This window comes from Papaver somniferum, chromosome 2 (assembly GCF_003573695.1).
Source record: "Papaver somniferum cultivar HN1 chromosome 2, ASM357369v1, whole genome shotgun sequence".
In the NCBI taxonomy this organism is placed as follows: Eukaryota; Viridiplantae; Streptophyta; class Magnoliopsida; order Ranunculales; family Papaveraceae; genus Papaver; species Papaver somniferum.
The window spans coordinates 101189643-101261731 of record NC_039359.1 but is presented as its reverse complement, the minus strand read 5'-3'; the positions used below and the strand labels follow the sequence as shown (position 1 = coordinate 101261731).

The 72089-nt window shown below is 39.9% G+C and overlaps 2 protein-coding genes across 4 annotated transcripts; both read right to left on the bottom strand.

Annotated features, from left to right (window-relative positions):
* Positions 1 to 54078: 54078 nt before the first annotated feature.
* On the bottom strand, positions 54079 to 58344 carry LOC113348586 (uncharacterized GPI-anchored protein At1g61900-like). 2 transcript variants are annotated; one of them, XM_026592421.1, is made up of 7 exons: positions 58115 to 58344; positions 57007 to 57186; positions 56311 to 56910; positions 54990 to 55235; positions 54825 to 54836; positions 54563 to 54706; positions 54079 to 54392 (listed from the first exon to the last, which is right to left on the bottom strand). In XM_026592421.1, the coding sequence occupies exons 1-7, from the start codon at positions 58176 to 58178 to the stop codon at positions 54259 to 54261; spliced, it is 1380 nt and encodes a 459-aa protein (XP_026448206.1). In that variant the 5' UTR covers positions 58179 to 58344; the 3' UTR covers positions 54079 to 54258. The 2 variants fall into 2 exon arrangements, with proteins under 2 accessions (XP_026448206.1, XP_026448205.1); XM_026592420.1 differs by having other exon boundaries at positions 54080 to 54395.
* Positions 58345 to 58924: 580 nt separating this feature from the next.
* On the bottom strand, positions 58925 to 64043 carry LOC113348585 (myosin-11-like). 2 transcript variants are annotated; one of them, XM_026592418.1, is made up of 4 exons: positions 63423 to 64043; positions 62924 to 63052; positions 60010 to 61518; positions 58925 to 59288 (listed from the first exon to the last, which is right to left on the bottom strand). In XM_026592418.1, the coding sequence occupies exons 1-4, from the start codon at positions 63873 to 63875 to the stop codon at positions 59247 to 59249; spliced, it is 2133 nt and encodes a 710-aa protein (XP_026448203.1). In that variant the 5' UTR covers positions 63876 to 64043; the 3' UTR covers positions 58925 to 59246. The 2 variants fall into 2 exon arrangements, with proteins under 2 accessions (XP_026448203.1, XP_026448204.1); XM_026592419.1 differs by having other exon boundaries at positions 59051 to 59282.
* Positions 64044 to 72089: the final 8046 nt, after the last annotated feature.

The window sequence follows — 72089 nt, the reverse complement described above, 5'->3', positions numbered from 1 at the left end:
AAGCATAGACCGTAGTTCATCCACGAAGGGACAAAAGCTTAACCAACTCCTTTGCAAGACCGTAGCCTAGCAAAAATGGTAATAGCCTGTCCCATAGGCCATTCTATCAAGATGCACAATGATCATGCATCATCGGGTCCGTGACATGGCATAGTGATGCCTAAGCATCAAATGCCCTCTTAGTAAGGCTACGCAGCTATAAATGAGCCTTAGGCATCATTTATACTCTTCCGGCTAAGCTATGAAGCTTACTTGGTACATAGTCTGCATATGCACCTTCAACCAAGTACCCCTCCATATATGTCTTAATGAAATTTCTACAAGTATGTTTAGGGGAGCAAATTGACATGCTTGCTTCACTGTTCTTCGCAATGATTGTGTTCATTCACAATGATTGCGCAACACTCGTTCTGCCACCCCTCTCTAGCCTGATGCACAATGATTGTGCGATATTGGCTCTAGGACAATAAATTTCGTAATGCACAATGATTACGCTGCAAGCTCGAGGCCATCTACCCAACTGGCCTAATGCATCATGATGATGCAACATTGACCCTTGGCCAAACGCCAGACATAATGCGCCATTTTGGCGCGACATTGGCCTTAAGCCAATCTACCACGTACTACACAACAGAAGCTTTAGATGAAGCTTCATCTCAGGCCATGGCGCATATTTTAGCATGCACCATGCTAAAAACACAGGGTGTTACACTCTTCACCCCTTTAAAGAATTTTGTCCCCGAAATTCAAAACCAAAAACTATTGTGGACAATCTATTCGGTTTGGATTTCCTGAGAAAAACTCCCATACCATATACTTAGAAATCACGGGTTTCTTCAAGTTATCGTGAACAACAATGTAGACCTTCTGAGCAACCGTCCCATACCGCCTGCCCATGAATCCAAAAGTGCCCACAACAATACCAAGAACCGCATCGCAATTGGCCAGAGCCAAGAGGATATCTCGACTAGGTATCCTAGATGGCATCCCATACTACCACCCAGGAATCCCTAAGGTTCACAAGTTTAAAGATGTCATCGAAATGACAATATTTTAGCACAGTACTGTGTGGAACAGTTTCCAGTTGCCCACTGTCCCCGACGGTCATCCAGGTTGCCACTCGTAAGTGGGAACTAGCCGGGCCTGACAACGCACACCCTCAGCCAGTTGCCAACGTGTGGGGATGATCAGTCCCATTGTCTACCCACTGTTCCAGGCGGTCTTCCGGATATCCACTCGTAAGTGGTCGTAACTCCCCCGGTGCGCCATGATGAAGCTACGGTCTGGGCCTCAAAGCTAGGCAAATGCACGTCCATCTGCCCTTGCAAGCATGCTTGTGGAGCATGATGCAACTAACTTAGCTTCCACACCATTCCAAACTTACCCTTGTTCGCAAAAGGGTGTAAGGCCATAAGGCCATTGCATGCATCACTGTCTTGCCTATACGTAGGGAATTCATCACTGAATTTCCTATCTAGCTGAGCAACCGTCATACCGCCGAGTCTTGTCCAGGCGTGAGCCTTGGACGTTGGCATAGGCCGCACCAAGCCCTTGCCATTCCCTACTTTATCTCGTTTACCAACTCTACATATCTTGATAGAAAGTATGAGCATCCACTTGATGGCATGCAACTAAGCCTCATCAATTATGACCGCAATCATCTCTTGACTCGAGCTACCGAGCCAGATGATATGAGAGGCCAGAGTGTCGCAAACATCTCACAATTATATGATATGAGCGACAAAATGCTGGACCGGCAATACTGCAACTCATTGCATCTGCCTACGTACCCTTCCCTACTCTGAAGGAATCAAGCACAGACTTTAGTTCATCCACGAAGGGACAAAATCTTAACCAACTCGTTTGCAAGGCCGTAGCCTGGCAAAAATGGTAATAACTTGGTCCGTAGGCCATTCCGTCAAGATGCACGATGATTATGCATCATCGGGTCCGCGACATGGCATAGTGATGCCTAAGCATCAAACGCCCTATTCGCAAGGCTACGCAGCTATAAATGAGCCTTAGGTATCATTTATACTCTTCCGGATAAGATATGAAGCTTACTTGGTACATAGTCCGCATATGCACCTTCAACCAAGTACCCCTCCCTATATATGTCTTCATGGAATTTCTACAAGTATGTTTAGGGGAGCAAATTGACATGCTTGCTTCACTGTTCATCGCAATGATTGCGTTCATTCGCAATGATTCTGTTCATTCACAATGATTGTGTACAATGATTGCGCAACACTCGTTCGGCCAGCCCTTTCTGGCCTGATGCACAATGATTGTGCGATATTGGCTCTAGGCCAATAACTTTCATAATGCGCAATGATTACGCTGCAAGCTCAAGACCACCTACCCAACTGTCCTAATGCATCATGATGATGCAACATTGACCCTTGGCCAAATGCCAAACATAATGCGCCATTTTGGCGCAACATTGGCCTTAAGCCAATCTACCGCGTACCACGCAACAGAAGCTTTAGATGAAGCTTCATCTCAGGCCATGACGCATTTTTTATCATGCACCATGCTAATAACACAAGGTGTTACAGATTATCTCATACAATAATTCTGAAGCATCTGAAAATATTCGACAGGGTAAGTACGTGTACCTGTTATGTGTATTGTATACTCATGAATATTTTTTTCATGGTATGTGTACCGGGTATGTAAACCCTTAAGAGAAAATGGGTCCAGGAGCTCATAGATCTATTATGGTTTGCATATTGGGTATGCGTACCTTTTCAGTTTGGTAACCAACAGATCTTTTCCGGTTTGCGTAATGGGTATGTGTACCTTCTGGTTCACGAGTCAACATAATTTTTATGGTATTTATACCAGGTATGCGTACCAAAAATTCGATACTGAACTATAGCTACGCTGATACATGTATTTCGGCTCTGGAATTATAACAGTGCTCCCAGTATGTGAACTGGTATGCATATTGTCTTGTTCCAGGCTATTTTCAAATGATTAAATCTTGAATCATAATTAGGTCATACACAATAAATTGATATTAACCAAATTCATCAAGTATGAACAAATTTTCTTAAGCTTAGCATACTTCGTGAACGATTAATCAAGATAAACTTGACTCGAAATTTCTGTTATGCATGTAATGTCAAATTTAGTCATGCGACAATGTCTCATAGATAGAAAGGTGAAAACTTGAGAAATAGGTGGTTCAGTATTCACTTACCTTTTGTTGAAGAAGTTATCCAAAAGCTTTGGTTGATCTTCGCCTTCAAATGGTAGAACGCGGTGATGTCTGATACTCAACTACACATTTCTATCATAATCCGAGACTTGACTAAACGCAGACTAGAAATCTATATATAGTTTTGGTCTACTAAATTTGACAACAATCTTGAGATAGCAACACTTGTGAGTTCGACCGAGCAATGCTCTAACACCATGTATATTCTGCAGAACTACCATACAAAGTACAATCACAATTCATGTTAGAGATTACTCTACTTAAACCAATCCTAGTGAGACGATAATTACTCAAGCATTTCCAAATCAAATGAAAAATCCTAAGTGGTAGTTCGGTTTATCAAAGATATTTCCTATTAATGGGATTATGAAATGGAGACTAGGTATTAAGAGATTCATTTAAATTCACCATTCATTTTCCTACTTGTTTCTGGTGTCCATCTTAGAGTATCTCTACCATTATGTGGTGTTAGAACCTTCTTGATTTCAGTTACAGTATCCTTGTCAAGCAAAGCATTAAGAATATTAGAGTCCCAATTTTTAGTGTCAGTGTCCATAAGTTTCTTTACCTTCACTATATCATGAGATTTAAAAGTACTATCTAAAGTAGCATCAATAGTTGATACCCATTTCTCATTGCATATAGAAATATCATTCCCATCTCCTACCTCCCAACAACTATACCTTCTGACATATTCCAAGGTATAGTTGTTGGAAGGTAGGAATAGTAAGGTAGGGAGTTGTGCAACAATTAATATGGTTATCCTTTAAGCACAATTACGCGGTTCAAAAATGTTGATGGTGGTTTTTAGCTTAGGGTTAAAATTGTAAAACCTTGCATCTGATGTGACGTCACTCTGTAAGGAAACAGAGGCATGAGTGTTAACCTCTCCACTAGCATACTTATTGAGCCATTCAATATATTTACATGAAATTTATCCAGACTGGCGCATGTAGCAACCATCCCAGATGTTCTGTAAATTTCAGCGCCTTGCCTCTATTCACTTAATATAAGTTTCTTTGAATGCTTTCTATGCTATGTTTCTCAGATGAACCCTTAATATTGATATGGCATGACAATTTGTGTTCACTCGCAGCAGAGTAGCACGAATTTCCAAATACCAAGGATAAGGTCTTTGCATAAGGTATTCAATGAGAAAGCATGATGCTTTCTGGCAATGAACTTAAAGAACTCTGTGTCAACACATATAATTCAATCAATTACTTTTGCGCCTTGTGCAGTGTACCATACCTTGCTTGTCGAAAGTAAGCCTAGGCAAACTAGGTAATTAATCCTCCATGGATTAGTAGGTGCAATATATTTCCCAGAATCAGAAAACATGGAGCCACGACAACAAATGTAGGTGTAGCCATGCCTTAGGCCAACTGGCGCCACTTTCCATTGGCCACGCACCAACCTAAACCGGCCTTATTTCCCTCGACCAATCAGGTCGCCTCAAACTAGCCACGCGCACATAAGTTGTGGCGGGGCCCTTACTTGCCGGCCCCACTTCCCATTGACAATTCAGGTTGCTCAAAAGCCGCCACACTCACACCAGAAGTGTGGCCACGCCCATGCTTGGCCGGCCCCTCTCCTACCTACCGACCAATCAGGTCACTTTAAAAATGCGCCACGAGCACTATAGGTGTAGCCGCGCCTTACCCCTTTTCTTGACCAATCAAGTGGTTATAAACTTTCCAGTATACATTAAAGGCCAGACGCACCCTGCTGCGCCACCATACTAACTGGCAACCCAAACACACTCTGGCACAACAACATTGGCATGCCAACATACCACCCTTCCACAGTAACATGCCACTCTGCCGCAGTAACATGCCAATGTGCCACAAATGACGCCACTACGTGCTAATCCACTTTCTTTTCGTGGCCAATGCCATAACGGACTCCAATTATGATTTCATGATCAAAACAAGACTTTTTCTTCAGTAGCATCAACCGAAACCCTAATTTAGGTTATAGTACACAACATGCCACAAGCCAATTTAGCCTTGGCCACGCCGCTAAGCCCTAACTTTGGCCATGGGCCCAAATCCTAGCCTTTGCCACGCCGCCAAGCCCTAACTTTGGCCACGGCGCCAAATCCTAGCCTTGGTCACGCCGCCAAGCCCTAACTTTGGCCACGACGCCAAATCCTAGCGCTAAATCCTAGCCTTGGCCACACCGCCAAGCCCTAACTTTGGCCACAACGCCAAATCCTAGCCTTGGCCACGCTGCCAAACCCTAACTTTGGCCACAACGCCAAATCCTAGCCTTGTCCATGTCGCCAAGCTCTAACTTTGGCCACGACGCCAAATCCTAGCCTTGGCCACCCGCCAAGCCCTAACTTTGGCCACGGCGCCAAATCCTAGCTTCCACGCCACCAAGCCCTAACTTTGGCCACGACGCCAAATCCTATCCTTGGCCATGCCGCCAAGCCCTAACTTTGGCCACGACGCCAAATCCTAGTCTTGGCCACGCCGCCAAGCCCTAACTTTGGCCACGACGCCAAATCCTAGCTGTGGCCATGCCGCCAAGCCCTAACTTTTGCCACGGCGCCAAATCCTAGCCGTGGCCACGCCACCAAGCCCTAACTTTGGCCACGACGCCAAATCCTAGCCTTGGACACGCTGCCAAGACCATATTTAGCCACGACACCATGCTGCAGTCATGCCGCACGTACTAAATAGAGTTGCGATGCGCCAAACCCTAATTTAGATAAAAATTGCCATGCCAACTAAGTCCAGTGACTCTCCTAAGGCCTCAAGATTAACTTAGCAACATGTCCAATGTTGCCAGAGCCATATTCGGGTCTAACACCAATATGCCAAAACAGCTGCCACGGCTACGCCGCTGGCATGCCGCTATGCCATGGCTCCGCCAGGAGCCACTTCGCTATGCAAACAAGATGCAGCCATAATCAATGGCCATCCTTCCTCATGTGATGCAATCTCGGCCATCCAAGTTCGCCACCGAACTGACAGACTTGTGGAAAGTTTCAGACGACCAGCTGCCTAAATATAGTGGCCATGGCTACGTCAGGCGCCACTTGCACCACCGTGCCACTGTCATGCATGAGCCATGCCATCCATGCCACATTTCCACCGGCGTACACCAAAATTCCGCTGCGCCATTATCAGGCACCAACACAAGGTAGCCATAATCAACGACTACCCTCCTTCTTCAGATGCGATCTCAGCCATTGAAGTTCGCCACCGAACTCACAAACCTGTGGCAAGTTTTAGGTAACCAGCCAAAACTATCCTAATAGCATTACATGCTATTTTCCTGCGGTAAGTCCCTTGACTTTGACTTTCCACACGTAGCAAAGTGCTACATTTTTTCCACGAAAACACTCGAGACATCAAACATATCACAAACTGGGGGATGCTCACCAGGGTATTGGTCTGGCGGTTTACAGCGTGCGGCGTGCAATGCGCCTGTTACAATAAAATGTCATGAAGCAGGACAACTAGTGGTAGTGAAAATTAACGGTGTAAACGAATTCACTTCCTTCATCATGGAAGCATAATGTCTGATGGTTACATGAATTCACTTCCTTCATCATAGAAGCATAATGTCTGACGGTTACACGTTACTCTATTTTTCCACCACTCAATTGTTTCCACTTTCTACGAAACCAGGGTACGTTTCAATATGACTTGTATAAGTAGGCTTCACCTATTTCCACCAAAGGACAAGTTTTTGGTCGGCAAAAACACAGTATCTAGAAATCACCTGGTAGCTTTCCATTCTACTAGCCAGTTCTACTTTCAGATACAAGTCATAAACAACCACACCTTCGGGATCAACTATTCTGGTCTCAACACTCTCTTCGTTTCCCTCCCTAAGACCAACCCTTCTCCTTCACTTTGTGACCGAAGCAAGCCTGAAACGGCCATTTCTTGGTTTAGGCCAGGATTGTACAGATTTATCTTTCGAATCAAAAGTACTCCTGTGTAGTGCATTGTTTAGGGTTTATATTCGTTTCTCATCCACACACCCAAAATTACCAAAATCAGCAGAAACGGTTTTCACTCATAAACAATTGGCGACCACAGTGAGAGATTAATCTCTCGGTTGCAATATAAATTTCCAATTCCCAATTTTATTTTTCAACCTCGATCTCAAGATGGTAGAACTCAGGTCCGGATCAGCAACAAACCCTGAGAACGCTAGCACTGAAATCATCCTAGGTACTAACGCTCCTTCCATTAGCATTAATACGCCACCAGCCAACACCAGCGGCGCGGAAAATGTTCCTTCAGGTGTTACACCGCCGATCACCAGAGCCGCTGGCGCCACTCCCAACGTTTCTTCAAGTATGACGCCTCCAACCGTCATCAGATCCGTTGCTACTCCACCATCAGGACGAGAGACTGGAGGAGTCAGAAGAAGCCGATCTCCTCTTACCACTGTTGATTTGATGGAAATACAAAAGGCTCTCGTAAGGCTCAGACAGACATGGCTACAAATCAGAAAGAGATACCTATTTCCCTCAAGACACTAACGGAGCGGCTACCACAAGAGTCACGTCAACCCCGGATGGAGCTGACAAGGAATACTTTTAACATCCGGCGCAGGAACTTCAGCAGGACGCGCGTTTATAGATGAAGAGGCTCGTGTTGCTCTTGAACGCCCGGTAGAAAGGAATCAACAATCCAATTTCATCACACGTGAAGATCAGGAACGACTTCTCCAAAATTGAGGCAAAGAAAATCAGCAACCCTCCTGAGTTCACAGAGACCCTCTTCCCGTCAGGAGCTACATGATTTCTAGGGACTTCTCCCACAAAATCGTGCAGTCTATGATGAAACATTAAAGTGAGATTCTGTATTTCTCCAAGGCGCAGCGTCAAGAGATATTGCATCCCTCAACCGCACTGCATCAGGAAAGCAACTGTTTCCATCCAGGGAAGTCGTTCCCAAACCCCAACCTCTCCCGGAGAGCACGATTGATATATGGAACTGGGGACTCCTAACCACTGTTCACTTGAAGGATGTCGAGTTTGACAGCACGCTGATTTCCGCAGAGTTTTCCATATGCCATATCGTATCAAGTCGTATTTCGAAGTCAAGGGTTAATAGCGCCCTCATTGGAGTTTTCTCCAGGAGCCGTTTCGACGTTTCTCTTAAGGAGCCGCTTCAACGTTCTCTCCATAAGTCTCTCCGCTTCAACGTTCTCCAGCAGCGGCTCCGCTTCAACGTTCGCTCCAGAAGCCGCTCCGCTTCAGCGTTCTCTCCATAAGCTTCTCCAGGATCTGAAGCCGAAGCTTTAGTGTTTTGCTCCATAAGCTTCAACGTCCTCTCCAAGAGCCGAAGTTGCTTCAACGCCTCCTTCCTTCCAAGGATCGTGGTGTGGCCGCCACTTCTTCCTGCCAAAGATCGTGTTGTAGCTGGCACACTCCTTATTTCCAAGGTTCGTGCCCGTAGCCACCACACTCTTCCTTGTCAAGGATCGTGATCGCAGCCAGCCAAGGTTCATAGTTGTGGCCACCTTTTGTTTCATCCCATCAAAGACCTTGGGACTTTTTTTCGTCTACCAACCCCTCATCATCCTGATGTCATCACTAATGCCTGATGATGCTCAGTCATGGGGGAGCCTAAAATACCCAAAGATCAATCATGCTTAAAGGACATGCCTAGAGGAGACAAAGCTAAGTAAATATCCTTAAACTAAATATTTTATATCTATTAGGCATATTCAATAAATTTTAAATATCTTAGTGTTGAGACGTGAAATTTCGTCAACACTCACTGTTGTGTTGCCAGGCAAACTGCCTCAACATATTTTTCCTCTTAGTGTTGAGACGTGAAATTTCCTCAACACTCACTGTTGTGTTGCCAGGAAAACTTCCTCAACACATTTTTCCTCTTAGTGTAGAGACGTGAAATTTCCTCAACACTCACCACTGTGTTTCCAGGAAAACTGCCTCGACACATTTTTCCTCTTGGTGTTGAGGCGTTCAAATTCCTCAACACAAACTATTGTGTTGCCAAGCATGCTGCCTCAACACACCCTCCTCTTGGTGTTGAGACGTGTAAATTCCTCAACACCACTATTGTGTTGCCAGGAATGCTGCCTCAACATCCTTTCTCTTAGTGTTGAGACGTGTAAATTCCTCAACACTCACTACCGTGTTGCTAGGCATGCTTCCTCAACACATCCTTTCTCTTAGTGTTGAGACGTGTAAATTCCTCAACACTCACTACTGTGTTGCTAGGCATTCTTCCTCAATACATCCTTTCTCTTAGTGTTGAGACTTGCAAATTCCTCAACACTCACTATTGTGTTTCCAGGCATGCTTCCTCAACACACCCTCCTCTTGGTGTTGAGACGTGCAAATTCCTCAACACCACTATTGCATTGCCAGGCATGCTGCCTCAACACATCCTTTCACTTAGTGTTGAGACGTGTAAATTCCTCAACACTCACTACTGTGTTGCTAGGAATGCTTCCTCAACACATCCTTTCTCTTAGTGTTGAGACGTGTAAATTCCTCAAAACTCACTACTATGTTGCTAGGCGTGCTTCCTCAACACATCCTTTCTCTTAGTGTTGAGACGTGCAAATTCCTCAACACTGACTACTGTGTTGCCAGGCATGCTGCCTCAATACACCCTCCTATTGGTGTTGAGACGTGAAAATTCCTCAACACCACTATTATGTTGCCAGGCATGCTTCCTCAACACATCCTTTCTCTTAGTGTTGAGACGTGTAAATTCCTCAACACTCATTACTGTGTTGTTAGGCATGCTTCCTAAACACATCCTTTCCTCTTAGTGTTGAGACGAGTAAATTCCTCAACACTCACTACTGTGTTGCTAGGCATGCTTCCTCAACACATCCTTTCCTCTTAGTGTTGAGACGTGTAAATTCCTCAACACTCACTACTGTGTTGCTAGGAATGCTTCCTCAACACATCCTTTACTCTTAGTGTTGAGACGTGTAAATTCCTAAACACTCACTACTTTGTTGCTAGGAATGCTTCCTCAACACATCCTTTCCTCTTAGTGTTGAGACGTGTAAATTCCTCAACACTCATTACTGTGTTGCCAGGCATGCTGCCTCAATACACCTTTTTCTCTAAGTGTTGAGACGTGTAAATTCCTCAACACTCACCACTGTGTTGCCAGGTAAACTTCCTCGACACATATTTTTCCTTAGTGTTGAGACGTGTAATTTTCCTCAACACTCACCACTGTGTTGCTAGGAAAACTACCTCAACTTATCTTTCCTTTTAGTGTTGAGACGTGAAATTTCCTTAACACTCACTGCTGTGTTGCCCGACAAACTGCCTTAACACATTTTTCCTCTTAGTGTTGAGACGTGAAATTTTCTCAACACTCACTGTTGTGTTTCCAGGCAAACTGCTCAACAAATATTTTTCCTTAGTGTTGAGACGTGGAAATTTCCTCAACACTCACCACTGCGTTGCCAAGCAAACTGCCTCAAACACATCTTTCCTCTTAGTGTTGAGACGTGAAATTTCCTCAACACTCACTACCGTGTTTCCATGAAATCTGCCTCAACACATTTTTCCTCTTAGTGTTGAGACGTGAAATTTCCTCAACACTCACTGTTGTGTTTCCAGGAAAACTGCCTCAACACATTTTTTCCTCTAAGTGTTGAGACGTGAAATTTCCTCAACATTCACCACTGTGTTGCCGTAAAAACTGCCTCAACACATTTTTCATCTTGGTGTTGAGGCGTTCAAATTCCTCAACACTCACTACTATATTGTCATGCATACTGTCTCAATACATTATAGTGTTGACGGATCCACCACCTCAATACTCGTCTTTGTATTCAAGGCTCGCTGCACCAACATTATATGGCACATGTACTACGTGGCAAAGACAAAAGCACGCCAGCACACAGATTGCAGACTGCTCATGCCTCTTGCAAAAGGTCAATCGAATTTTCCTGGTAATCTTCTCATGTCTTGCCTTTTCGATTTTTATCCTCGTCTTTCACTATCTCATGCTTACCCCGCAACAATGCCATTGTTACGTGCTAAGCAGGGGACTTAATGTTGATGGTGGTTTTTAGCTTAGCGTTAAAATTGTAGAACCTTGCATCTGATGTGACATCACTCTGTAAGGAAACAGAGGCATGATTGTTAACCTCTCCACTGGCATACTTATTGAGACATTCAATATATTTACATGAAATTTATCCAGACTGCGCATGTATCAACCATCCTAGATGTTCTGTAAATTTTGGCGCCTTGCCTATATTTACTTAATATAAGTTTCTTTGAATGCTTTCTATGCTATATTCCTCAGCTGAACCTTTAATGTTGATAAGGCATGAGAATTTGTGTTCACTCGCAGCAGAGTAGCACGAATTTCCAAAAATCAAGGATAAGGTCTTTGCATAAGGTATTCAATCAGAAAGCATGATGCTCTCTGGCAATGAACTTAAAGAACTCTGTCTCAACACATAGAATTCAATCAATTACTTTTGCGCCTTGCGCAGTATACCAGACCTTGCTTGTCGAATGTAAGCCTAGGCAAACTAGGTAATTAATCCTCCATGGATTAGTAGGTGCAAAATATTTCCCAGAGTCAGAAAACAGGGATCCACGACAGAAAAGGGAGGCGTGGCCATGCCTTAGGACAACTGGCGCCACTTGTAATTGGCCACGCACCATCCTAAACAAGCCCTATTTCCCTCGACCAATCAGGTCGCCTCAAACTATCCACGCGTACATAAGTTGTGGCTGGGCCCTTACTTCCCGGCCCCACTTCCCATCGACCAATCAGGTTGCTCTAAATCCGCCACACTCACACCAGAAGTGTGTCCACGCCCATGCTTGGTCATCCCCTCTCCTTCCTACCGACCAATCAGGTCACTCTAAAAATGCGCCACGAGCACTAGAGGTGTAGCTGGGCCTTATATTTAACCGACCACTTTTCTTGACCAATCAAGTCGCTCTAAACTCACCACTATAAATTAAAGGCCAAACCCTGCCGCGCCACCAAACAAACTGGCAACCCAAACGCGCTCTGCCACAACAACATTGGCATGCCAACATACCACCCTTCCGCATTAACATTCCAACATGCCACTCTGCCGGAGTAACATGCCAATGTGCCACAAATGACAGCACTACGTGCTAATCCACTTTCTGTTTGTGGCCAATGCCATAACGGACTCCAATTAGGATTTCATGATCAAAACAAGACTTTTGCTTTAGTAGCATTAGGTGAAACCCTAATTTTGGTCACAGTACACAACATGCCACGAGCCAATTTACCCTTGGCCACGCCGCTAAGCCCTAACTTTGGCCACGTTGCCAAATCCCAGCCTTGGAAACTCCGCCAAGCCATAACTTTGGCCACGACGCAAAATCCTAACCTTGTCCACGGCGCCAAGCCCTAACTTTGGCTATGGCGCCCAATCCTAGCCTTGGCCACGCCGCCAAGCCCTAACTTTGGCCACGACGCCCAATGCTAGCCTTGGCCACGCCGCCAAATCCTAGCCTTGGATACGTCGCCAAGCCCTAACTTTGGCCACGACACCAAATCCTAGCCTTGGCCACGCCTCCAAGCCCTAAAGTTGGCCACGACGCCAAATCCTAGCTTTGGCCACGACGCCAAATCCTAGCCTTGTCCATGCCGCCAAGCCCTAAATTTGGCCACGACGCCAAATCCTAGCCTTGGCCTTGCCGCTAAGCCCTAACTTTGTCCACGGCGCTAAATTCTAGCCTTGGCCACACCGCCAACCCCTAACTTTGGCCACGACGCCGAATCCTAGCCTTGGCCACGCCACCAAGCCCTAACTTTGGCCACGCCGCCAAATCCTAGCCTTGGCCACGCCGCCAAGCCCTAACTTTGGCCACGACACCAAATCCTAGCCTTGGCCACGCCGCCAAGCCCTAAATTTGGCCACCACGCCAAATCCTAGCCTTGGCCTTGCCGTCAAGCCCTAACTTTGGCCACGACGCCGAATCCTAGACTTGGCCACGTCACCAAGTCCTAACTTTGTCCACGGCGCCAAATCTTAGCTTTGGCCACGCCGCCAAATCCTAGCCTTGGCCACGCTGTCAAGACCTAACTATGGCCACGAAACCATGCCGCAGTCATGCCACACGTACAAAATAGAGTTGCGATGCGCCAAACCTTAATTTAGCTAAAATTTGCCATGCCAACTGAGTTAAACGACTCTCCTAAGGCCTCAATATTAAATTAGCAACAGGGCCAATGTTTGCAGAGCCATATTCGGGTCTAACACCAATATGCCAAAACTGCTGCCACGGCTACGCCGCTATGCCATGGCTCCGCCAGGTGCTACTTCGCTATGCAAACAAGATGCGGCCATATTCAATAGCCATCCTTCCTCATGAGATGCAATCTCGGCCATCCAAGTTCGCCACCGAACTGACAGACTTGTAGAAGGTTTCAGACGACCAGTTGCCTAAATCTATTGGCCATGGCTACGTCAGGCGCCACTTGCACCATCGTGCCACTGGCATGCACAATCCATGCCAGCCATGCCACATTGTCACTGGCGTACACCAAAACGCCGCTGCGCCATTATCAGGCACCAACAAAAGGTAGCCATAATCAACGACTACCCTCCTTCATGAGATGCGATCTCAGCCATCGAAGTTCGCCACTGAACTGACAAACCTGTGGCAAGTTTTAAGCGACTATCCAAAACGAGCCTAATTACCATTACATGCTATTTTCCTGCGGTAAGTCCCTTGAATTTGACTTTCCACACGTAGCAAAGTGCTACATGTTTTCCACAAAAACATTCGAGACATCAAACATGTCACAAACTGGGGGATACTCATCAGGGTATTGGTATGGAGGTTTACAACGTGCGGCATGCAATGCACCCGTTACAAGAAAGTGTCATAAAGCAAGACAATTAGTGGTGGTGAAAAGTAAAAGCGTAGACAAATTCACTTCCTTCATCATGGAAGCATAATTTCTGAAGGTTACACGAATTCACTTCCTTCATCATATAAGCATAATATCTGACAGTTACACGTTACTCTATTTTTCTACCACTCAATCGTTTCCACTTCCTACGAGACCAGGGTACGTTTAAATATGACTTGTATAAATAGGCTTCACCTATTTCCACCAAAGAACAAGTTTTTGGTCGACAACAACAAAGTATCTAGAAATCATCTGTTAGCTTTCCATTCTGCTAGCCAGTTCTACTTTCAGATACAAGTCATAAACAACCACACCTTCGGGATCAACTATTCTGGTCTCAACACTCTCTTCGCTTCCCTCCCTAAGACCAACCCTTCTCCTTCACTTTGTGACCGAGGCAAGCCTGAAACGTACATTTCTTGGTTTAGGCCAGGATTGTACAAATTTATCTCTCGAATCAAAAGTACTCCCGTGTAGTGCATTGTTTAGGGTTTAGATTTGTTTCTCATCCACACACCCAAAATTACCAAAATCAGCAGAAACGGTTTTCACCCACAAACAAAAAGAAACTAGGGTCAGATGCAGAAATAACATATTTTTTTATTGTGTATTTGGAGTGCATTAAATTTTCTCAATGCTTCCATCAAGTTCTTATATTGGATTGTACTTACAAGGCAAACATGTATGAGATGTTCTTGTTGAACATTGATTGGCAAGTTGACTGAACCATCATTTAGCGTAGCTGTTTGAGGGTGAAAACAGTTTCTGCTGATTTTGGTAATTTCGAGTGTGTGGGTGAGAAACGAGTCTAAACCCTAAACAATGTACTGCAAGGGAGTACTTTGATTCGAGAGATCAATCTGTACATATCCGGCATAAACCAAGAAATGGTCGTTCCAAACTTTCTTCGGTCACAAAGTGAATGAGAAGGGTTAGTCTAGGGAGGGAAGCGAAGAGAGTGTCGAGACCAGAATAGTTGACTCGGGAAGAGTAGTTGTTTGACGACTTGTATCAGAAAGTGGAAAGCTAACAGATGGGAAAGCTAACAAGTGATTTCTGAGTGTTGTATTCTCCTGACCAAAAACTTGTCCTTTGGTGGAAATAGGTGAGACCTATTTATACAAGTCGCACGAAACATACCTTGGTCTCGTAAGAAGTGGAAACAGTTGAGTAAATGGAAGAAGCGGCAACGGGCAACGCCTGGAAATGATGTTTCCATATTGAAGGAAATGTTTCACCATTACTTCTTGTATTTACTAACCGCCGCACTCGTATGACACTTTCTTATATCGGGTGTAGTGTACGTCGGACGCTGTAAACCGCCAGACCAATACCCTAATGAGCATCCCCCAGTTTGTGACATGTTTTGATGTCTCGAGTGTTTTGTGTAGCATGTTGCTATTTTTTTAAAAGTTGAGCTTGGTAGGCTTGTCGGCTCGGTGCTGACCTTCGACGGTCGAGATTTTGCATCTTGAGAGGAAGGTTAGCTGTTGATTGTGGTTACCTTCCGTTGGTAGCCAGTGGCGTTGCCACGGTGCTGGAATGGCTTGCGCATACTCTTGGCGTGGCTAATTAGGGTTTGGTGCCGTGACCATAGAATTGGCATAGCTAAGTGTGTGTCGTGTCCAAAGAGTTGGCAGAGTATCCAAAGGTTGCCACAAGTCGTTTGGTTTAGCGGCGAGCTTGTACGGCTGAGATTTGCATCTCAGAAGGAAGGATAGTCGTTGATTGTTGCAACCTTCCGCTTGGAAGCCAGCGGCATGAAGGCATGGCCGGCATGGCTTTGGCGTTGCCAAATTAGGGCTTTGGCACCGTGGCCAAATTAGGGTTTTGGCACCGTGGCCAAGAGATTTCCACAGGTTGGTTGGTGGAAAGTTTGTACGTTGTGATTTGCATCTCAGAGGGAAGGGTAGCCATTGATTATTGCAACCCTATGTTTGGCAGCCAGCGGCATGGAGGCATGGCCGACATGGCTTTGGCGTTGCCAAATTAGCGCTTTGGCACCGTGGCCAAATTATGGTTTTGGCACCGTATCCAAGAGATTGCCACAAGTCGTTTGGTGGCAAGTTTGTACGGCTGAGATCTGCATCTCAGGAGGAAGGATAGCCGTTGATTGTTGCAACCTTCCATTTGGAAGCCAGCGGCATGGAGGCGTGGTCGGCATGGCTTTAGCGTGAAGTGGAGTCGGCGGCAGTGTGCGGCTTGGAAGGGAGTCGCTTGCGGCTTGGAAGAGAGACGCTAGCAGCGTGCAGCTTGGAAGGGAGTCGCTTGCGGATTGGAAGGGAAGCGCTTGCGGCTTGGAAGGGAATCGCTTGCGGCTTGGAAGGGAGCCGCTATCAGCGTGCGGCTTTGTCTAAATTAGGGTTTGACATGCCGAAACCCTAATTAGCGCCCTTTACTAGAATAGCTGTAGAATTCCCGTACGGACTCAGATTCCATTCTGATCAGAAAAGAATTCTCTATCTCCCCACGCGGGAATATTTAGGTTTTGGGTTCTTTTAGAGGGTGAAAACAACCCGACAGTAAAACTCAGGGAGAATTCATGAGGGATGGCGGCATGGCCAAAGTTAGGTTTTGGTGGCACAAGCTAAAGAATTTGGCGTTGTGGCCAAAAAGGTCGTCACAAGTCTTTTAGTTCGGTGGCGGACTTGGACGGCTGAGATTTGCATATCAGGAGGAAGGGTAGCCATTGATTGTGGCTACCTTCCGTTTGGCAGCCAGTGGAATGGAGGCGTGGCCGGCATGGCTTTGGCATGTTTTAGGCACGGCAAAATTAGGTTTTTGGCATAAACCGTGGAATTTGGCATTGGGACAGAAGTTGCCACGAGTTTGATGGCGAACTTGTATGGTTGAGATCTGCATCTCAGATGGAAGGGTAGCCGTTGATTGTTGCAACCCTCTGTTTTGGCAGCCAGCGGCATGGAGGCATGGCCGGCATGGCTTTGGCATGCCGTTGGCACGGAGGTGCGACTGGCATGGTTGGGCCTTTGGCGCGTGAGGTGTGACTGGCATGGTTGGCATGCCGTTGGCACGGTGGTGCGGCTGGCATAGTTGTCATGCCTTTGGCACGGAGGTGTGGCTGGCATGGTTGGCATGTCGTTGGCACGGTGGTGCGGCTGGCATGGTTGGAATGCCTTTGGCACGGAGGTGGGGATGGCATGGTTGGCATGACGTTGGCACGATGGTGCGGCTGGCATGCCGTTGGCGCGGAGATGTCGTTGGCATGTCGTTGGCACGGTGGTGCGGCTAGCATGGTTGGCATGCCTTTGGCGCAGAGATGTGGCTGGTATGGTTGGCATGCCGTTGGTACGGTGATGCGGCTGGCATGGTTGGCATGCCTTTGGCACGGAGGTGTGGCTGGCATGCCGTTGGAACGGTGGTGCGGCTGGCATGGTTGGCATGCCTTCGGCGCGGAGGTGTAGATGGCATGCCGTTGGCACGGTGGTGTGGCTGGCATGGTTGGAAATCCTTTGGCGCGGAGGTGTGGCTAGCATGGTTGGCATGTCGTTGGCACGGTGGTGCGGATGGATGATTGGCTTGCCTTTGGCACGGAGGTGTGTGATGCGTGTCGTAACCACAACAAATTAATTAATATTTTTCCACCTAATTAACAAATAATATAGTGTAGTCAAGTTCGTTCCCACGAGGAGCAAGAGGTTTTAGTTGTTTAATTGTCACAAAAAGGGGGGATTGGTTTTAGATTTTAAAAACAAAAGAAAATAAACAAAGCAATTAAAAGTGTATGTTGAAACCAATAAGAGAGATTAGATCAAGGAATCCTTCTTCGTTGCAAAACAATGATTCAAGTTATGTTCTTTTCTACTTTTTATTAGTCACAGATTATCACCAACCGTAGGTAAAGCAGCTAGCTCAGTGCTAAACCCCTAAATCCCTAGTATCACCGGATACGGAAGTTCTCGACTACCGGATTCTATTCACCAAACCACTTAGTAGTAGCTCCCTCAAGATGTAATTTAGTTAAACGCATTAAGATTTATGAATTTATTAGGTTGATATTAGTAGTTAGACTCTTAGCTCAAGGTCTACTTGCTAACGTTGTTTTCACACACAATTGCTCCACGGAATCCCTCCGCAAGGTCTCGTTTTTCCTACTTATGTAAAGAGTCAAGAAACGATTACTTATCCCCTAACTTTCACTAGCTTTAGATCAATTAACAAATCAATTTAGTTGGCCACCTAAACAATCTATCAATCAACCATGAATGTATAAACATTCCTGTTAGTAAAACCAAACGATAATCATGTGAAAAACTTCAAAGTAGATTTAAAAACAAAACTCAAAACATGTTAAGAACTAGGAATTCATCCTCAATCAATAAGAAAATTAGCTACTCATGTTTTTTTGAAATTCACTCAAATAATTAAAGGAAGAATTTTTAAAGTTCACACAAATAATTAAAAGAAGAATTTTGAAAAGCCAGCAAAAACACAAGTGTTGTGCGTGTAGAAGGTGTAGAAGTTGTATGTAGAGAACTTTTATATTTATATGCTTCAATTTACTCAAAATCCTCGTAGGAATAAAATCCCTTTCCCTTTGTAGCTCAACTTCCAAATCCAAGTCTTTCTCCAATCTTCCATCTTCTCTTTCCAAACTCAAACCAATTCCAAGTCCAAATCTTCACACCCTTGAGCCTAAAATACTCTTCACAAATTCTTGTTATTTTGGGTCACCGAAAAACTGGTGCATCGCCGGAAGTTAGTCGGGATCCTACAGGAAAAGTCATCTCAGTTGACCAGAAAAGTTAAATCGGTTAATGGTCAAACGAGTCAACTCAGAAAGTCTAATGAGTCAATACCGGGTCAGGTGAGTTAGAACCGAGTCAGGTAGTCAGGTGATCTCACTGAGCTGACTTGTCTAAGTTGCCATGGGCTAGGCCATTCTTCACAGGCTATGACTTTTACTGCACAATCATTGCACATCACAACCTTAGTTGCAGCTATGATGGTTGTTCACAGCTTCAGTTAAGCTGTAACACATACATTCTCTCAACCATCAAACAACTCCACTGCATCATTCTCTGCTCAATCACAACCTGCGACATTCCTTGCAGACCCTTGTAGACATCCCCAACAACACATTCTTCACATTCTCAACTGCCACTGCCATTCATATACCACCTGAACTAACAACACATTTGTTATAGCTTCATCGTCCCGCACTCCAATAATTCACTGCCTAATACCAAACTTCCCATTTCAGTTCGTCACCAGAGCTCATCCATAACACCCATATGGAATCTCAGTACCACTGGCACCTGAATTGTAGCTGCATCATAACCCGTACTGTCAGCTCGGCACCAACGACTCCTTAGCCTGGCCTGCAACATATCATAGCATCACTGAGTCTTGCATTATCACACACATTACATTCCATCTCCAACCTTCACCAATGCAACATATTTGATTGCCTTCAGCTCAATCTTGGGCAAGGATAATCCATAGCAGCACAACTCTTGTTTTGCAACATCAACTCATGAGAATCCTCATTGTTCTGCTTACTGCCACCAGTTCATCCATCAGCAACAACTGCACTCTTTCTCTTCTTTTTCATAGCAGACTGCACATCCACCACATATCCATTTCAACATCTCCAGATTCCCTACTTTTCCTTGTATTTCGAATTCCACCAAAACCCAGAATGAATCCGAGCAAAACCTATTAAGTATCAGAACCACCTTTTTCCCTGTCTTGATTTTCATCCACAAAACTCATCACAGCAATTTCAGCTTCTTCTTCTCGATTCACAGATCCCATCTCACTGAACTTCAACAACAAATCTCAGTTTTCTATCACCAACTGCAGTTCGAGTTCCACTATCACAGCTACCGCCTTCAATCATTCAATTTCAGAACCCTTGTAAACATAACATCTCAAACCCTCAATTCGATCTCAGTTCTTCGATTGCAGAAACAACTCAGCCAACAGTTCCACCAACACAGAAAACAACGAGAACCCATTCTTCCATTCAATTATTTTCTATAGATTGCAGCATCAGGTCTTGCCGATATATCCTCAATTTGAGCTATGAACATCTTGTTCTTCAAACAGATTCTTTCATCTTCAATTACTGTAAATCTCAGACCACCACCATTCTTCTCCCTGTAATTCAATTTCAGAAATCCAACTCTTTCATGTTCTTCCCTTGTCTCGATTTGATATATCCTTGCTGTTCTTGAATCCATCTCTTCTTATACTAGATTTCAATAGCACCAACACAAACCCTAATTTCTTCATTATTATTTCAATCACTAGAGTCAAAACCATTTTCATATTCACAACAACATCATCTCTCGCTGCCAGATTCAATCTTGAATCAAACCCTAATTTCATCCTCTCTGATTCAAATAGCTCTCATAAATTCTCTCATCTCTCGATTTCACAGCAGCAGTTGTGCAGCTTTTCTTCTTTCATTTCATTCAGGTGAAGCAATGATTGAGAAGAATGAGAAGCTCTCGAGATAGTTAGGGTTTTTTGGGTGGATGGTTACACCCCAGGGATAGGGACCCGATAAATGCACCCACTCTGCTTGACTGTACTTAGTAATCCTCCAAATATAGTTGCCTCTTAACCTTGACTGGCCTCCAGATAATGTTCGCCCATGAAATTTCCTTTTTTCCCTTTCGGCTTAATTTGGGGGATTTCTTCTTCTTTTTTCTCCGTGCGACTCCAGAGTATCTAATAACTCAAAAACATGCGTAAAATACATAATTTACAAGAAAAATAGCACAGAAAGCATAAACAATAGATAATAAATAGGTTGTATTCTACACCCTATCAAATTCCCCCACACTTAGACTTTGCTAGTCCTCGAGCAAATCAAATAAATCCACTCCAATTTCAAAGCTTCCCAGCGTGGCAAGCATCCAAAGAGATATGAAGACATAGAGTTTCTGCATGCTATTAATAAGAAGTTAGAAATACCAAAGAACATATCCTCATTTTTAAATGTTGAGTGAGAAATAACCACACCATAATGAGAGAACGCATGTTTGAGAGCGATCAATAAGCATTTCGCCTCGACTTCTGCCTCACCAAAAAGGGTTTTACGAAATTGCACTCAAAAGACGGCTTTTTGTGGGTCTCACATGTGTGCAGGTAGGAATTAAGAGAGAAATCTTGCAACACGTTGAATGGTGGGAATGATAACTTCCGAAATATTTTAAAAACCCACATCTTTTAACATTTTGAAAAACCATTTTTCTGACGATCTCTAAGAAAGGAAATCAACCATTATTATTGAGGATGAGATTACTTAGTTACCTTCACATAAGATTGCAAATTATGATAACACCACTCTCACAACATCCAATATAAACGTCCTCCACTCCTCGTCTTCATCTTCTTGGTCTTCGTATTCGGCTTCAACTATTGATGATAAATGCTCGAACTTCGTAATTCCTTGACAATTTGTAACTCTTTACCTTAAATCCTTGTCGCTTGAAACTTCCTTATAGATTTTTCCTTCCCCACGACTTATTAAATAAAATATAAAAACAAAAATTTCTCTTGCCATCATTTTTCTTCCTTTTTTTTTTAGAGACAAGAGAAATAAAATACAAAACAAAGTGAAAATAAAAACAATCCATAGCCGTGAGAAAAATACTTTACCGCTTGATTCTTCACAACTTGTATCGTCTCGAAATCATAAACTTCAATAATTCTCACCTTTTGCTTTTCTTTGCTCTTGTAAATAAGTCTTCAACTTGGATATAAAATTATGCTCCTTATATGTAAGTCTTCAACATGTATATATAAAAATCCGCTCATTATATGTTGCTTTACTTGGATATGAAATTTACTCTTTTTTTGTTCCGTTGCTTGTAAACCTTGAACTTTTTCAACTTTCCTTGTAGATTTTGATGTCTCTCCCTTGTTGATGAGGATGGTGTTTCTATGGATCCGTTGTTGTCGAGAGAGAGAATGGTGCTAACTGCAAATCGAACTACAAGAATGAGGCTTTTATCTATAGACGTCACCCTCATGATTGACAAAATTAGCACTCAAGAGATAAAAGAGTAGTGCTTCTATTGGTGGGAGGTTGGGTAGCTCACCATTCTACCCGGAATTAACATACGGTGACACACACTCAAAAGAAATCTCTTTAGTTATTTAAAAAGAAATCTGGTCGGTGCCTCGCATGATATAAATAGGGTAGTCTCCACTAATGATTGATTGTCAACTCTAATAATGCATCTCTCCTTGCTCCTAATCTGCATCACCGGCATGATTAAATCCATTATTTAACACTCTAACAAGCAATAAATCCGAACGTAGTTCCCTAACACTTCCAAGTTCAGTTATGTTGGTCAGAATTCTCTATGTAAACATACCTAGAAGTATGCTAGTGACTCTAAAATCTCTAAAAGTTGGAGGTTTTATGCAAAAAAATTTTTTTTTTTTTTTAATATGCTTAACCACTCCCCCACACTTAAACCTTACATTGTCCTCAATGTAATTGAATCGTCCAAGTAAAGTCAAGGTGGGAAATCCTAGTATGATATGGAATAAGAAAAAAAATAAATAAACAAAACAAAAAGTAAAAGGATAAGAAATACAAAATCTATTTGCCTCCCATTAAGCGCTTGTTTTAAAGTCGACGGCCCGACTTGGCTCTTGCTTCACATTACTCCTCCAGTGGGAGTGAATCTTCAAATGAAAGTTCATCCACATTCACATATGCGATGTTCTCGTAGTATGGCTTCAATCTATGGCCATTGACCTTGGAAACCAAGTTGTCTCTAAGACTAGTAATTTCAACTGCACCATAAGGAAAAACATTAGTAACAACATATGGTCCAATCCAACGGGACCTTAACTTTCCAGGAAAAAGTTTAAGGCGGGAATTATATAGAAGGACTTTTTGTCCCACTTAGAAGCTTTTACGAGAAATCATCTTATCATGAAAAAGCCTGGTCTTTTCCTTGTAAATACGGGCACTCTCGTATGCATCATTACGTATCTCCTCTAGCTCATTTAGTTGTAACTTCCTTTGCTTCCCCGCTTCGTCATGTTCCATGTTGCACTTCTTTATCGCCCAATAAGCCTTATGTTCAATTTCAACCGGAAGATGACAAGCTTTACCATAAACCAACCGATATGGAGACATTCCAATTGGTGTCTTGTACGCCGTTCTATACTCCCAAAGTGCATCATTAAGCTTAAAGCTCCAATATTTCCTTGTAGTATTCACCGTTTTCTCAAGAATGAACTTGATTTCCCGGTTTGAAATTTCTTCTTGTCCACTAGTTTGTGGATGATAAGGCGTACCAATCTTATGTGTAATGTTGTACTTCTTGAGGAGAGCGTGGAAAGCCTTCTTAAAATGTGAACCGCCATCGCTTATCACCACTCTTGGTATACCATGCCTAGTGAATATATTTTCTCTTACAAAATCACAAACAACTTAAGAATCATTAGTTTTGGTGGTTTTAGCTTCCACCCATTTCGAAACATAATCCACCGCAAGAAGTATATAAAAATTTCCATTTGAATTGACAAAAGGGCCCATAAAATCGATTCCCCACACATAAAAAATCTCAACGGTGAGGATTGGTGTGAGTGGCATTTGATTTAGAGAACCTAGATTGCCCGTTCTTTGACATCTATCACACGATTTACAAAAAACATGTGCATCTTCAAACAAGGTGGGCCAATAAAATCCACTCTCGAGAACTTTGAGAGCGGTACGTTTAGAACCAAAATGGCCACCACAAGTAAGAGTGTGACAAAAAGAGAGAATAGATTGAAATTCGAAATTAGGCACGCACCTTCGTATCATTTGATCCACGCCATATTTCCATAGGTATGGTTCATCCCACACATATTGCTTGGCTATCTTCTTAAGTTTCATCTTTTGGAAGTTAGACATTGTATTAGGTACCTTCCTTGTCACCAAGTAATTCACTATATCCGCATACCAAGGTGTAAAATTTTCCAAGGAGAAAAGTTGTTTGTCCGGAAAGCGGTCTTGTAATGGAAGTTCTTCTTGAGACATAACAAGTCTACTGAGATGATCCGCAACGGTATTCTCCACACCTTTCTTGTCTCGAATTTCTATGTCGAACTCTTGTAGCAATAGGATCCATCGGATTATCCTTGGCTTAGCTTCTTTTTTCTTTATTAAGTATTTAAGTGCGGCATGATCGGAATATACAATAACCTTGGTACCCACCAAGTATGATCGAAACTTTTCCAATCCAAAAACTATAGCCAATAACTCCTTCTCCGTGGTAGAATAGTTGACTTGTGTATCATTAAGGGTCCTCGATGCATAATAGATAACATGGGACAATTATTCCACTCTTTGACCCAAAACGGATCCAACCGCATAATCACTAGCATCACACATTAATTCAAATGGAAGATTCCAATCCGGTGATTTGATAATTGGCTCACTTGTCAACATTGCCTTCAATTTGTCAAAGGCATCCTTGCAATCCTTGTTGAAGTCAAAAGGTACCTCCTTTTGTAGTAACTTGCACATCGACATGGAGATTTTGGAGAAATCCTTGATAAACCGCCTATAGAAACCTGCATGGCCAATAAATGAACGGATTTCCCTCACCGAAGTGGGATATTGTAAGTTCCTTATTAAATCTATCTTTGACTTGTCCACTCCAAGCCCTCGAGAGGACACGATGTGACCAAGTACTATGCCATGGTTTACCATAAAGTGATATTTATCCCAATTAAGGACAAGGTTTGTGTCTATGCATCGTTTAAGAAATAGTTCAAGGTTGTCTAAACAACTATCAAAAGAAATGCCATAAACATTAAAATCATCCATAAATACCTCGATGATGCGCTCCACATAGTGCGAGAATATACTGACCATGCATCTTTGGAAAGTAGCCGGTGCATTGCAAAGACCAAACGACATCCGTCTATATGCAAACTTTCCAAACGGACAAGTGAAAGTGGTCTTCTCTTGGTCCTCCGGTGCAATAACAATTTGGTTGTATCCCGTATAACCGTCCAAGAAACAATAATGAGAATGCCCCGCTAACCGCTCCAACATTTGATCAATGAAAGGTAAAGGAAAGTGATCCTTTCGAGTTGCAGAATTAAGCTTTCTATAATCAATGCACACTCTCCAACCGGTTTGAACTCTTGTAGGAACAAGTTCATCGTCTTGATTTCTAACAACCGTAACACCGGACTTCTTTGGTACCACTTGTACCGGACTAACCCATTTGCTATCGGATATTGGGTAGATCACCCCCACACTTAGCAATTTGAGTATATATTTCTTCACAACCTCCATCATGGGAGGATTAAGCCTACGTTGAGCATCACGTACCAGCTTCATGTTCTCTTCCATTAGAATTTTATGCATGCACACGGATGGACTAATGACTTTGATGTCCGCAATTGTCCACCCAATAGTCGTTTTGTGCTCTTTCAAAACTCTAAGCAAACGGTCTTTTTGTACCGGTGTGAGGTTCTTTAAAATAATCACCGGAAGCTCATCTTCATCTCCCAAGAAAGCATACTTCAAATGTTCCGGAAGTGGCTTCAATTCTAGCTTAGGCGCCTTCACAATAGATGGTACAAGTAATTCATCATCCATGGGTAAAGAAATATATGAAACATTACCCTTTTTAGCTTCTTGCAATGCCGTCAAGGCACCACACATCTCCACCAATTACTTGGAGATTTCAACATCCAAATTAGACAAGTCGTGGACGTCCATTTCAATGCTCTTTTGCAACACCACCTCAAGTTCGTCCTTTTGACTCAATTCCACCATTTGTTGCGCTAACGAACTAACCACATCAATGGAGTAAGCGGAATACACATCACTTGGGTAGCGCATGGCTTCAAATATGTTGAAGTGTATTATCTCCTTATCGAATTCCATAGTAAGTGTACCCTTGTTAACGTCAATCTTTGTCTTTGCGGTCTTCATAAATGGCCTCCCAAGAAGTAAAGAAGTAGATGACCGATTCTCATTGTTGTCCATATCCACCACGAAGAAATCAACCGGAAAAATTAGCTCATTCACTTGCACTAGCACGTCTTCTACAAGTCCCTTAGGATATATGTTATAGTTGTTTGCTAATTGGATAATAACTCTTGTCTCTTTCAAAGGTCCAAGATTCAAGGTGTCATATATATCGGCCGACATTACACTTATGGAAGCTCCCAAGTCAAGTGAAGCATGTTCAAAACTTTTTGTACTAATAGTAATTGGCACCGTGAAACCACCGGGATCCGTGCACTTTGTAGGCATCTTCTTCAATAGCTTAGCCGACGCACTCTCGCCAACTTTAGTAATTTCATTATCAAGCAACCTATCCTTCTTTGTGCATAATTCCTTCATGAACTTATCATACCTTGGCATTGTCTTGATGGCCTCTATGAATGGGATGTTGATTTCTATCTTCTTTAAGATATCCATGAGTGCCTTGTCTTGAGATTCTTTCTTGGACTTAGCAAAGCGACTAGGAAAAGGAGGTGGAGTAGTGAAACTAGGAACCGGTTCCTTGGATTGGTCGGTTGGTGTTGAATTCTCCTTTGGTGCGACTTCCTCCTTGTCTTTGACTACCTCTTCACTAGCTTCTTCATGATGACTTGGACTCTCCACTTGTCTTCCACTTCTTAAAGTAACCGCATTAACATTCTCTCTTGGATTCACAAATGGTTGTGAAGGAAGCTTTGTGGATGCTTGAGGTTTCAATAGATGCACATCGGTTGCCAATTGTCCCATTTGGGTTTGCAAAGCCTTAATGTCCGATTCATTCTTTTGTTGGCTTTGTTGTAACATAGAAGTAAGACCTTGCATGCCTTGCATTAACGCATTGAGCTTGTCATCACTCGAAGAATCACGCTCCTTGACTTGTTGTGGTTGGAATTCTTGTTGAGGTTGGAAGCGTGATTGTTGGAAACCACCTTGTTGCACATATGGATTAGGAGCCGCCGCTTGCTTGTTGACATAACTAAAGTTATGGTGATCCTTCCAACCGGGATTTTAAGTATTGGAGTATGGATCATACCTTGGCCTTTGATTTGGATATAAAGTATTTACTTGTTCGGTCTCATCATCCGGAATAATTACCGCGGCCATTCGTTGCATTACCCTTTCTATGCTCTCCATCCTTTGTTCAAGGTATGATGATAAATGACTAACTTCGTGCACTCGCCTAACCGTTGGTTCTTCTATTGTGTAGAATTGTTGCGAGTTCGCAGCCATACTTTCAATCAACTCTCTAGCTTGGGTCAACGTCTTCTTCATTAGTGCACCACCACCTGCGGCGTAAAGAAGAGATCTATCACTTGGGTGGAGAGCTTCGTAGAAGTATTGGAGTATCATGACGTCACTGAATTGATGGTGTGGAAAACTTGCCACCAATCTCTTGTATCGCTCCCAACATTCATACAATGACTCTCCCACATTTTGCTTCATCCCACAAATCTCCTTGCGAATTTGAGTAGCTTTTGAGACAGGAAAATATCTCTCGAGGAAAAGTTTCTTCATCCCATTCCATGTTGTGATACTTCCGGAAGGAAAATAATACAACCATTCCTTAGCATTGCCCGCCAAAGAGAACGGAAAAGCTTTCAACATTGCTCCATCCGCATTAGTCTCCAGTGGAAGCATGGCCATGACTATGGTAGAGAAGTCCGTAAGATGTTTGTTTGGATCTTCATTCACCATGCCATGAAACTTTGGTAACTCTATAATCAACCCCGGCTTGATCTCGAAGGTTGAGTTAGTTTGGATACACCATTGTTGTGTATCGAGCTTGTGAGAAGCTAGATCCTTGAGTGTTCGATCAGCCATTTCTTCTTCGTCTATATCGGAATCTGCGAACTCACTAGATGAAGAAGGAGGAAGCGGATTGTTAACCGCTCGAAAGAGGTCCTTTAGTTGAGTGCCGGATCGAAGACGTATACCAATTGGACTCGGTTTGCCCTCTTTAAGCATTCACCAAAGATATAGTACCTGAAACAAAGATATAGTACCTGAAACAAGATTCTCGTAAACTAAGTTAGATACGATATAGAATCTAACAAAGCAAGAATAAAGCAAAAAGAAAAATAAAACAACTAAAATCGTCCGATGCCCCGGTAACGACGCCAAAATTTGATACGTGTCGTAACCACAACAAATTAATTAATATTTTCCACCTAATTAACAAATAATATAGTATAGTCAAGTTCGTTCCCACGAGGAGCAAGAGGTTTTAGTTGTTTAATTGTCACAAAAAGGGGATTGGTTTTAGATTTTAAAAACAAAAGAAAATACACAAAGCAATTAAAAGTGTATGTTGAAACTAATAAGAGAGATCAGATCAAGGAATCCTTCTTCGTTGCAAAACAATGATTCAAGTTATGTTCTTTTCCACTTTTTATTAGTCACAGATTATCACCAATCATAGGTAAAGCAGCTAGCTCAGTGCTAAACCCCTAAATCCCTAGTAACACCGGATACGGAAGTTCTCGACTACCGGATTCTATTCACCAAACCACCTAGTAGTAGCTCCCTCAAGATGTAATTTAGTTAAACGCATTAAGATTTATGAATTTATTAGGTTGATATTAGTAGTTAGACTCTTAGCTCAAGGTCTACTTGCTAACGTTGTTTTCACACACAATTGCTCCACGGAATCCCTCCGCAAGGTCTCGTGTTTGCTACTCATGTAAAGAGTCAAGAAACGATTACTTATCCCCTAACTTTCACTAACTTTAGATCAATTAACAAATCAATTTAGTTGGCCACCTAAACAATCTATCAATCAACCATGAATGTATAAACATTCTTATTAGTAAAAACAAACGATAATCATGTGAAAAACTTCAAAGTAGATTTAAAAACAAAACTCAAAACATGTTAAGAACTAGTAATTCATCCTCAATCAATAAGAAAATTAGCTACTCATATTTTTTTGAAATTCACTCAAATAATTAAAGGAAGAATTTTTAAAGTTCACACAAATAATTAAAAGAAGAATTTTGAAAAGCCAGCAAATACACAAGTGTTGTGTGTGTAGAAGGTGTAGAAGTTGTGTGTAGAGAACTTCTATATTTATATGCTTCAATTTACTCAAACGCCTCTTAGGAATATAATCCCTTTCCCTTTGTAGCTCAACTTCCAAATCCAAGTCTTTCTCCGATCTTCCATCTTCTCTTTCCAAACTCAAACCAATTCCAAGTCCAAATCTTCACACCCTTGAGCCTAGAATACTCTTCACAAATTCTTGTTATTTTGGGTCACCGGAAAACTGGTGCATCGCCGGAATTTAGCCGGGATCCTGTAGGTAAAGTCATCTCAGGTGACTAGAAAAGTTAAATCGGTTAACGGTCAAACGAGTCAACTCAGAAAGTCTACTGAGTCAATACCGGGTCAGGTGAGTTAGAACCGAGTCAGGTAGTCAGGTGATCTAACTGAGCTGACTTGTCTGAGTTGCCATGGGCTAGGCCATTCTTCACAGGCTATGACTTGTACTGCACAATCATTGCACATCACAACCTGAGTTGCAGCTATGATGGCTGTTCACAGCTTCAGTTAAGCTGCAACACATACATTCTCTCAACCATCAAACAACTCCACTGCATCATTCTCTGCTCAATCACAACCTGCGACATTCCTTGCATACCCTTGTAGACATCCCCAGCAACACATTCTGCACATTCTCAACTGCCACTGCCATTCATATACCACCTGAACCAACAACACATTTTTTATAGCTTCTCCATCCCGCACTCCAGTAATTCACTGCCTCATACCAAACTTCCCATTTCAGTTCACCACCAGAGCTCAGCCATAACACCCATATGGAATCTCAGTACCACTGGCACCTGAATTGTAGCTGCATCATAACCCATACTGTCAGCTCGGCACCATCAACTCCTTAGCCTGGCCTGCAACATATCATAGCATCACTGAGTCTTGCAGTATCACACACATTACATTCCATCTCCACCCATCACCAATGCAGCATACTTGATTGCCTTCAGCTCAATCTCTGGCAAGGATAATCCATAGCAGCACAACTCTTGTTTTGCAACATCAACTCATGAGAATCCTCACTGTTCTGCTTACTGCCACCAGTTCATCCATCAGCAACAACTGCACCCTTTCTCTTCTTTTTCACAGCAGACTTCACATCCACCACATACCCATTTCAACAGCTCCAGATTCCCTACTCTTCCTTGTATTTCGAATTCCACCAAAACCCAGAATGAATCCGAGTAAAACCCATTAAGTATCACAACGACCTTCTTCCCTGTCTTGATTTCCATCCACAAAACTCATCACAGCAATTTCAGCTTCTTCTTCTCGATTCACAGATCCCATCTCACTGAACTTCAACAGCAAATCTCAGTTTTCTATCACCAACTGCAGTTCGAGTTCCACTATCACAGCTACCGCCTTCAATCATTCAATTTCAGAACCCTTGTAAACATAACAGCTCAAACCCTCAATTCGATCTCAGTTCTTCGATTGCAGAACAACTCAGCCAACAGTTCCACCAACACAGAAAACAGCGAGAACCCATTCTTCCATTCGATTCTTTTCTATCGATTGCAGCATCAGGTCTTGACGATTTCTCCTCAATTTGAGCTATGAACATCTTGTTCTTCAAACAGATTCTTCCATCTTCAATTACTGTAAATCTCAGACCACCACCATTCTTCTCCCTGTAATTCAATTTCAGAAATCCATCTATTTCATGTTCTTCCCTTGTCTCGATTTGATCTATCCCTGCTGTTCTTGAATCTATCTCTTCTTCTACTTGATTTCAACAGCACCAACACAAACCCTATTTTCTTCATTATTATTTCAATCACCAGAGTCAAACCCATTTTCATATTCACAGCAGCATCATCTCTCGCTGCCAGATTCAATCTTGAATCAAACCCTAATTTCATCCTCTCTGATTCAAATAGCTCTCATAAATTCTCTCATCTCTCGATTTCACAGCAGCATCTGCTCTGCTTTTCTTCTTCCATTTCATTCAGGTGAAGCAATGATCGAGAAGAATGAGAAGCTCTCGAGATAGTTAGGGTTGTTTGGGTGGATGGTTACACCCCAGGGATAGGGACCCGATAAATACACCCACTGATAAATGATAAGGGATACCCTGATGGCAACCCCCTTAACCTCTGCTTGACTGTACTTAGTACTCCTCCAAATATAGTTGCCTCTTAACCTTGACTGGCCTCCAGCTAGTGTTCGCCCATGAAATTTCCTTTTTGCCCTTTCGGCTCAATTTGGGTGATTTCTTCTTCTTTTTTCTCTGTGCGACTCCAGAGTATCTAATAACTCAAAAACATGCGTAAAATACATAATTTACAAGAAAAATAGCAGAGAAAGCATAAACAATAGATAATAAATAGGATGTATTCTACACCCTATCAGTGCGGCTGGCATGGTTGGCATGCCTGAGATATGGCTGGCATGGTTGGCATGCCTTTGGCGCGGAGATATGGCTGGCATGGTTGGCATGCCTTTGGCGCGGAGATGTGGCTGGCATGCCGTTGGCACGGTGGTGCGGCTGGCATAGTTGGCATGTCTTTGGCGCGGAGGTGTGGATAAGGCCATCTAGGTGTGGAAATTAGGGTTTAGCGTGTCGAAACCCTAGTTAGAATATACGGCATGTACGGTTGGCACGCTTGGCCAGCATGCGTGGCTGGCATGTGCGGAGATGATGCCAGTCACTACTGAGGGTTGTGTCGTGGAACATAGCATATATGTAAAAAAAAGGTATCCTGATAAATTTCTCGTAGACGTCTTGAAAGGCTCAATAAATGTGCTAGTGGAGATATTGGTACTCATGACTCTGTTTCCTTACAGAGTGACGCCACGTCAGACTAAGGTTTTACGATTTTAACCCTAAGCTAAAAACCACCATCAACGGTAGCGTTTTATTTTTTGATGGACGAGAAAGAACAAAAATATATTTTGGTATTAGAACAACTGAGGGTAGTCTATATTGGGTGATGATATTCTTAGAGTGACTGTCACAATGACCGGTCCTGATGTTATAAATGCAATAACAGAGGTGCTCCCAAAAGGAACATAACCTTATTTAAATGTTCCATATAAGTGAAAGCCTCGAATTCTACCAATAAAGAAAGAGAAATATGACTAGAAAAAAAACAAGAAAAAGCTAAAGAAAAAGTCAATTAAAGTAAAAGAGCTAAATGTAATCAAATGGGTTTGTCTCTTATGAGAGTGGGCTACCTTGTTTTTGTTTATAATAGATGAAGAGTATTTGGACCAAATGTTATGCCATTTTATTACTGGTGAATAAGTGGAACTGTACAAATAGAGGCTTGTTTATGCGTTTACCAACCAATAACTCGGGCAAACAAGCGGCAAGTATGGCAGAGTCGGCTCATCATTGACTGAAGAGAATCTATATGGGTGAACTGATGAGTTGTCATGGTGTTTGATGCTATGCATGACTAATTCACTCGGTGATATCGAAGAGACATCCAAGAAAATCTTAACATTCAAGCACACTAAATTTGGCGAAGAACTGTACATATTGGGAATAACATACAACGTCTCACCTGAATTTATGGAAAAACTGATAATGGAAATGATGTTGTATATGGAGTGGAGATTCAGTTCGGGTGAAGCGTGTATTTGTATCATGAATACATCATGTGACTCCCATATTTCCATATAATAGTTAAGTACTAATATGATGTGATCTCATAGATGAAATTGATCCAGTTTGGAGACAATTCGGTTTCACCCTCCTCCCACAAAAGAAGGGTGAGAAGATTTTAGGGACAGAAATCTTGGAAGAAAAATAACCAACATATACTTCTAAATAAACAAAGTGCGAAAAAAAAATTTATCAGTCAACTTTAGGACAAATTTATTACTGAAAGTGCGACATGTACTCCCAAAACATGGTTAAGCATAACGATTCTTGAGAAGAATGGTTTCTTTTCCTTTCCAATCTCTCATTTCTGAATTAAATTTGTTCATTAGGAAGTCAAAGTTAGGGGTGAGTATGGTCTGGATTGGATTGGTTTTAGCCTCATCCACATCCAACCCAATAATGACGAATTTTAAGGTTAGTATCTGCATCTGATCTGACATACGCGGATGGAAGAATTGGATGCAGATGACCCAATTGATTTCATTTTTACATATACTATGGTAATATAGTTGATAACCACAAAAATGACACAATAAATCATTGTTACAAAGGGTAAAATACGGCTACTACCTATTTTCTTTGTGCCTCTCAATTTTAAGCCCTGAAAATTCGATGGAAGTTAATGATGAAAAAAATAAGATGAATATACAGTGGATCGTATGTAACTAATATTATGCACCTATATTTTACGAATGGATTTGAGTGTCCACTGGATACTATACCAAGAGTGAAAAATACTAGAACCCCCTTACTATATGAGTTCAATATATAGAAGCCCCACTAAATGGATCCTCCCCTATCAATTCCATACTTTCACTTTCTAATATTTCTAGGCTCAGAACTTTAGATTTTAGGGCTTGGTAATAAAGTTTAGGGTTTGGGGAAAATTCGTAATACCAAAAGTGCCCTTTACTGTATATATCTAATGAAATAGGCTATAGGTTTCTTTTCCAGATTAATTTTCATTTTCACTTTCTCTCACTTCCCTCTCGTCTCTGCTCTGAAGAAAATTAGGTTTCTTTCATCAAACCGAAGAAAACGATTGCAGAGAGCAAGAAAACGATTCTCGCTCCATCGATCTCCGCTGATGACGTTTACTTATTACAGAAGAACGAAATCAATCAATCATTTTTGGTTTTAGATTGAATCTTAGATCAGAGCTGCAACGATTCTCTTAGGGTTTTGTTTCTTCCCTATCAGTTACAATCTATTCTCTATATTCTATAACTAGTTATTGTTTCATCCCATCAATTTCATCTTCTTCACGGTTCTTTTAATTTCATTAGATTTCATTTTCATTCGGTTTCGTTTCTCCCTGCAGCTCTGCCGAAACGAAGAAGAAATATGAATCAAAGAAAAAACGAAGAAAATCAAATCGAAGAAGAAAATTGGAAGATTAATATCGAATCTCAACAATTTCAAATTAATTTCATCAACAAATCTAACAAATCAGATAAGTTTTCCTCCTAAACTATATTTGTCTTTTGATTCAGTTTTAATTTTGTTTTGAAAAATCAATTTATGGTTTCAAAAACCTATAAGAACAATTATTTCTGATCAAATTTTTAATTCGATTTGTAATTGGAGTCTGGATTTGTAATCATCTCATCTTTATCTCCGATTTGAGATAAATAAAATCACAAATAGTTTGTAGAGTTCGTGATTGAGATTTGATTGATCTTTCAATTCGTTTTCCTGATTGTAAATCTTAATTCAAATTAGTAATTGGTGCATTTTAATCTTTATTACCCCTTTAAATTTTTCGAGTTTGAGTTACTTTTATGTTTCGCTCTAATCTGGAACTTCCATTATTCCAAAATGATTGTCGTAGATTTATTGGAATTATTGAATCTTGTTTGTTCCTGTAATTTCTATGAAGAAATAAGGTTTTAGCCTATGATTTTAGATAAATGATAAAGTAAAAACTTGCTTGGCTTTTTCAGAATGAAATCTCAAAGTTCATATACCAGAACTTCAATTGACGATTATGGAATGTTGCATGAAGCAAATGTTGTGACAAAGAAGATCAGCTGTAGTTCTCTGTGTGTGATGAAACTGCACAAATTTTGATGAAGATGATTGGGAACATTGACTTCCTGCAGGTGGAGAATATCATGACAGTTACTTGGTTGAGATCCCAACATACACAGGATTATGACTTATGCATCTTTGGTAATTCTTACCAATTGGTATGATTGTTTCTTATCAATTTTAACAACTAGTTTGGTAGGTAGATATTGCAAAAAGACAACTTAGATATACATTGAGATAGAAAACAACTAGTTTAGTCATTTTGTTAATTTGCATGGTTTGGTACGTTCGATTGTGATGTATTTTGCCGTAGTTGTTGCTTATTAACAAAAAAATTTATGCTAATAGTTTAGTCACCGGAAATATCATAATTTGTTTTTCTTATGTTATTAACAGAGCACGGTTAAAGCTCGAGCTCATGCTTATGCTTTATATATATACAAATGAATAAGGTTTTGTATGTTTCAGCTTTACATGTGAATATGTATGTGTAACTGTTGTATGATTTATATAAAAAAGAACTAAAGTACCAAAACTAACCCTCACATATATATGAGAATCTGTTCAATAAATGCATGAGAATCTCGTTAGAAACTCGATATTGACTGGAGAATTTACCAGAAAAAGGTTTGCTGGCTCCAGATATAGTAGCATACCTTGACATACCACCCCAGGTGGTTCCTAACTATTATTAGTTTCTATTTCCCCTAGTAAGAATCAGTTTGATATTTGATAGATATCATAACTTGTGTTTTTATAACTGAAACATTATTTCAGAAAGCTGCAGATACTAGTTACACATGTTGGGATGTGTAACTCCGGGTTACACATGCTAATTGGATTTGTAACTACGAGTTACACATGCTAAGTGGATGTCATGATTAATTTTGTTCAGCTTAATGATGAAGCAATGCTGCAGAGCTATGTGCTAACGTACATTGTTTCACCATGCTTAACTTAGTTGCTTATTTATCTATTTTCCCTTTTTTTGTGTACTAGTAACAAAACGACACTTCAAGTATGGTATTGTATGTGTATCATTGTTTACCAAAGGTACAATGCAGAATCATGAGGAATATGACCAAAAATGCTAAGGAGCCCTTAAACTAGTTATTGTGCTATAACAATTAGTATAAGTTATTCTTAGTAGTTTTTTTTATGTATCATGGCTATCTTTTAATGCATCACATGCTTTTTACACTGTCAAGTATATTGTTTTCATTTAGATGACAGACAGTAATTGATTTGGACTGTTATCATTGCATTGTTCTGGTGTGGTATGCATTTTCTCATTTTATCTAATATCTTTTTAGGACAAACGAGCTGAAGGTATAGGAAAGATTGCTCGCCTTCAAAGGAGACAGCTTGTTGTCGAGGTTGAGAAAAGGATTATGCAATTCCAAACTTGCTTGGATAAAGGACAGATAAGGGTTGAACGTTGACAATTATCATGATATAGTATTTTATCATTTCAAGGTCAGTGCATTGCCAGACACTTAGCTTAGTTGTTTCATTTTTGTTTGAAATGAACAACTTGCTTTCATTTTTTTTTGTGCCTTTCCATTCTTGTTTAAATTGTTTAACCTAGATGTTGGGTAAATAGATGTGTAATTTCTAGTTACACAAGCTAAATAGATGTGTAATTTCTAGTTACACATGCTAATTAGATGTGTAATTTCTAGTTATACATGCTAATTAGATGTGTAACTTGTACTTACACATACTGATTGAATATGTAACTTCTGGCTTTAGTGATTGAATTACTGTTACACTAGTCGGATGCATGTGTAACTTACTGTTACACAAGTTACATGCATGTGTAAATTCTGATTACACATCTCTCTTCATAGTGTGTTTTTTTTATTACTTTAAGTTTGTTACATGGCATATGCTCTACAAATTCTTTTTTTTTTCTTCATCCCAACCTAATCCCATGGGTGTTTATTTTCTTTCAGATATCCAAGCATTTTGGAATCGAGGAAGACAAGAAGGGAAGAGAACATTTCTATTGTAGGATATCGTGACTTTTTTCTAAGATATATCGGCTTATTTCGAGGATTTCGTTTTACATATCTAGTTTTTTGACTCGTTTGTTGTGAATAACAAGCAATTACTATTATTGATAAACAAACAAACTATTGTAAATGAAATATTAAAGTAGTACATGTATTTTCTATGTGTAGTTTTGTTGTATAACTAATCATTACACATATATGCATGTGTAGCTTCTGCGTACACATGTGAAACTACTGAGCACACATCTATATACAAGTGTAACTTTGCTTTACACATGTCGTATGCATGTGTAATTTCTGGATACACATGCCATATGTTGGTGGTGGTTGGTGGTGGTGGAGGGAGGTGGTTGGCGGCGGTGGTTGTCAGTGGAAGTGGTGGTCGGAGGTGGTTGGTGGCGGTGGCTGGGGGCGGCGGTGGTGGTCAGAGGTGGTTGGTGGCGGTGGTGGTCAGAGGTGGCGGGTGGTGGTTGTCGGTGGTAGTTTGACGTTGGTGGTTGGTGGTGGCGGTGGTTGGTGGTGGCTGACGGTGGTGGTCGGAGGTGGTTTGACGGTGGTGGTCGAAGGTAGTGGTTGACGGTGGCTGACCGGAGGTGGCTGTCGGCGGTGGTGGTTGGTGTTCAGGGGTGAAATTAGGTTTGAGGTTCCACCCGTCCTAGCTAGCCAAATGACCTCACTTTACCAAGAATAGTAAGAGAGAGAATTGTCCTTCCATTATACCTTGTTTCTTCTTTATATAAACTTTCCAAAAGCCCCTTCCTTTTATGACATCATATCATGTGTCCTACACTTCTTTAATTACTACTAATGCGATTCCTTCTCTAATAAGACCTCCTACTTTCCTACCAATTCCTCTCTTATCATTTCCATCTAATGGACACTTTCTTGGTGGACTTGGGCTTTAGTCCCCATGTCTCATGTTGGGTTTGCCTCCCTTTTGAGGGCACACTAGCCTGGCTAAGGGGTAGTATTTTTCATGTATCAACATTAATCCCCTGACTATTGGGTCAATTGCTAAATGACCCGATAGTCATAAAAATATTCTTTCGGCGCCTCTCCCTTTATAGACAGTTGAAATGAGTATTTTCTTCCCCCTTAACTCCACGATCATGGAGGACGTTTCAGTTTCCGCCGGTTGTCATTCCCTCTGCATAACTGCCACGTTCAATCCCTAAGATTCTCTATATATAGGGGATCAGTTTGTTTCCCCTTCATCTCTCTTTTTTTCTTTATTTTGAACATACCATATGCTTGCCATGTCTAGAAATTCTACCAATAGTTCGTCCGACGAGTCCAGTGATTCTGGGGAAACCATGAAAGCAGGTTCCGAGGAGACTTAATACTCGGATCAAGACGAGATTCTCTTACCCATCCCGGCGGATGGTAGATCATACTCGATCGCGGAGCTTACGAGCGGGCCTGCTCTGAAACGTGCGTTGAGACTTAGAGAACTTCGTGGAGGTAAGCGCGTTTTTCCCCTTGAATAAATCTTAGTTCCTCTCCTTCTAAACCCTCCTGTATTACCTTATCCTTTCGCCCCTGGATGGCTCTTGCGACCCGAGTCAGAGAATATGGACGCATTTGCATTCAAAACGGTGCCGCGGATGGCCATTCATCGTGGCGACTATGATCTTTCCCTTATCGACATTCGATCCAAATCAAAGACTCATCCATTATGGCCACACTAGGAGTCCCGTATACTCTCCAATCCCAGTCACGCGGTTGTTCTTCGTAAAGCGGGTATTGATGAAGCTATAAACTCGTCTCTTAAACGGGAAGTGAAGAGGTGTATACGTGACCTAAAACGGCTCTTTTGTCACTGGTCTTTCCCCTTTCATACCCTTTTTACAGCATGGGGGGAACCAACCATTTTTTTAGAGGATATAGTCTCCCTCACCGGGCTACCACTCCATGGTAGTCATTCATAAGATGAGGCGGTCGTCTATGGAGCGCTTGCTGATGAGGATAAAAAGTTGTGCAGTTATTTGCTGAAATGTAAGGATGATTCACGTTGTGAACTGGTACGGAAAGACCAGGTGCCGCAGAGGCGAAGTGATACCAAGAAGGCCGCCGGCTTAGACGGGAAAGGGGGGTCTTCGTCCGCCGTGAAGGGGAAGGCTAAATGGGTTGAAGAGAAAAAGGTTCTTTCATCACGTTCAACAGGCGAGCGACTACTATCTGGCTCTATCCGCGCCTATGAGGCGATTCATCGCTCATCGACTCCAACAGAAGCTGATTCTGAAATGGTCGTTAAAACCAATCGTCGTGCTTCTTTTCCTCTTTGGTTGAAGTACTGGGATCTGCGACCAGTTGATGGGAAAGTTCTTCCTCCTAAGCGAAAAGAGAAAAAACCCCGCGGAATTAGCCGCTTTCATCTTACTTTGGCTTTGTCATGATGTGTTTGAATACAGTCCCCAGGACACTATTAAAGGAGAGCTCGTTCCCATGGCAGTCTTATTATCCCGTGGTGTTTCTTTCCCGCTTGCACCAATGTTCCTAGGTGGCCTGTATCATCATCAGGATTTGTTTTGTCAAGATCTTCAGATGGTAGGCTCATCCCACAATATATAGACCTATATCCCTGCTTCTCTTTATGCAAGCGTGGTATTGGGAGCATGTTCCTCCGTGCGCGCATGTACCTAATGAGTTAGCGATTCATCGTGAGGAAGATGTTAGGCAAGACGGGGATTCGGTCAAGAAGCTTCCCATTGTTTACGGCTACTCACGGATGGCTCTTTGGAACCTTAAGGGGAAAATACCTAAAGGAGACCTCGGCAAGCACTTGGACGTGGCTAAGGATTTTGAACCGTTTCCTTACCAAGACGGTCGATCAGGTCCGACGTTTTATGATTTCACTGCACCCTTTGATGTGGAGTTGGATTCGACAAAACTTTTGTCAGAAGCATATTTTGACTCGGAAATGGTCGTGCTGCCTGGTTATCTCCCCGGTTTTCATGCTGGTAAGTTCATTGCTATGTCTTACAACCTTGATCGTGCAGATCGGCAAGTTGGGCTCGACCGAGGGGTTCCCCATAGGTTTCCTCCTTCAGGAAGCTCTGATATTGGGGATGTCATCGCTAGCTTCAATTTTTATGTTTTCTAAGGGGCGACCCGTCTGTCCGATCGAGGAATCAATTTTTCATTCAAACAGCCTATCCTCGTTCGTCCCTTAGTGATTACTGAAAGGGCCCACGAGTACCATGATTTCTTGCGGCGCCGAGCTCTGAATTTTCTTTTGCGCGAATCGTCTCCTCCTCGTGATTTGTCAGTTCAGGACCTCCGAGCGCTTCATGCATCTGGCCGAATTAAACTTGATGATATTGTGGCTGATGAACATCGTCTTGTTCCAGCCAACAAAGGCCTCTCCTTGGAGCCCTTAGTGACTTCTTGGGATCCTCCTGAGGGTCACGAGCATGCGAAGCCGATGAAAGGGGAATTTTCCGATCGTAAGCCTCCGGAATAGATGTGAGATCGTATGCTATCCCTTTAGCGCCACAGGTACTTGTTGTCTCTTTTGCATTGCGTTTTGGTTATTCATTGTTACGCATCCCCTCTTTATTTTGATGAAATGAGTGGAGGGAATTACCTTCTCAGGGAGTTCCTCCTTCCAATCTCCTAGGGTGGAAGCCACCTTCTTACGTGATGGAAGAGTATCTGAACATTCCCGAATGTGATTGGACTGAGAGGAGTCTAAGGAAGAAAGCTAAGTGAGAGGCAGCCCAAAGAAGCGCCCTTGCTCTTCTACTAATACCTCGTCTTTGCAGCCTCAGTAGAGCCATTGGAGGAGCGCGTCACAGCCTCCCGTGGACGCAAGTAGCATCATAACCCCTTCATTTGTAGACTAGCTGAGGAGTCTGGGGGTTAGTCTTCCCAAAGGAGCTGGTTGGGTATCTCCGCGCCTTCATGTATCATCAGTTCATCCCCTTCGGTTCGAAACCGTCCGCGGTCGGGGCGAACCTCCGGTGTCTCCAAGTGTCGTTCTACAATCAATGAGTCCATCTGGGTCTAACCGGTCGGTTTTCGGTGGGTCTTCATCCCACGTGGCATTAACCGTTAATGATCCTGCAGGTGACTTCTTATTTAGTACGTGTATTCGTTCTTATTATTCTCCCTTTCTCCTCTCTCACTTATTTTTATAAATCTGAGTTGTCTTTTTAATGGTGATCATTTCTCATTTATCAGACTCCTCTAGTGGCTCTGAGTCGTCCTCTAGTTCCTCTGCTTCTCGCTCTAAAGCCACTGATATTCTGCCAGATTCGTTAATTCCTGAGGTTAGTCTCTTTTCTCTTTCTTTTTTTGCGTTTACTTATCGCTACTTTCTTATGTTGACATATTGTCATTGGCGTCAGGATATGGGTAAGAAGCGCAAGGAAATTATTAAGCCTGACACGGATGATGTGCGGCGCGTAGTCCCAGCAGTGATGGGTCTGCTAAACACGCTAAGATGGATGGTGGTAGCTTGTCTACCCCTTCAGAGAAGCAAACTGATGCTCCTGCTTCTGACATACCAACCATCCCCGTTGTGTCAGAAGACTCTGAAGACGCACGATTTCGTTTCCCTTTGGTGGTGAGTGCGTCGATGCCGGGGTAGACCCTACTACCCACACCCTTGTCCATGGCTTCTGGGTTTCGACTGATTATGCTGCCACTTATAGGGACATCGTCGAGCGTGGTGGTGGTCATATGGCGAAGGAGGGTCTTTTGGGCATCCGCATTTTGTGCTATATGACTGGAAATCTTTTGGAAATCGCGATCCGTCTTACGCCCGTAGGGGATGATCATGTTGATGCAATGACGTTACGTGGCTGGGAAACTACTGTGCAGTCCCCGCTTAATGTTAAGTTTTCGATAACGTAGTTGGATGAGCTGTTGGCACAGGTGAACGGCCGAAATGACCCTCGTGGTCGGCTCACGAGTCAAATTTCTCAGTTAGAGGGGAAGCTGGAGAAGTGCATGGAGACAACTTCTAGCAAGAAAGAGGTGCTGGATCTGTTACTTGCTGATGTTGGCGTGGCCACTTACGAGGTGTTACGGGCTGAGACTGCGGAAGTAACAGTTCGCGCTGAGCTTGAGAGAAGCAGCAAGAGTTGGATATGCTCTAATTTGTTTGAAGCGCTTCGCCCTTGGGTTTTCCTTTATTTTGCTTTGTTGAACTTGTCTTTCAAGTGCTGTACTTGCTTGTTTGTTTTTGGATTGTAGGATATTGTGGTGTTTGACTAGTTGTTTCTGTTGTTGGTATTTTTTTTATACTTGTTTAATTCTCCTTTATTATTATTGGGTGGTATGTGAGGTTGGTAAAGACGCGCCTACCTTTTTTTTATTTGTTGAGGTGTTGGGGTGGGAGGTCATTGGTGAAACACGCGTACTCCCTCTCTTTTTATTTAATAGGTATCGGGTGGGATGGGCGTCAGTCAAGGGCGCATGTTCTTCCTTTCTTATGGATTACCCTTAGCACTTCTTGGATGTCAGTCGGTCAGGCGCCCGTGGCTGACCTGAGACCATTCGTAGATTTATCAGTCAATCAGGCGCTTTTGGCTAACCTGAGACCATTTGTAGGTTTGTCAGTCAATAAGGCGCCTTTGGATGACCTGAGACCTTTTGTGGATTTGTCAATCAATCAGGCGCCTTTGGCTAACCCGAGACCTTTTGTAGATTTGTCAGTTGATCAGGCGCCCTTGGCTGACCTGAGACCATTTATAGATTTTTCAGTCAACCAGGCGCTTTTGGCTAACCTGAGACCTTTTGTAGATTCGTCATTCGATCAGGCTCCTTTGGCTAACCCGAGAACCTTTTGTAGATTCGTCAGTCAATCAGGCGCCCTTGGATAACCTGAGACTTTTTGTATATTTGTCAGCCGATCAGGCGCCTTTGGATGACCTGAGATCTTTTGTATATTTGTCAGTCGATCAGGCGCCTTTGGCTGACCTGAGACCTTTTGTAGATTTATTAGTCGATAAGGCGCCCTTGGCTAACCTGAGACCTTTTGTAAATTTGTCAGTCAATTAGGCGCCCTTGGCTGACCTGAGGCCTTTTGTAGATTTGTAAGTCTATCAGGCGCCCTTGGCTAACCTGAGACCTTTTGTAGATTTGTCAGTCAATCAGGCGTCCTTGGCTAACCAGAGACCTTTTGTAGATTTGTCAGTCAATCAGGCGCCCTTGGCTAACCTAAGACCTTTTGTAAATTTGTCAGTCTATCAGGCGCCTTTGGCTGACCTGAGACCTTTTGTAGATTTGTCAGTCAATCAGGCGCCCTCTTCTCCTCTCTTTCACATCAATAACAAGGGAAAGGGTCATGCTCGATTTTTTGCTTGGCTGGCCCGAGTTCTGCAGAGGCGTGCTTTCGTTCAAATATACTCCTTATGGCGAGACGTTCTTCTGTCGGGTGTCCTAATCTTCGGTGATAGTGGCAGTATTTGGAAGAAATCTGATCCATCTTGTTGACGTCTACTACCGTCGGGGGGAGATGGATTTCTTCTCTGGTGACCCATTGGATAAGTAATTCAACCGCGCGCTCTTTAGTGCAACAGAGAGGAGGTGGTGGATTGAAGTCGCGCCTAGCCCCTCCATTTCTTCCTCGGCCTATTCCGCCAGTTCGGAATTGATGTCTTCTTTCACTGTTAGTGTTGGGTCTTACTTTGCGCGACTCCTCAGACGCGGTACTGACTGTATGGCGCCGAGTAGAGTCTATGTGTATTTCTTCTACACAATCGACAATCCTTTCAGGTGCTTCTTCTATCTCGACAAAGGTTTGGAATCTGAAGTTGATCAAATTCCCCTTGAAAGCTGGGATCATTCCCCGTACGCAAATCTCGACGAGTGTCTCTTCATTGATTTCTTCATGACAGTTTAGCGTCAGGCGCATGAATCGTAAGATATACTTTCCTATTTCTTCTCCTATCCGTTGTCCATTCTTGCTTAAATATATCGCCGTGATTTTCTTCTTAGCTGAGTAGCATTTCCAAAGGAAGAGTGTGGACGTGGTTGGCCAGGAATCTACACTTTCTTCCTTCAGGTTGTCATACCAAGTGAATGTCGTGCATGTGAGCGATTTGGGGAATTCTCTTAGGCATAACTTTCCATCGGAGGCTCTATCATTCATTGCTGATAGGAATCGGCTAAGATGTTCTCGGGCGTTTTCTTGTCCGTCATATGTCTTGAATTTGGAGATGTGTAGTCTTCGGGGTATTGGTATTTTCGGACATCCATCGGGTATGGGCTACTTATGCGACAATGGTTGCCTTGTTTCACCACACGATAGTTTTTCTCCAAATACTTCGCCATTTCTTTTTGTGACTTCGACATTGTCTCGTCGTCTTTGCACTTATCGCCCTTCGTCTTTTCTATGGGAGTGTTGTCATAGTTTTGAAAGTGGTAGTAAAGGTTCGTTGCTCGGACTTGTAAAGATTTAAAAATAAAAATATATACAAAAAATATTAACAATATGGGCAAGAGTACTGGGACTAAAGATTAGGCCATTTTTCATTTTCAAGTGGTTCAGAATTTAATTCTAGGCGATTATAGTTCAAAACAAAACAAATATTAACTCTAGTTTATTGCCAAGATAGATTTTATAAAATATTACTTGTATTTCTTAAGCATGGCATATCAAAAATCCCTAGGACTAAGCATACTCCATCAAATGAAATCACAAGTAATTAATTTAAAATCTTAATTCAATTAAAATTAGTGCAAAAAGTAAATAAAAGAATTAATGAAATTACCACATGGATGAAACTCGACCTCCTCCGTCGTCCCAGTGTTGGGTTTAGCTCATCATGATAAAAACACGCTCAAAGTATTTATTTATTGCTCAAAGGGTTTTTACAAGGATGAAAATGGAGATGAAATAATAAAACAGTGGATGTGCGACCCACAGAAAGCGTCCAAAATGAACGACACAGAAGAAGTGCTATTGTTGCTGTATCTCTAAGACCCACACCTACGACCCACGTTCGCGAGTCGTTTCACTGTTTATAAACGACTGCTACTGCTGGTCCGTTCTTCATGTTCTTCATCTTCATCACGAACAGCAGCAGCAACAGAGAGAATTCGCGATTCTTCCTCTGCAGCTTCCTCTCTTCTCCTCCCAACTCTCGACACCCCTGGTAGTCGACCCAAGGAGCCTTTATATACTCACATGCACTCTGAAATGCCTCACAATAACTCCAAATAATTCTTCTTTACTCGGGCAGTGAAGAGAGAATATTTTGAGATATTTTCTTTCTCCACGCGTTTCCATCTTTGATTCTTCCCTTTTTTAGACTTTATACGCATCAAACAATAGTTATAACTCTCCCAGATCATCTCAGCCATACGCAAACACAAGAAATCCCGTGAATAATTCTTCTCTGCACGTTCTCCCATGTTTCCAGTTCGTGGCTTCCCTAGCCTATTCTAGCCAAATTTAATCGACCACAACACTCGCAATAGATTTCTAAATGTCCCAGGAACAATACCACAAATTTTCAGCGATTTAATCTCCCTATAACACCTTCATTTTGTTGATTGAAAATCTTCCAGAGAGTAAAAATATTTTCCCGCCAAAAAGTTTATTTGAATTTGAGAAGAAGGAAGGGTGTCCCCTATCCTGAACTGGGGTGCGAATAGCAGGTGTCCAACTGAGGTGCCCCTTAACCAATAGTGAGAGTCCGAATAACAATTGTCCTTCAAGGTTGCCCCGGGCAACTTTTCGAGCTGATTTTTCCAAAATTGTTTATTTCCAAAAAATACCTAAAAACACACAAAACACCATAGTAAGGACAAAAACAAGTACTAATAATACGGACATTGAGGACAAATTAGACACAAAAATGTGTCTATCAAATACCCCCAAACTTATTATTTGCTAGTCCTCGAGCAAAACTAAAAAATAAAACCGAGTTAATCTCGGGTGGGTTTAACAGAGGTGTACCCACAAAAACCATGACTTCTAATTGGTCACAAGTATCCAAAGAGCTATGAGGACATACATATTCTCAACCTATCTCCCAGTAACTAGAATGCCAGAGAAATTAAAGGTGTCAGCTCTAAAGCTGACTGAAGAAAAGGGGAGACACATCCGCACGACTGCTAGATAAAGAGATATCCGCTACACAGCTAGATAAACATTGTAAGATGCGTCCGCTGCTTTACAGCTGGATAAGATTAGGAGAGAGATAAAGATGAGAGGGACATCTGCTACACAGCTGGACTAATTACGTGTGATGAGTTAAACCAGTGCTAGAAAGATCTTGTGCCAGATTGAAAGCAGACTAACAAAGCAACCAAAATGCATCTTTCTTCGACTCTCTCACAGTGCTCAGTAGAAATAACGTCTTCTTCGGTCTTCAACTGTTGATGATAAACTCTCGAACCTCATAGAATCTTGACAATTAACTCTTCTCTTCGATTTCTTGCTTGAATTATAAATTTCTTCTTCCCTATGGCCTTATTGAACAAAAAGAACGTAATGATGTTTTTTTTTTGTTTTTTTTTTTACAAGACAAAAATTTACATGGCCATGAGAGAAGGACTTTAGAACTTGGATATTCACAACTTGTGATGTCTTGATATCATGAACTTCAACAACTTATATCATTTGCTCTTGTACTTCTTGTAACTAAGTCTTCAACTTTGATTTTTTGAATTATTCTTTTCTATTGTTGCTTCTAAACCTTAAACGTCTTCAACTTTTTCATAAATTTTGATGTCACTCCGCTTGTTGATGATGATAAGTTTCTACTGAGAGAGAGTCGTAATACAGTAACTATGATTACATTGTGAGGTTGCTTTGTCTTTCTGGCATTTCCTGACCTACTTGCCTTTCCATCATGGATGGTTAGGTCCATCACGGTTACCCTCTAAAAGGAACAAGTTCTCTCCTGAATTTCAAAGATCTCAATGTCTTTTTCTCTAATGTCTCAATAAGTTGTTATCCCTAGCATTCCACTTTCTATCTTTTCGGTGAGAAACAGTATGTAAACTTAGCTAACCGGATACCATGTGACGCTAGAAGTTTCAAAAGTGCAACTAAAAAGTTCTTCCCCACCCCCAAACTTAAATCTAACATTGTCCTCGATGTTCTAAAGATAAAATTAAAAGCATGAACAATGAGAAACTGTTACCACTTGAAGAAAAAGAGTTAATGAAAGATATTACCATGTTGCATGAGATTGGGTTACCTCCCAAGAAGTGCTAAGTTTAAAGTCTTCAGCCAGACTTAGGAAAGGATTAGTCAACTCGAACCATAAAGTAACAGTCGAAATAACTGTGGGTCTTCAAAACGAAATAGAGCTGACCAAAGGAAACTACAATAATCCAAGAAAGTGAACAAGGATAGCATGCCCTTATCTAGTTTCCTGATTAAGATGTTTATATCTAATTGTGGTTCAGGTTCAGGTTCTATGAAAGGGTCTAAATAAAATATTTTCCTCGGATGCATTTCCTCATAGGTTGGATCCAAATTATTAGGTCCTAGAGTCTGGAAAAACTCAAATAAGAACTTAGAATCACAAAATAATAATAACCTAAATAACTGAGGATCCTCTTAGTCAATCAGGTTTGACTTACATAATTGACCACAGTGAGAGTAGTGGTCATTCTTAAGCAAATGTGTCGTTTCTAATTTCCTAAGGCATTTAGGTCTAGTCTCACAACTTAATATTCGACACATTTGGAATATAAACGTTCCCACAGTTGGAAGAAAACTATTTGGTGGGAAAACAAAGTCAATCTGGGGATCATATCCTGGGCAAACCACATCAACCAGAGGATGGGTTTCTAACGACTGAACTCCTTCATGGACATCATTAGGCTCGGGAAAACGAGTATGAAGGTAATCTTGTAAAATGGTCGAGGCACAGATATCAAGTCCTAAGTGTAGGGACTTTCTGAGAGTTAAAGGTAAGGCACTGGGGAAGTGATAATCACCCCCAAACTTAGAGTTTTCAGTGTCTCTAGATAGACCTCTAATTATTTCTTGAATTTCCGTATCTTCAGAGTCCTTAAAATATTCAAGAGATTCTTCTAAGTTATTATCAGGTAGTGCATCTTTACTCATCTCTACGGGTCTATCTTCTTCTTCCAAGACTATTGTTTCTAAGTCGTTAGACTCTAAAACAGTATTTTCGAAATGAACCCGTTCCTCTAAACCACTATCGGCTTCGTAATCAAAAGGAAAATCTACATCGTCTAAAACGGTGGTATCCCTAATCAAATCCTCTTCCTTTTGAATAGGTGAATAATCATAAAAATTATTTGGATTTGAACTAGAAATAATATAATCACTATACAGCTCAATTGGATTACTAGACTCCTGATCACTATGCCTACATATTTCAGATTCTTCATTACTGCTATCCTCATCATCATAGTACGAAGATGATTGAACCTTATCTAAATAAGTAGTGTCTTTTATTTTAACCTCGTCCTCTAAATTAGGCAAATATTCACTATTTACATCAAGGGTAAAATTGGAAACACTATTTTGGAAATTTAGATCTTTTAGAGAAGTTCTATTTTGGGTCTCTAACAAAAGATTTTGGGCCGAATCACTTGAATTCCATATGGTATCGTGTATAGAAGGTTCACTCATGGGTGCATTTTGTTTTTTAATTTCTAACACAAACCTATTTGTATTCTCAGTTAATTGTTTGAGAGACTCTTCTAGAGGAAGAACAGGTTCAGAAGGATCATAATAGGGACTAGTTTTCAATAGTTTGATTGTATCCTCTAGAGACGAAGAACTAGTACTATAATCTTCTTGCTCGTAAGACTGATGCATGTGTGGATAGTAATTGAGCTCACCAGGGTATGACCCATATCCTTCCAAAGGATGGCGTTCCCAACCACTATTCCCAACATGGTCATAAAAAGGATGATGTCCATATTCAAATTCAGGTCGATACTCATTGTATTGGCTTCTATCATACCAGTTCGACATTCTTAATTGCAAGGGAATTCTACACAACCACAAACAAGGCCGACTTGACTCCACCAAAACAAACCTAAAGATTTCTAGCAAACAAAAAGCATGATGGCTCCACTTAAATTGTTTCTAGACCAGCTTCTATCTTTCGAAAGGGAATTCGTTGCAATTTGAGCAAACCCCTCTGGAACCAATCCGAATCAAAGTAAGTTGAACTGAGGCGAGGGAAGCTCAGTGGAGCTTTGATACCCAAGGCCTCACCGCTATCACAAGGCGGCGCAGTCACGCATTCAACTCACAGAAACCATCATGAACTTTGGAGTGTGCTTAAAGAGCAACCAATATTTTTCGAACGAGTTTCCTATTAAGCTCGTTACCCTATCGGTCTCGTTCTATTCCAAATTTTAAGCTTGGGTTCGCGTTAGGTTTCGTTTTCCTAAGGCGGGCAAGAAGGGAGCAGTGATGAAATCCGAACCCTTATCTTGTATTGGCCAGGCCTTTCCCTTTACTAGGAATTTAAAAACAGTCCAAATTCGTCCTCAATCAATGAATCACCTTAAGGAATACAGTAACTCGCTTACAGGAGATTCGCGAGTGTTTCGATGGACTTACCTCCCGTACCAGACGGGGGATGAAACGTTGAAGTCGACTCGGGCCACGACTCCTATGTCATGTACGAACCCGAGGGGCCGAGACGATATAGTAATCGTCGTCCTTCCCTGCACACAGTTTATATAAATTTTTTTTTTTTAATAATACCCTTCCGTAGGGTTAAAAAAAATAAAGTCCAATTGTTTAAAGTCCAAAGTCCAAAATAAATAAAAAAAATTAAAATTACAGTTTTCCTCACACACTCTAAAAAAATTAAAAATTAAAAATTAAATCCTAAAATTATCCTTTTTTCTTCTCTTTTCGCTTTAAGTTTTTTCCTCTCCAAGTCCTTAGTGCTCCACTTCGAACCTGTAAATCAAAGAAAAAAAAGACAAAGTAAAAAGGAACAAATAATAAAAAATAAAAAATAAACCTAAAAAATAAAAAAAAAATCTATATACAAGTCCGCGTCGGCGGCGCCATTTTGTTATAGTTTTGAAAGTGGTAGTAAAGGTTCGTTGATCGGACTTGTAAAGATTTAAAAATAAAAATATATACAAAAAATATTAACAATATGGGCAAGAGTACTGGGACTAAAGATTCGGCCATTTTTCATTTTCAAGTGGTTCAGAATTTAATTCTAGGCGATTATAGTTCAAAACAAAACAAATATTAACTCTAGTTTATTGCCAAGATAGATTTTATAAAATATTACTTGTATTTCTTAAGCATGGCATATCAAAAATCCCTAGGACTAAGCATACTCCATCAAATGAAATCACAAGTAATTAATTTAAAATCTTAATTCAATTAAAATTAGTGCAAAAAGTAAATAAAAGAATTAATGAAATTACCACATGGATGAAACTCGACCTCCTCCGTCGTCCCAGTGTTGGGTTTAGCTCATCATGATAAAAACACGCTCAAAGTATTTATTTATTGCTCAAAGGGTTTTTACAAGGATGAAAATGGAGATGAAATAATAAAACAGTGGATGTGCGACCCACAGAAAGCGTCCAAAATGAACGACACAGAAGAAGTGCTATTGTTGCTGTATCTCTAAGACCCACACCTACGACCCACGTTCGCGAGTCGTTTCACTGTTTATAAACGACTGCTTGCTGGTCCGTTCTTCATGTTCTTCATCTTCATCACGAACAGCAGCAGCAGCAGAGAGAATTCGTGATTCTTCCTCTGCAGCTTCCTCTCTTCTCCTCCCAACTCTCGACACCCCTGGTAGTCGACCCAAGGAGCCTTTATATACTCACATGCACGCTGAAATCCCTCACAATAACTCCAAATAATTCTTCTTTACTCGGGCAGTGAAGAGAGAATATTTTGAGATATTTTCTTTCTCCACGCGTTTCCAGCTCTGATTCTTCCCTTTTTTAGACTTTATACGCATCAAACAATAGTTATAACTCTCCCAGATCATCTCAGCCATACGCAAACACAAGAAATCCCGTGAATAATTCTTCTCTGCACGTTCTCCCCTGTTTCCAGTTCGTGGCTTCCCTAGCCAATTCTAGCCAAATTTAATCGACCACAACACTCGCAATAGATTTCTAAATGTCCCAGGAACAATACCACAAATTTTCAGCGATTTAATCTCCCTATAACACCTTCATTTTGTTGATTGAAAATCTTCCAGAGAGTAAAAATATTTTCCCACCAAAAGGTTTATTTGAATTTGAGAAGAAGGAAGGGTGTCCCCTATCCTGAACTGGGGTGCGAATAGCAGGTGTCCAACTGAGGTGCCCCTTAACCAATAGTGAGAGTCCGAATAACAATTGTCCTTCAAGGCTGCCCCGGGCAACTTTTCGAGCTGATTTTTCCAAAATTGTTTATTTCCAAAAAATACCTAAAAACACATAAAACACCATAATAAGGACAAAAACAAGTACTAATAATACGGACATTGAGGACAAATTAGACACAAAAATGTGTCTATCAAGCGTCTTGTCCTGCTATTACTGCTTGTGTGATCCAGTCTTCAAGCTCTTGCCTTCTGCGTGAGCGCTCCTCTAGTTCATTTTGCATGTTTTGCAAGGTTGATGGTATAGGTTTTGTTACTTGCGTGTTTTTTCCTCGTGTTGTCGTCGTCTCCCTATTTTGGGATCCATATCCTTCCAGTCGTTTGATAACACCTTGGATCCGTGTTTCTTCCTCGCTGTCATCCTCTATTGTTACTTCTTCCCAATTGATGGGTCGGTCAGTTACTTGGTTCTCTATTGTACCAGGGTTAGCGCCTCTTACGTGTGTCATGGTCAGCTAGGGACGAGCCTCCGGGTGTGGTCGCCAAATGTTGGGGGTGAATTTAGGTCTGAGGTTCTACCCGTCCTAGCTAGACAAATGACCTCACTTTACCAAGAATATTAAGAGAGAGAGTTGTCCTTCCATTGTATCTTGTCCTTCTTTATATAAACTTTCCAAAAACCCCTTCCTTGACATCATGCCATGTGTCCTAGACTTCTTTAATTACTACTAATGTCATTCCTTCTCTAATAAGACCTCCTACTTTCCTACCAATTCCTCCCTTGTCCTTTCCATCTAATGGTACTTTTTTGGTGGACTTGGGCTTTAGTCCCCATGTCTCATGTTGGGTTTGCCTCCCTTTTGAGGGCACACTAGCCTGGATAAGGGGTAGTATTTTTCATGTATCAACAGTCGGAGGTGGCTGGCATTGGTGGTCGGATGTGGTTTGTGGTGGTCGGAGGTGGTTGGAACATCATCACACTATATTTTAACGATTTTGGGCCTAAATTTAATTTTTATTTAATTGTGGGCTTGACAATATGTATAAGGGTATCAACGAATTTTAATAATTTAGGCCTCAGCCTAATTTTCCCATACCATGATCCGTAGGATTCTACAAATTGCATCTTATAAATGGCATCTGTATCCAGCCAATTAATGTACCGATTAGACACCCACCCATGGAAAAACGGATGGGTCGGATCGAATTCGTGGATTCGGTCCCGAAGCATTCTTTTGAGAAGAACGGTTTTTTGGGGACCATCCTTTTTTTTGGGGGACCATTGTTTTATTTTGGGTAAGACCTTAGAAGTAAATCTAGGTCATCCCTTATCTAAATATTTATATTAATACCAAAATTACTCATTTCAATCAAGTTAGTATAATGATTAGGTGTATCATTATGTTAACATAATCAGTGATTAGTGCAAGATTAAATCAAAATAAAAAATTAAACTAAATAATCAAAAAAAAAAGTTGTATCATTAGGTTAACTAAAATTACCCCTTAACATAATTAACTAGTTTGGTTGAGAAATATTTTGCGAAATGACCGAACTAAAGTTCGGTTGGGAAATGTTTTTTGCAACTAACCGAATTTAGGGTTCGGTTGGGAAATGTTTTTTGCGACGTAACCGAACTATTAGGGTTCGGTTGGGAAATATTTTTTGCAACGTAACCGAACTGATGTTCGGTTGGGAAATGTTTTTTGGAACTAACCGAACTGTTAGGGTTCGGTTAGGAAATGTTTTTTGCAACTAACCGAACTATTAAGGTTCGGTTGGGAAATGTTTTTTGCGACGTAACCGAACTAAGGTTCGGTTAGGAATTATTTTTGCGAAATAGCCAAACTGCTCTTTATTTTCATCATTTCGATTAGGTTCGGTTAGTTCGACAAAGTTTTTCACATAATTTCTAGCCGAACTTCTCTCTGCAACTTCCATTTTCAACTCATTTTGATTGTTAATACTCATTTTTCAATCAAACGAGGAACGTCAAGGAAAGAGAGAAGAAGAGAATAATTTTTTTTTTCAAAACTAAAAAATTTCGATTCCCTCTATTTTTGATTTGGATTTTGGTTAATAGATTCATTTAGATTAGATACATATGATTAGATTTATATAATTATTAGGTTAGTTTTGTTTAAATTAAAGTAAAGGGTAAATATGTATTTACCTAACTTTAGGACACCCCTTATAAATATAGGGCGGTTGGCCTAATAAGACCATGGTCCCAAAAAAACCGTGGTCCCTAAAAAATGGTTCTTTGAGAAGGCCTTTGAAGGACCGAAGTCCAAAAGAAATAGTATCGTTTTACTAGCACATTCAAAGCCCAAAAGAAGTATCGTTTTAGCTAGCGCTAATGTGCTTACTTGATTCATCATGTAAAACAAAATGCTTCAAGAAAAAAATCATATTCCCTTCGTCCCTAATTAGTTGATCTATTTGGTTTTAAATTTTATCCCACAAATAGATGAGTCATTTCACTAATCAATGGGATATTTCTAAAACTAACCTTTTAATTGATTATTGTTACTATAAGAAATATGTATAATTTGATAGTCATGTTTATATTCGTTATGTAGGTGTTTTAAAATGTTTTTCAACGGTATAAAGTTTACAAAAAAACCTTGATATGGTTTAAGAGATAAATCATTTCGAAGTTTTACAAGTTATTATCCATAAGGGCATATTTATAAAAAATACTTAAACATACTCCCCTTCTTTCCTCGCCTTAATAATTGTGCAAACTACAAATGACTCAACTAATTAGGTACTGTGGGAGTATATAAAACAAATGAAAATTGAAAATTTTGTGATTTGTCACCTTAACCAACTTTTAGACATTCAATGATGTAAGATGGGGAGAAGGTAATAGCAGAGAAATGATGGTGTTCAACTGCATCAGGTACGTAAAACACTTGATTTTACAAAGGCCTAAGAACAAAAATGGGTTTATCCGATTTATTTTGATCTTTAAGTTGTGCTGGCTGGGTTTCCAATTCGGACAGTCAGTATATTGTGGTTAGTTACAAGGTCGATATCGTCTTTTAAGATTAAAAGTAAAAACTCAATCCATATTTACAGTCAGACTCTAATTTAATACTAGAAAACCTTCCTCCCATAATATTTTTCTTTCCTCCCTGTTACAATCAACCTCAACTAGTCTCTTACAAATGTGAATACAAATATACAGAGAATATATCAGCAATCAAATAAGAAAAAGTAAAACAAAACTAAATAAAGTATAATACATATATGCACAGATCTGTTATGATATGTTGTTAGTCTCCTACCACTCTGTCCAGATGTTGCAGCTGGAAGTGCAGGAATCTTGACTGCTGCAGCAACATAACAAAGTCAGGTTTAGGAAAAAATCAATCCGAGAAAAAAACAAAATGGTGGTAGTTAAAATATGCATATGCATCACAGATTAAAGCCTCATTCAACTGCGCCATTTATTACATTGTCATTTTAAAGGGAAGAGAAACCAAACTGAAGAACTTACTCTTGTTGCAGGATGAAGAAGGTAATTGAGTTGTAGAGGGCCAAGGAGCAGCAATATTGTCATTCAGGTCACAAAGAAAACTAATCCCTGAAGATTTGTCAAATGTTGCATCTGAAGGCAAGCTCGGCAGAAGGCAACCAGATTCTATCACACAAAACCAACATAAGTAAAGCAACAACATATTAGCAAACATCTTCCACAGAACACTAATGGATACAACAAAGCTAACTACAAATTTCATTACACAGAAGTATTAAAATACCTTGTGTTCCAACTGGCATGCCATATTAAAAATACCAACGAACGCAAACCATGCAAAAGAAAGAAAAAAAAAAAAAAAGGAAATCATTAAGCAAGATATATAATCCTCATTAACGCATATGATATATATTAGGCTTATGAAGAAGCATATAGGAACAAAACAAACCTTGGAGAGAGAAATCTTTGAGGGTTATATGGCAAAGGCCATAGATGTTTCTTGTAATATTAGATTTATGTAACTTCACGCCAAGTAAAGCAGCACAGTCCAATGCTTGCAAATTAGTTATGAAACTTTGCTTTTGCAAGTGAGTCACGTAACTCTCCATGGCATTGCAGCAAGCAGTCTGGTTGCTGATTTCATCTCCACAATGCTTAGCAACACCTTTGGTATTAGGAAAAACCAGTGGACAGGCTGAAGCAGATGATAATGCAACTTAGTTATTTAAGCTTTAGAGGATCAAACTCATGGTGTAACTCAGATGACTTAGAATGAAACAAGATGTAAACACGGCTCTGCAATGAATACATGAAGACGTGCTTACCAGCACACAGCACCACATGCATATTCAAAAAGTTCTTTGATATACTAAACAATCATTACGCGTTTTGACAAACCCTTAAGAAGCGGATATCAGGTAAATGCATATAATAACAGCTGTAAAGTTTGATAGACGCAAATACATTAAACTTCGGTTAAATTTAAAAAAACAAACAAACTTGGATTCGAATAGTGCAGGGTTTAGGTCAGTAGGTTTAAGAAGCGGATATCAGGTAAATTCATATAATAACAGCTGTAAAGTGTGATAGATGCAAATAAATTAAACTTCGGTTAAATTTCAAAAAAAAACAAACTTAGATTTGAACAATCCAGGGTTTAGGATTTTGTCAGTAGGTTGGGAAATGGATCAAAATTTTAGCACATGGAATAAAATCTTCTTCAAGCATATATATATGAAGGGAGACAAATATAGGAGAGTGACAGATTCAAGCTAAACTAAGGATCTATATAGATGGGTAACATCGACCACAAAGCAAAGCACCACTTAGTCCTGCTCATAAACCGAGATCAGATATCCAGTAACAAAGCAACATGCAAGCTTTATTTTGTCCATGTTTATCCTAGATCTAAGATCAGGCCCTATTCGTTACTACCTTCATTTCTGATAATCAAAAGAAAGCAACTGGACTTTTATAAACTTACGAGAAACGCGATTTCAGGCTTGGAATCCAACAAAGAAACCAGTTGTAAATCTAAGATCTAAGATCAGGCCCTATTCGTTACTACCTTCATTTCTGATAATCAAAAGAAAGCAACTGGACTTTTATAAACTAACGAGGAAGGCGGTTTCAGGCTTGGAATCCAACAAAGAAACCAGTTGTAAATATCTTTCCCTTTGATTATCCTCAACAACATCCAAGGAATCCCTTCTCTCAAAGCACTAATCATTTGAAACATACTCTAAGAAAGGCTTTATTTGCAAACTTACCTTTATTCACGTTGCAGTTAGAAAGTCCTCTCAGAACTTTCTTAGCAGCAGAAGGATCAAGTTTACTTGTCAGCCACCGGCGGACAATGATTTTACAATCATCAATTCTGGAGGAGTTCTCAGGCACGACATGAGACACGTCAGATAGACCATAACCTTTTAGAGCAATACTTCGTGCAGCTTCTGATATTGCATTCTCACAAGTTTGGGTGCAACACTCGTTCACAGGATCAAGTTTCTCACAGGCAAGAAGAAGCTCAGACGAATCAACGGTGTTCTCAAAATCGCTAACTGTTTTGACTGGGCAAGAGGCTTCAGTGAGGTTTGAAGGATGAATTGAGCATACCTTTTGGAGATCCCTGCTGGCACCTTGACCCACTAGAATCTGATCAACATCTGAGAGGCAGTGCTTCGCGTGAGTCACATTCAAAGCAAGCATTTTAGTATCCTTACTGGACTGCCCAACAAGAACAGCAAGTGCCGCATCCAACTGTGGACAACATATTACATTGGCCAGAAATGGAGCAAAGAAATCCCAGCAATCAATTGCGGTCATGCTCATCATACTTTCAGCAGCGGAAAAATTTAAGGTACATTGTCCTGTAAGCGAGAAGATTTCATGTTAAAGATGGACAAATGTGACTATTAAAGCAGTTTCATTCATTGTATGCAAAGTAATCTCAGTGAATATCTCACCTGATAAGTGCGGTACACTTTGGTTTGTGAAAGGTGCCAGTGGAGAAGGTGCAAAAAATGGGAGAAAGGGTTGAGGTTCCTGGCTAGGGGGTTCCACAGGTAAAAAATCATCCCCTTTCTTTTGCGTTGAGTTGGAATCTTGCGGATATTCCACAAGGGTGCATTTGGAAGTATATAACCCTGTGCACAAAAAGCAGGACCATCAATAAAGATGATAATTACTAGAATATACTTTTGCCTTGTTAATATTAAGAAATTGTATAAAGATATTCACGGATAATTTCACAGGATTAACGAGCTCGTGTACTAATAAAAGTATATGAAATGGCAATACAGACCATCTATCAGAAACTAGTTACCTGACCATTGACGTTCATACTTTTAAATAACACCTATACATTGTAAAGATGATGGCTACACACTTATGCAAACTAGTTCATAAACGCTGGTAGGTGGTAAGCAACAGCAAATAACCATTACTTCACGTGCTATAACAAAACCACGACATCCTGCCACAACTCACGCATTCTTGATGGAAATATCTCTCCTTCACTTGCTAGACAAGTTCTAGTAATTGGACATGTAAACGTATACATAAGATCAGATATAAGTTTCGAACAAGCACAAATCGAAGAGTTAAGGGCCTTTCTCAAATACCACAATCCATTCAATAGCTCAAATTCAGAGTGCATGACTAGAGTATGAAAAACAAACCCAAACACAAACCTAATTTAACCCTTCCTCAGACCTCAAACATCATTCGACAGCAAAGTGAAGATGCAAAACAGTAAATCCGAGCATGCTGAAGCTCAAGCTTACTAGAAATCAAACAAGGCAGAAGTAAACAAGTCCCAAAACTAATTTCTCCCAAATTGAACAGATCACCAAAAAAAATAAACCCTATATAAATACCATAAATAGAAATTAACAACAAAGAAACCCATCTCCCCCAAAACCATCACTAGCATAACCTAATAGTTGTATTTACTAACTAACAAATTTAATTGTAATCGAAGAATTATAGAAAAATCATGTTCTCTAAAAAGAACAAAATAAAACAAAAACAAGTTACAGAAATCAAGAAGAAAGTAGTCAAGAATATACTCACAGAGAGACAAGAGAAATAGCTTTAGCAGAGCATTATTCAGATTTAGTGGTATTCTCTCTCTCATCTCTGTGCCCAATTCTTCTCTTCCTAAATGAATCGAAAGTTAAAAAAGAGGGAGATATTATGAGAAAAATCTTAGCGTAGTGAGTTGAAGAGAAAAGACGAGGCAGAAAAGAGAAGATGCGGAGGCGGAAAAAGTTGTGGTGGTGGAGAAATGAGAGTGAAGAAGAAAGAGTGAGAGACGCCATGAATGAGAGCTTATACACTTACTAGTTAGTTTGGTTGTGGGGACAATTTACAGTTTCAGACACAGCTGGATGTGGGACCCATACGAGATAAATACCAATATATTTACACTCGAAAAACACTCTTTTGTACTTCTCTGGCTTTCACAAAACAACAACAACAACTATCTGCTTCTTCTTTGATTCAGTTCACACGTTTCACACCACACCACCCACCACTACTAGTCAAACTAGGTAATAAATTAGGACTCCACAAGTCTTGACATGTCACGTGTGATGCACGTGTCGGATTTTATGGCGTTTATGTGGGTTTACTTTTGTGGTGGACGATAGCTTGTAGAGTTAATCTTGTGTTACCCCTTAATTAATTAATTAATTAATTCATTTCACTATGTTGACTTCTTAATTAGAGCGTTTCATGACTTCAGCTCAAGGTCTAAACTTAACTTACAGGCCATAAGCTAAGCCACTGTCTATGCTCTGTAATCCCGTAGGGGCGACCGGAACCGTGTGGCACTCCTATGATCAAGTGCTAAGGTTCTGCAGCATCAAGAGTTTGCTCAAGTTACACTTTTGGTCTAGAGAGTCTGCGCGAATTTCGAATTCAGGTACAAGTATGACTTTGCCATCTGATCTGAGAGGCACCTATTTAGATGGCGTTGTTCATTACCATTTTCCATTTCCATTTTTACAAGCTATAGATTTTACTGCGGATTTTGCATTTATATTTTAGAAACAACTTGCTGTAGAAAACAGTGCAGCACAACTCAAAAGATATGACCATATATCTCCTATTTGGAGCATTCTTCAGCTGAGGGATATTCAAGTTCAGATATGAGAGCGTGGTATATGAAAGGTTGATCCAGCCGCCTGCATATACTATGGGCCTACGGCTGCTGCTTTTTTATCTTCCTATAAGCTCCCTGAAACTGAAGGATCACGGATCAGAAAGAGAGGTGACATAGTTTCCTCATAAGAAGGAAAAATGACAGTAGTTTTAGGATCGGAAAGAGAGATAAGGACAGTGTTTCCTGAGAAGGAAAAACGAGAGCAGTTTCAAGATGTTGAAATTACATTTGATTGAGATTGATGTGTGGGTTAGAAAGTCAAGTGAACAGGGTACTAGTTGAACAAGGCAATGAATGCATGCTTTTATTGTTCAATGGTTAACCTGTGACGATTACATGAAAATTTATGTCTCACTTTCCTTTTTCTCCTAGGAGATCACATTCATGTTTCACTTGGTTTAAGAGTTTCTTTTACTTGTAAGTTACTAACATTACACACTAGCTTGGGTTGTTTTGGTTTGCAGGTGTTTGTTGCATTTCAAAGTGACAGGGTTCAAAATGAATTAGAATTTAGCAACTTCAGAGTGAAAAAGATGACTGTTATTATTGATGATGAACAAAATAACCCAAGCCATTCAACTGCTCAAGCATTATATATCAGCTAACAAGCAGATAAAGGTTATTGATTTACATGGCAGAACAGTTTAAGAACTTGCCATATTCTACAACAAGCAGGTCAAAGATCACGCCTACATTTCTTTTTTTCCCTAACACAAATTCGACCAAATGGAAATTTTGCATACAATTTACAGAACATTTTGCACCTAAATTAAACATAATCTTCTTGAAGAATGTGACGCACCTGGTATCTTTGGACTTCAAGCCTTGCCTCTAAAAACTTAGCTTTCAAATTCTCCTGGTCGTCGGCTTTTTTTCGTTCAATGGAGCCTCTTGTTCCTCCTTTCATCTGAGGATTTCCCAAGTCAGGTGAGCTCCATTGTAGGCTCACCATACTTGGAGAGCTGAACCCACCTTCACCCGATTCGGAAGAGTTCATTGCTCCAACATTAGATACTCTTCCGTTAGAAATCTTTTCATTTTTCCCTTCAACGGAAATTATCTTGTACTTTTCACTGTTTCTTGGGTTTGACCTCCAAAGCCTGGATATGGACGAAGCTTTCTTTTTTGACTTCTTTGCAGGTGATGAAGAGCATATTTCACTGATTTGGGAATTTGGACTTCCGTTGCCACCATTCCCTTTCCATCCAATAACACTTCCTGATGCATAACTATCTCTGTTGCTCCTGTCAACAGATAATTCACTCCCTTCAGGGGAATAACTTGAGCCCTGGTCAACATGACTCACGGTTTCCCAACCACTTCCATCTTCTTCTATTTCTCCTTGATGATCGACATACCCATTTGAATATCTCTCCACGGAGTTTCTCTTAAACTCGTTTACCTTAGGACTGAAATCCAAGCCCTGTTGAATTTCCCTTTCATTAGCTCCACCATGCTGGAGCTCTTCAAAAACAGAAAAGATATCTTCTGAATTTGGAGGTTCATAAGAGAAGTTTACATCCTGAATATTTACCGAGTTAACTGCATTTCTCAGGATCGCAGCTTCTCTCATCCCCATAGAATCTGTGGTCCCAGTTCTTGAACTGAGAAATCTGTCTAAATCTTCCATTAGCCCGTTCAACTGGGAATATTTTTGTTCGAGTATTAGTTTTGCATCAAGCAGTTTCATCTGGACTCTTTCTTCACGCCAAACCTCAGCCATTTGTAACATTCTCCTCTCCTCCTCAACTTCTTCACGAATTTTATTGGATTCTCTCTTCAGTGCTTCTACTTCAGCCTTATCTTCTCCAATTTCCTTTGCAAGTTCATCACAAACCTCCTCCATTAGCTGTCTATTTTTTCTTTCTTTTTCATAATCATGCATTAGATGCTTGGTAGATCTTTTGGTGCTTGTCAGCTCATTGACCAATTTTGAGTTAACAATTTCCAACCTTTGACGATTTTTCTTTTCTCTGGTTAATTCATCCTTCATATCATCAATTATTGCACGCACCTTCTCGTGCTCTCTGCTCCTCCATGAAGTCTTTTCTTCTTTGAGGTTCCTGATAATGTGCTCAAACTGTTTCTTTGTTGACTGGCGCTCCATCTCGAGTTCATGAATCCGATTTCGAGCCCGCTCAAGTTCTGCTTGCACCGAGGAAACAACAGAAACAGATGCCTTGTGTTGATCTTCGAGAAGCTTGACCTGACCGTAAAACTTGAAGACCTCATCAGATGTTTTGGAGCAGCCGGGGTCCCACTTTGTTGCCCCCTCCATAGCAGAGTTGGAGAATGAGAATGACGTTTTGACCTAAATAGTTAATACAATGGAAAATTTGTCTTATGGTCAGATGACAGAAACTTAGGTTCCAGGTAAATTCTTAGTAGATCAATTAAATGTCTGTTAGCAATTGAAGCAATGGATACCGAATTATTCGTTAACCAGTCAACATGATCCATAACATATAATTTGAGAACTTGTGTAGGATGAGTGATACCCCTTTCTCGCTTTGTCTTCTTAAGAGTGGTGCGAGAAAGATAATAACTCTGCAGATACTGGAGGATGAAATCCAAGAATTATAGTGTTCTATTTCGTTACATGTGTGTGCATTGGAGATGATCTTTCTAAACTTTCCCTAGCAAGTTTAGCTATCATACCATCCAAATAGCTACTACTAGAAAACTCTAAGACAAAGTGAAAAAAGGTCATTTGCAATACTCTCGAGACTAGCATAGTTGACAAATTGCGCTAAACAACCAAACAATAGTTAAACTTTCATTGAGATATAAAGGATACGAGGAACCAAACTAATACGCCATTCGACCATTGTCATTAAAAGATTGTATTAGTAGTGATCATAAGATCCACAGGCTTAAAAGATTAGGTTCTTGTCGACATATTATTTCCATTTAGGACTGTCAGCAATCATCCACATAAATCATGAATAACCAATTGGATCAAATGCAAAGTGGAAATGTTCATCAAGAAAACACACAATCTCTGGTTTTCCATATCTAGCTCACTGCTTACACACCATCAATTCCTAGAGCACATTCAAATTCTGCCAATGGTAGGAGGTCATGTAATTAAAAAATGACTAGCCAAATTTTTAGTTCCTTCCTAATATTTTGTTGGTGCATGCAAACTATGCACCGTACTCTTAGAAGACAATGTATATTCATTCCTCTTACCAATAGTCGGCGAAAAATTAAAGTAACTAAAAACTGCACGTAGATAACAACGACAAAGCGACAACAAAAACAAAGGGGAAGAACTGATCAACTGCACAGGTCGGGTACAGTAAAAACACTAAGGACTTACTGGAATGGATAGTGGAGGAACTATTCACTTTTGTAATGTTCATTGACTAATTTTAAATATGAGAAGTCTCCTTTTTTATGTCAACTTCAATCACGATCAGTGCATTCTATCAGAACTCAGATGAAAAATTAAATTAAGAATTCAATGGATTAGTTGATATATGCAGTGGAGTTTCTCACTGTGTTCCGTATGATGTAAAAACAAAATCTGGGAGTTCCATTTCAACAGTAGAGATGATTATACGTATACCTCCCCCTATATCGTGCAACACAAATAAGGGAGGAAGTTTTCTTCCACTGCTCCAATGATCCTAGACATTCACATCATTACGGAAATGGCAAATAACACATATGGCTAACAAAAAGATGCACAATAAAGGAAAGGAGTAGCATACCTTGTGTTGATTTTCATTCTTCGATTTAGAAACACCAGCAGCACAGAGTGAAAAATCTGTATGGTCCAAACCCACTTCTGCGCTCTTGCTGTGAAAGAAAAACGGCGAACCTACGTGCTCGACACCAGCCTGGAACAACAACCAATGAAGCATGACAAACAATTTTAGAACTTGTACAAGTGAAATGTCTACTATCAGTTCAAACAAAATTGATCTAAAAGCAATTCAAAGATTGAAAATTCTTCATAAATGCTAAAATTAATAAAATTCAGGCATTTGATGTGTTCTAAAATATACGGAGTTGATAATTTACAAATGTAAGAGAACTCATTAATTCTACTAGATAATTTAAAATTTGGAGTTATTTCATGCAAATTCTAATTAATGATCATTGAAATTAACATTTGGATTTCAAAATTTCCCTGATATGATAACTCGTTAATTCAGTTTCAGCTTAAAAACCCTTATATGAAAATCGAAGATCTAGTAAGAAAAAAACCTCAAACCCTAATCGATCATTAAGCTTCTTATGCGAACTTAGACCATCTTCTTCAGCATCATTAACCTCTTGTAATTTCTGTAACTTCCATAATCCAGCAGCAAGCTTCCTCGCCGAAACCACACCCACTTTCCCTTTCACTTTCTTACCTGATTTCTCCATTTTATCAGCATCATTCTCAATCTCATAACCTTCCTCACAAACATTTTCTTCTTCTTCTTTTTCTATTTCTTCTTTATCATCAATCTTCCACTTCAATAAAGGAGTAACAGGTCCACTTCTCTTCCCACCATCTTTCTTCAATCTTACCCCAAGGTTCCTTACTTTCCTCTTCTGAAGCTTCAAATTCTTTTCTTTTTCTGAAGAATTCCTTACAAAATTATTTGTGTTTTTTACAAAATCTGTAGCAGTTGTACCTTCTTCTGAAACTTCAGTTGTTTTCTTCATCTTCATTTTGTTCTTCCAATAGAGATTTCCAATCCATGAGAGTTTAGCTTCAAAGAGAGGAAGAAAATCAAACTTTTTCTTTCGATCTGAACAGAGATAAGAACAGAGGGCGGAGGGGTTTTCGAGAGGGTATTAGCTTATTGGGGGGTTTGATTTTGTCGAGACAATGCGTATTTTTCGCGTATATAAGTACGGGTTATTGTAGATTTTTGTCTCTAAAATGTCGTATGTTTATACGGTCTTTCGTTAGTTTGCTTTAGATGACCGTTGGGAAAGTAAATCTAGCAGCGTTCAACATGTGAAGAGAGAGCCCTACCCGTTAAAAAAAAAATAACATGTGAGATTCTCAAATATGGGAGGCGACAGAGAGTACAATAATCAGCGCAACGGTGGCGAGAGAAATCAAATTAAATTTTGATGTTTCTTGGATTTCCTTTGTTTCTGATGCTGGTTATGGACTAATTCTAAGGAATTGCGGAGGAAATGGAACTAAATCTAAGTTACGAATATTTCAAACTGCATGTCCAGGAAAAGCGTCTAAGTTACGAATATTTCAAACTGCATGTCCAGAAAAAACTGAAGCGTTAGCTCTGATGCAAGGTGCAAAATGGGTTAAGGAGCTTGGTTTCAAGGATTTCTGAATGGAAGGTGACTGTGAGAGAATCACGAAGTTTATAGGTGGAAAAGAAACAATGATGGTTTGGCAGAATTAAAGCATTGTGGGAAGCAATGCGTATTTTAAAAGGATGTGAAAAAAAATTGAGTTACAAGTTCACAAGGAAAAGTGGGAATCAGATGGCAAATAAATTGGAAACAAAGGAGGGGAAGTCTTCTCTTTTCATAACATGGAATGAGGAAATACCAAACTTTTTAACGCAACTTCTCATGGTTGATAGTAAAGACAGTAGTAGTTCAAATGAAAGTAGTCAGGCTATTGTAAGTATAAGTAATGTCCCAGTTTGTTCTGCTAGGTCTGTAACTCCTATGGAGAATCATGAGTCTGTTTTGATTTTGCTTAATGTCTTTGAAAGAATGTTGTCTGATAATCATAATTGGGTGCATGTTCCTATTGTGACATAATGACAACATTTACTTTTTAGGTTATTTGGTTTTATTTTCTGTTTTTTCTGTTGCTTTTTATCTTTACGCTCAAAAATAAAATGGACTGGATATACCATTTGTTATGTATTTTGAAATGAATTTTAATTGGGGGTATACACACAAATTCTGAGGCGTATTGAATAAGACAAAAGTAGGTCATGAAGTAGTAGTTGTGTATAGCTCCTTATCCATCCATTTTTTTCATAATGGCAAGACCTCCCTTATTTGATTAGTATTTAATATTTAGTGAATAATGTTAATTTTAATAATTAGAGTTAGTATTAGTGTTATGTTAGAAGTAAATTTATTTTTGAGAGATAATTGGGTTATTGTAAAAGAAGAAAAAAAAGTGAAGAATTTTCTTTTCTTTTGGATTATTGTGATTCCAAGCGGCAAATGTGAGGAAAGTTAATTTGTAACTCATATTGAATCTCGTAATGAAACCTGGAGGTTTAATATAGGTTTAATTCGTCAAAAAGTTAAATGTTTTACAACCTAGATTGATTGACCAGATGAACAGTTCGGCTAATCAAAAGAGAGCCAAACAAAGGTTGTTTAAAAAAAATACTTGAGAAGAATACTCAGAGGTTCTCCTCATAACTTGTCAGTCGAACCTAGGTATTTTTCCCAAAAAACCTAGGTTCGGCTGACAAACTTAGACGTGCCTAGGTTCGGCTGCCAAGTTATCAGTCGGACTTGCCTTTATTTTTCGTTTTCAAGAACAATATTAGATAGGATTGGCTGATTCGAGAAAAAACCAAGACAGCGGAGCTTAGTGTTGTTCTTCATGAAATGAAGTTCGGTTATAATTAATTTGGATTTAATTATCAGCAGACCTGGATTTTGCAACTACGATATGAAGAACAAGGCTAAGTTCGACAAAGGATTATGGTACATTTATCGCTGAATCTGACCCTGTAACTATAAAAGAAATTTAGCCTTCATCAATTCAAACCTAACTTGTTATATAGTATAAGTTCGAGATCGAGCCAACTATGGGACTGTACCAAGTTTTATCAACGTACAAGTGTAATTACTTAAAAATAACTATAACAATAATTATAATTATAATACGAAAAGTAAAGTAATGACACAATATATAAGATTTTGTTAACGAGGAAAACTACTTGACAGAAAAACCGTGGGATCTAGTCCAGTTTTGAATGCTCTAAGAATTAAGCCGCTATACAAATTGAGTACTACAACTCCGTATAATTGAAACCAAGTAAAGTACTCCTAGTTACTCAGTTCCTTCAGTATCCATGCACCTACAACCAATTTGGTCCACACACGTGAATCCCAAGACATGGTCCACTATCTTAATTCGTTTCCCCTACTGTGAAGACTTCTGGTCTCAACTTCTTTGGGTCATAACCCAAAACAACAAAGGACTAAATCTGTTTCTGTAACCACCTCACTTAAGAATCTTCCAAATCCGGTAATAATCAGAGATATCGATGAGTGTAAAGGATCTTTTGTTTACTCAATATAAACTCCTTTGGTCAAATATCAAACCAGGACTATAGAAATAATCTATGTCAGTGAACAATCTCTATCCAAGCAACTTTACGAGGAGAAGCAACTAGACAGTTTGTTAGATCTTTCCAACAAATCTGAGGTTTATCGAAATAAATAACTTGTTAGGATCCCAGAGAATCAAGTATGCAACAAGAATAACAAAGATCAAAACACCAAAAAAGCGTTGCACAAACAACTTGATCCTACTAATGATGAGTCACACATAAATCGAAGTATATTACCAGTGGATGATTAATTTTTATCTACATATCTTGCATCACGAGATCTGTAATAGTCAACCCTCAAACAAACTTGAGCGGTCTTATATTAGAAGATAATGACCACATAATAAATTATTTTGATAGATCAAGGATAATTATACCATTAGCCAATCAAATCAATAATCAAAAACTAAAATAACAATACAATTTAATTTCCAACCATCAGTACTACTAAAAGGTTCTTGATACTAAATAAGACTTTAAATGAACACAACACAAGAGATTTCATCTAACTAGATTACTCTCCTCTATCAATGAGTTGGCATCCCACATTAACAGTTAGGCACTGTGTCAATGGATTAGTCTGTAAGAATACAAGCTCCACTATTTACAGTGTTATGACCAAGGCTTGAGACGAAGACAAGGTACTACCAATTATTAAAATTCCCAAGTATATTCAAAGAATGTTATTTCATGGATTAAAAAAATACCATCTAATGTAGCAGCTAGAGATATGCAATGCTTTAAAAAAAAACTAGAGATATGCAAACCTGTGGGATATGGTACAAATATATTCTCGATTGCCTAAAAGATATTGAGTTTTGGTTTCAGGTTCTTGACTTGAGTATCAAAAGAAAATACTTGAACATTAAGATATAAGAGTTTAGGACATGTTTAAATCAATATGTCGACATATTACGAACATTCCAAGTTCAATCTGTGTACATCTCGATGTTTGCACAAACCCAAAAATAACAAACATATCGAAAATATATAACATGATTGAACTCTGTCAGGATCGGTCCTGGAATCGGTCCTTACCACTAAGGCTGTTACTCACCAGGGATTGGTCCTAAACTTAGGATCGGCCCTGGGATCGTCCTTGAATTCCCTTTCAACTACGAAATAGAATTTCACAAGTTTACTTCCTTAAACTATGTTTTTGAAATTGCGTTTGGCCGTGGGATCGGCCTTGAATTCCCTTTCAACTACGAAATAGAATTTCACAAGTTTACTTCCTTAAATTATGTTTGTGAAATTGCGTTTAAACAGAATTCCAAGGGTTGAACTCATCTGGAAATTCAATACGCTAAATAATAGCAAGTTACTAATTAGTGTAATGTCAATTCACGAAGTCCACGGATAAACTATACTTCGCAACTCCATATACTCAAGTTGTATAAAACAACTAGTATATCATTTCCTGATACTTAGATCATAGTATAATAGCCAAGTCACCAATATTATAGACAAGTAAACAAACTTTACTTAGTTTTTTATGTTTTCAATAAATACTGACTTGAAAGAACAAAGATAAAAAAAAAAATGGAACAAGACAAGTTTGTTTTTATTAACCTCGAATTGAAAAATGATATATTTATTGTTGTTGATACATCTTCAGGTTCTTCATGAGTAACAAGAGAAAGTATCAACATCTCCATGTTCCTATTCTTACCCAACGAAGTTGACTCTAGTAATCAAATCAAGCAGCTTCGAGTTTTGGAACTAAAAAGGACGACCAAACTTGACATACTGACGCTTGGTGGGTTCAACCTAGCAATGTTCTAACACTTTATCATTGTTAGTTATACTCTTTGGATCCTAATGCATTTAATTACAAAAAAATGACTTCTTTAAAATAATTTGACCCGCCACAGAGGGTACTTTATTGGAATTGAGGATGTAAATATTTGTCCTTATTTTTATTTGATGGTGCAGGCGTCCCCATGGTGGTCCTGATTCACTATATTGCATACTATGATTGCAGTTATTTCCTTGTTGAAATTAACAACGAGTTTTTCATCATAAACGCTGATTTAAACGTGTAGCGAAAGAACAATACAAAACCATTGGATTTGTAGTTGAGAATATTGGTAATTTTTTCTGAGAGACAACCTGGAGATGGTTTTGCGATTTTGAAAATTTCTTGTTTTTCTTAGTGTAACAACTTCATTCCCATTGGATCAGATGAACATCCATAAATAAATGAGGTAGAGATATATCCACTTTTCCAATTGTCACGGTTATTCCTTTCACGAGGAGAACATGATTTTAGACGATTTTTGTGTGTGTCTGTGATATGGGGTGTTTGACGTAAGTGACAGAAGCATCAAAGATATACTACTGCCTTTGCAGCTTCATCTTGGCCACTTTGGTTGTAATCGGAGTCGGTACCCACCCATATAGGTAACCCAAAGGTTGTACCCACTCAATGAGCGCGACGATTCTCAAGACGTCGATGAAGAATCATAATTCAAGAAGTTCTCCACTATAGTTAATTAAGAAATAGATTCGACAACCAATCGTAATTGTTGGTGTAGATGAAAGTTCAATCTTACAGTAAACATTAGTAATTTCCAATATTATAGTGATGTTAGAAAACCTCTTTTATTATAGTATCTTATGTTCATTGCCAAACTGTTACTAACAAATATTATGAGAACGAGACAAGAAACTGGCACTATTTCCCAGCACGGTATTAACTTTAAACCCTGAATTTTGGGACTATATACTATGACAGGTTCATCATGTCAATTTATATTCATGTCTTTCTTACTATATTTTCGATTACAAGAAAATATTTCCATGTGAATGGTGAAACAAAGTTCCCCGTAATCGAATGAATACCATTATTTATTTATTTTTTAAGTAAAAAAATATAAAAATATATATATATATAAAAAATAAGTCCAAATTCAAGTATATAGCTTTATATATCTTTACCATAAAAAAAAAACTCGAATATTAGTTAACCAAGTTTTAAAATCGATTTTGCGGGCAAACGTAATAAACAATTTTCTTGTTTTTAACAAAATAAAAATATAAAGATATAGGCTCACAACACTGATAAATGTGAAGTTGTATTCCAAAGAGTATCTCTAAACCCTCACAACACTATACATAAAATCCATTATCATATAGCCTCACATATGCACTGCATTGACCCATCTAAATCTATATTAAATGTTGTTAGCATAAACATCTCTAACTGGAAACCCCCAATTAATGGTGTTGTTAAATTTAATGTTGATGGTTCATACAATGAGGATACTAATCATTTTGGAACTGGTATTGTGCTACGCAATCATATAGGTGCTTTCCTTGGAATCAAAGGGAGCAATGGAGATGGAGCACTGAATCCAGAAGAGGTGGGATGCATGGCTTTCAGGGAAGCACTTTCTTGGGCCAAAGATATGAAGCTCTTAAGAATCCATATTGAAGCTGATACTAAACTAGTAGTTCACACCATTAATAGAAACATTCTACTCATTCAATGGGAGAATAGGAATTTAATAAAGGAGATAAAACATTTAATCTCTAGTTTTTTGTTTTTTGAGTTTATTCATGTAAACAGAAACGATAATCAGGTGGCGTATGATGTAGCCAAACATGTTAGGCAGTCAGCAATGCCAATCTTATCTGTTGAAAACTTTAACCCAGGATTTTGTGAGTTTCTGGCAAAAGATCACAATCCTGGCTAATATTTATAAAATCTTTTCTCTTTATAAAAAATAAAAAAAATATAAAAAATATATAAGCGAAGACGAAAAGATAAGTTCAAGGTTAACTGATTTTTTTTTATATATATTCAGGAAAACCTTAACCCAAAGTAATCGATCTCAACTGATTCTTGTGAAAATAAGAGAAAAAAACTTAAAAGTCAAATCCATCAACAACTGAAGAGTCACTTAAATAGATAAGAATAGAAATTGATGTCAATTTGCTGTAATGTTTGCAACGTTATTTGCTTTTGCCTGGCACCTACGTCGCTCCACATTAATCTCATTAGAGTACTTTATTGTTATATATAGAAGGCGCTTGACCAACTTCTCGGGCTTATTAGCATTCGAGCCGGTGGTGGCTAGTGCCTCTCCAATGTCACGAACCAACTTTTGAGCATCACCAGTTTCAAAGATTGTGATGTCATTTCCAGCAACGAACCCAATAAAAATCCTTAAACAACTTTTCATTTTGTTAGGACATTCCAAATTCATGTTACTTAAGCCTGTCGAATACTTGACAGCCTCATCCTTATTTTTCTTCATAGCAACTAAATCCCGATAAATTCTAGTGGTGGTGAGAGAAACGCCCCAAAATTGAAGAACTCCCTTCTGAATAAAGAATCGCAAGTTCAAGGTTAAGTGATTAACTTTTTTAATATATTTGTCATTAAAAAAAACTATATATCGCTTAACATGGCTTTAAAATAGAGTTTGCACGTGAAAAGAAGTAAATGTAATAAAGTTTTGGTTTCTATTTAATAAAATAAAAAACAAAACAAAGAAAATAAAAGTCCAAACTTAAGTGATTGGTTTCTTTCGTCTTTTTTTTTTGTATCCTTGTCGTCAAAATAAATCAATCAATCAAATATCAATCAACAAATCTTGAAGATTGATCTTGAGCACACACACACACACACACAAAAGTGTAAAAAAAAAGTTTTGATTTACTTTTTTAAGGGGTCAAAAATATATTTATTATATTATAACTACTGATAGCCGTTTATAATTTTACACTTTGGTTGGCAACCGAGCTACAAGCTGGGTACTAACCTTTTTTTCAATAGCAATGCCCAATCTATGAAAAATAAAGCTACCTAGAATGCTAGAAGCATCATTACTAATTAAATAATTTTTCAAACGCTTGAAAAACATATAGTATCCTCACTAAGCTCACATAAAGTAGTGAAAGCTAAAACACACAAACCATAACCATGTGAAAAATGGAAATACGTCAAAAATGAAGTAATTAGTTGTTTCTTTTTGTGTATCTTTGCCACCAAAAGATGAAAAAATAAATAAACAAAGTTTCAGCTAACAAGCTTGAAAGTTTCTTGAACACACCAAGAACACAGTTTAAGTTTCTCTTTTGAGAAAAACTAAATGCGAAAGAAAGGGATAAAAAATGTCCTAAATAAGTAGTTAGATTTTTTACATCCTTGACATTGAAAAGAAAAAGAGAAAATTGAAGTAAATATTAGAAAACAAAGTTTGAAAATTGATCTTGCACAAATTAAATTAAATAATAAATCAAGTTTTGATTTTCGCTTTTAACAAAAAGAAAAAGAAAGACAAAGACTGAAAATAACTCCAAGTTAAGTAAGTATTTTGTATCTTTGCCATCAAATGAATTTTTTTTTTTCAAGTATATATAAATTAATAAAGCTTGAAAAATGGTTTCTCATGCAAATGGGAATCAAAATGAAGTAATTTAAAGTAAATGTAATAATAAAAATCGTAGTTTCTCTTTTAAGGAAAATAAAAAAGAGAACCCCTTGATCTTAACTTTCTCTTGAAAAAACACACCCTAACCCTTACCCCTCTAAAAAAAAACCCTAGATCATGATGAGTAATTACTGGAAAAAACCAAAATGAATCAA

Coding starts and splice junctions, on each gene's coding strand:
- LOC113348586 (XM_026592420.1), bottom strand. CDS start 58,178: ATGAGAGAGAGAATACCACTAAATCTGAATAATGCTCTGCTAAAGCTA. Junction 56,911..57,006: donor AAGTGTACCGCACTTATCAG/GTGAGATATTCA, acceptor TCTCGCTTACAG/GACAATGTACCTTAAATTTT. Junction 55,236..56,310: donor TAACTGCAACGTGAATAAAG/GTAAGTTTGCAA, acceptor CATCTGCTTCAG/CCTGTCCACTGGTTTTTCCT.
- LOC113348585 (XM_026592418.1), bottom strand. CDS start 63,875: ATGAAGATGAAGAAAACAACTGAAGTTTCAGAAGAAGGTACAACTGCT. Junction 63,053..63,422: donor ATGATCGATTAGGGTTTGAG/GTTTTTTTCTTA, acceptor TTGTTGTTCCAG/GCTGGTGTCGAGCACGTAGG. Junction 61,519..62,923: donor AGAATGAAAATCAACACAAG/GTATGCTACTCC, acceptor TTAACTATTTAG/GTCAAAACGTCATTCTCATT.